The 72,089-nt window shown below is 46.1% G+C and overlaps 1 pseudogene; it reads left to right on the forward strand.

Annotated features, from left to right (window-relative positions):
- Nucleotides 1-18,034: 18,034 nt before the first annotated feature.
- On the forward strand, nucleotides 18,035-26,732 carry LOC123107078 (uncharacterized; annotated as a pseudogene).
- Nucleotides 26,733-72,089: the final 45,357 nt, after the last annotated feature.

Genomic DNA, 72,089 nt, shown 5'->3' on the forward strand with positions numbered 1-72,089 from the left:
TTCATCTTGGTGTGTCCCACTTGTGGATGCTTCCGTGTCGATTCTTGGTTCACCTTGTCGTGAAGTAGAAGCTTCCACTTGGACGGATGAAGTACTCTCCTTCACCTCCGTTGGACGAATTTTGCCAATGGACAAGTCTTGGATTGCTTCTGAAGGGTCTTTGTCTCCTACATCAATTGGCAATTGCTCTACTTGCGAGCCATTAGATTCATCAAACTTCACATCTACCGTCTCTTCAACCTTTCGGGTGAAATTGTTGTAGACACGGTAAGTGTGAGAGTTTGAGCCATAACCAAGTAGAAAACCTTCATGAGATTTAGGAGCAAACTTTGAACGATGATGCTTATCAAGAATGTAGCACTTTGAGCCGAATACTCGAAAGTATCCAACTTGGGGTTTGTTACCGGTGAGAAGCTCGTATGCCGTCTTGCCGAGTAGCTTGTGAAGATATAAGCGATTTGTTGCGTGACAAGCTGTCTCAACCGCTTCTGCCCAAAAGTGCTTCGGCGTCTTGTATTCATCAAGCATCGTTCTTGCCATTTCGATGAGCGTCCGGTTCTTCCTCTCAACAACTCCATTTTGTTGAGGTGTGTACGTAGCCGAGAACTCGTGTGAAATCCCTTCTTCGTCAAGAAAGGTGTCCACATTTGCGTTCTTGAACTCCGTTCCGTTGTCACTCCGAACCTTCTTGATCTTCACGTCAAACTGATTTTGGGCCTTCCTAGCGAAGTTTCTGAAGATCTTCTGGACCTGCGACTTGTCATTAAGAAAGAACACCCACGTAAATCTTGAAAAATCATCAACTATAACTAGACCAAAAGAATTTCCACCGAGACTCTTGTAGGCGTTGGGACCAAAAAGATCCATATGAAGTAGCTCGAGTGGCCTTCTTGTGGTCATGATGTTCTTCACGGGATGCCTTCCTCCAACCTGTTTACCTGCTTGACAAGCACTGCAAAGTCTATCCTTATCAAATATGACATCGTTAACTCCAAGGATATGATTTCCTTTAATAAGCTTGTCAAGGTTTCTCATGCCAACGTGACCTAGTCGTCTATGCCACAACCAACCTTTTGAGGATTTAGCAACAAAGCAAGTTTTAGGTTGTGCCTTTTTAGAGAAATCGACAATGTAAAGATCACCTCTACGCATACCGGTAAAGACCATTTTATGATTGTCTCGACGAAATACTTGGCAATCTACCTCAGTAAATAGGACATTCAAACCGAAATCAGCAAGTCTAGATACTGAAAGTAAGTTGTAGCCGAGAGATTCAACGAGCATGACATTTTGAATGGAACTATCATGTGAGATGGCCACCTTACCAAGGCCAACCACTTTACCCTTTGAATTATCACCAAAGGTGACATATTTTCGAGGGCCGTCATTTTCAGCAAGCTCACGAAACATCTCTTCATCTCCGGTCATATGATCAGTACATCCACTATCAAGAACCCATTCCTTTCCTCCTGATTCATATCCCCGAAGATTTGCCATAAGACCAAAATGTCTCATTGCATCATCAAGATCGAAGTCACTATCATCATCATCATAGTATCCATGTTCATCATGATCTTGTGACTCATCATTTCCTAGAGAGGGTAATTCATTAGATAAATGATCATCAAAGTGGTCACTTTTATGAATTCTTATAGCTTCGAATATGATATCACTAATGATTCCAACATCTCCTTTAGCATGCTTAAGATTGGTAAGTTCAAATAGACAATTACCAAAACTAGGATCACTAGAGTTCATCTTACTCAAGGCAATAGATTTATGGAGAATTTCATCCAAAGTTTTCAAGGAATGATCGGGAAATCGTTCCTCAAGAAATTTCCATATAGTATAGGCACAATTAAGAGTAGGCAAACTAGCAATCAAATTTTTGGGCAATCCTCTAATGATGAGCTCAATAGTTCTAAGATTGCGAATCATGTCAATATCTTCATTTAGGGTAGGATGCAAAGGATCAATATGAGGTGCACAAGGGCTAGCAATATACTTGTTCAAATGATATTGATTGAAAATTACAAGCATCTCATTTTTCCACTCATGAAAATACTCTCCATCAAGAATAGGCACTCTATGTCTAAGACTCCCTAAGGTAGACACATCCATCTTCCTCCAGTGGTGATTAAACCAAGGCAATGGAGACCAAAGCTCTGATACCACTTGTAGGATCTAGAAGTAGATGTGTCTAGAGGGGGGGCGATTAGACACTTAGTGCTAAAGTTGCAATTTTTAGGCCTTTTTGGTTTGTGTGGAGTTTTAGGCATAATTTCAACATACACAATACATATCAAGCAAGCATGCAAAGAGTATATGAGCAGCGGAATGTAAAGCATGCAACTTGCAAGAATGTAAGGGGAAGGGTTTGGAGAATTCAAACGCAATTGGAGACACGGATGTTTTTCCCGTGGTTCGGATAGGTGGTGCTATCCTACATCCACGTTGATGGAGACTTCAACCCACGAAGGGTAACGGTTGCGCGAGTCCATGGAGGGCTCCACCCACGAAGGGTAATGGTTGTGCGAGTCCACGGAGGGCTCCACCCATGAAGGGTCCACGAAGAAGCAACCACCCACGAAGGGTCCACGAAGAAGCAACCTTGTCTATCCCACCATGGCCATCGCCCACGAAGGACTTGCCTCACTAGCGGTAGATCTTCACGAAGTAGGCGATCTCCTTGCCCTTACAAACTCCTTGGTTCAACTCCACAATCTTGTCGGAGGCTCCCAAGTAACACCTAGCCAATCTAGGAGACACCACTCTCCAAGAAGTAACAAATGGTGTGTAGGTAATGAACTCCTTGCTCTTGTGCTTCAAATGATAGTCTCCCCAACACTCAACTCTCTCTCATAGGATTTGGATCTGGTGGAAAGAAGGTTTGAGTGGAAAGCAACTTGGGGAAAGCTAGAGATCAAGATTCATATGGTAGGAATGGAATATCTTGGCCTCAACACATGAGTAGGTAGTTCTCTCTCAGAAATAGGATGCTGGAAGTGTAGGCTTAGTCTGATGGCTCTCTCTCTAAATGAAGAGGAGGTGGAGGGGTATATATAGCCTCCACACAAAATCCAACCGTTACACACGATTTACCAATCTCGGTGGGACCGAATCAACAAACTCGGTCAGACCGAAATAGGAAACCTAGTGACCGTTAGAGATTTTCGGTGGGACCGACTGGATCAACTCGGTGGGACCGATGTGCTAGGGTTAGGGTAAATCCAAAACTCGGTTTGACCGATTACTCAAACTCGGTGGGACCGATTTGGGTAATAAGTGAAACAGAGAGTTGGCCAAGCAAACTCGGTGGGGCCGATTGCATATCTCGGTGGGACCGAAAATATTGCAATAGGTAACAGAGAGTTTGCAAGCCCATCTCGGTGAGACCGAGATCCCATCGGTGAGACCGAACTGATTAGGGTTTTTGGCAGTGGCTATGACAGGTGAAACTCGGTGGCGCCGGATAGGAATAATCGGTAGGTCCGAGTTTGGCTTTGGGTTTAGGTCATATGTGGAAGTGGGAAAGTAGCTAAGGATTTTGGAGCATATCATTAAGCACATGAAGCAAGAGGCTCATTAAGCAACACCTCATCCTTCCTTAATAGTATTGGCTTTTGCTATGGACTCAATGTGATCTTGGATCACTAAAATGTAAAATGAAGAGTCTTGAGCTTGAAGCTTTAGCCAATCCTTTGTCCTTAGCATCTTGAAGGAGTTCCCACAACCTTTAGTCCATGCCACTCTATTGTTGAACTTATCTGAAACATGCTAGATAGAAATGTTAGTCCAACAAGAGATATGTTGTCATCAATTATCAAAACCACCTAGGGAGCACTTGTGCTTTCAGTGTTCTAACTAAAACGTTTGCGATGAGTGCTTTATAAGAAGCGAATTAAGTTGCGGCTTGGCTCCATTAATGGAGAGGGTGCGAGCAAGGCGGGTGGCCATGTAAATCAAAGGGCTCGCTTCCCAGTGAACCTGCGCAGCGTATAGCTCGCATGCTACCCGGTGAGCCTGCGCACTCGAGGACAACTTGCACGTCTCTCGGTCAGCCTGTGCACCGAACGGCGCTCGCACGCCTGCCGTTCAGTCAAATCAAGCAGCTGTCCGCACAGCACCTCCTACAGTCATTAAAACCATGACACGTGGCATCACATGAATGGTTAACAGAATTTTGAATTTACTAGAATTTAAAAACCAGTCATCTCAATGTTTTGCTGGTAATCAACGGTTCCCCGGTGTTTGAAATTCATGCCCATTTCTTGCATGGGACCTAAGCATGCACCCAAGGACACATATTTGATTTTTCAACCAACTTATATGCACTGGAGCATGTGCATGTAGTTCAAATTAGAATTATGCACATAAAATGCATTGAAAACTTAGTTAATGCATAAAAATGTCCAAACGAATCCCGAAAAATCACAAAAATTCAAACAACACTCCTATTGTTCTATGTTGACATGAGAAAAAAATTTGAAAGCAATAAGAGGCAATGGATATCGTTTCGTCCCCAAAGGTGGGACGTTCCCAACCGAAAACCATCATGCTTGTTGTCAGAAGCTCCGGTTTGTGAGAAGCATATACCCAAACCTGCCCCAAATGGGACAATATTTGTACCACAGGCATGTTGATGCCGCTACATGATAGCATGCCAAGTTTCATGAATTTCAGACGAGTTTTGGATTTACTAGAATTTTAAAACTAGGCATCTCAATGTTTTGCCGGCAATCGACGGTGCCCCAGTGTTTGAAATTCATTCCCATTTCTTGCATGGGACCTAAGCATGCACACAAGGACACATATTTGATTTTTCCACCAGTTTATATGCACTGGAGCATGTGCATGTAGTTCAAATTTGAATTATGCACATAAATGCATTGAAAACTCAGTTAACGTATAAAAATGTCCAAACGAACCCTGAAAAATCACAAAAATTCGCACAACACTCCTGTTGTTCTGTGTTGCCATGAGAAAAAAATTTGAAAGCAATAAGAGGCAATGGATATCGTTTCGTCCCCAAAGGTGGGTCGTTTCCTACCGAAAACCATCATGCTTGTTGTCAGAAGCTCCGGTTTGTGAGAAGCATATACCCAAACCTGCCCCAAATGGGACAAAATTTGTACCACGGCATGTTGATGCCGCTACATGATAGCATGCCAAGTTTCATGAATTTCAGACGAGTTTTGGATTTACTAGAATTTAAAAACCAGGCATCTCAATGTTTTGCCGGCAATTAACAGTGCCCTGGTGTTTCAAATTCATTCCCATTTCTTGCATGGGACCTAAGCATGCAAACAAGGACACAAGTTTGATTTTTCAACCAGTTTATATGCACTGGAGCATGTGCATGTAGTTCAAATTTGAATTATGCACATAAATGCATTGAAAACTCAGTTAATGCATAAAAATGTCCAAATGAACCCCGAAAATCACAAAAATTCGCACAACACTCCTGTTGTTCTATGTTGACACTCGAAATTTTTTGAAAGCAATAAGAGGCAACGGATATCATTTCGTCCCCAAAGGTGGCACGTTCCCTACTGTAACCATCATGCTTGCTGTGGGAAGCTTATACCCAAACCTACCCCAAATGGGACAAAATTTGTACCACGGCATGTTGATGCCGCTACATGATATCATGCCAAGTTTCATGAATTTAAAAACCAGGCATGTCAATCTTTGAGGCCGAGTGACGGTGGTAGGGTGTTTGAAATTCATTCCCATTTCTTGCATGGGACCTAAGCATGCAACCATGGACACATATTTGATTTTTCAATAAGTTTATATGCACTGGAGCATGTGCATGTAGTTCAAATTTGAATTATGCGCATAAAATGCCCGGAAAACCCAGTTAATGTATAAAAATGTACAAACGAACCCTGAATCATTCCAATTTTTTGACGACACACCTATAGTTGCATGTTCACTGCAGATATAAGTTCTAACAATTCAAACACCATCCTTTGTAGATGTGACCCCATTACGTAATCCAAATGATCAAGATGATAAATTAAGTAGATCGCACATAGTTTATCATCACCAACCGTGTGAGATGCAGCACAAAATATCTTGGAGCACCGTTGGTGTATAGTACGCCCATGTCTTATGAGAGAAGGTGTGTCGGCTACAGTCCACAGCGCGCCATTTCTGAATAAGGGACCGTGTCCGATGACACTTTGCGCGCCAGTTTTTTGGCTGAAACGATCCCAAATTTTCGGCTTCCGTGAAAATATCTACCTCCCTGCCCCTCCCCTTACCAAAAGCCACATTTCCCCTCTTTCCGCCTTCCTTCACAAGTTGAAACCTTCACTCCTTGCTTGCAGCACTTCCGCCTCCTTATCGGCGACCCTCCTTCACACTCCTCGGCCTCTCCTATCCAAGCAGGTAATCCACACCCGACCCCCATCCACCTCCTTCCACTTCCCACCTGCCCCTACCACCGGCGCGAGCGCGACACCTTCCACCCAAATCATGGACCCCTCCACCAAATAAGCGTCGGCCTAAGCCATGGTGCACGCAGTATAGCTAGGACCTCAAGGAGCATTTTGCAGCGGAGAATCAAATTGCGGCCGCACGCGCGGATGAGGTCGCGATGGCTGCCATTCGTGCCAACCCCCAGATCTTGAAGGAGCACCTTGCCATTTGCTAGCTACGCCGATTATGCATGCTCGGTTTACCCGTTGCGTGTGCGGCTCCTGCCTTTCCTACACAAATTCTAGTGAATTGTGCTATCTAATTTTACCATGTAATCTGTTGCTCTAGTGTATATGTTCTATATGTCATGCAATGTGGTGCTCACTTATTAACTGTTTTGTTAATTAGTTGTCATTTTCAGTTAACTATTTGGTTCAATTATGCAAATGTGATGTTCAATTCTTTAGGCTGCAATTTTGTATTGTCTTCCATGTGACGAATAAATCTAATTTATCTTTACAAAATTGTGGGTACATTATGTTATTGTATAGCATGGGAGGAATAAGTTGATTTTGGCTGTAGTAAATACATGAGAAACAAATACAATTGCTACAATTGGCTGTGGTTAACTGTTTGGTTAACTGTCTGATCTTCTATTAGGAGTATGTTATATTGTGCAATGTGGTGCTGAGTTAATGTTTGGTTCATTTGTTGTGGTGTTAAGTTAACTGATTGGTTCAATGTTATATTGTGCAATGTGGTGCTCAGTTAATGTTTGGTTCATTTGTTGTGGTGTTTAGTTAACTACTTGGTTCAATTCTGCAATGCGATGTCCAATTGTCGTGGGTAGAATTTTGTATTGTTGTGCATATGAGGAATAAATCAAATTTGGCTGCACTTAACACATGAGAATCATATACAAGTGCTATATTTCCTAGTTCTTAATCATGTTTGGTTTGGATAAATGGGTTTTCCCTGTGGCTTGAATTAACCCGATGAATCTGCAATGTGATTGTTTTTCATCAACATATTTTACTGATAGCATGTGAACCCTTACTTAACCTGATGACTAACTACCTTATATGTGTTGCAGGGAAACAATGGGAAGCACTGAGGTTTACAATCGAGGTTAGCACGTGCATGGTCCGTTGTCTAATAGCACATTATTATGCAATTGCAGGAACCATTCTAATATTTAGGTTTTTAACAATTTGGTCTTGCACATGTAGGTCCCGCTGTTAGAGGTTTTGACCCACTGTTCGACCCTTTTTGCATAAGGGGAAATGAGTTGTCCATGAATATTATTCAAGACAAGAAACTCAGAAAGATTTTTAGGATAAACAAATTAGTGACAAAGAACAACAAGATCTTTGTCTGCACAATGAAGAAGACATCAGTTCACTACAGGATGGTACTAACTATTATACCTTGCCTTTCTTTTATTCCTTTGCCCCATTTCCAATATAGAGAAGATATTTATGCACATCCTTGTTTTTAGGCCTTTCCAAAACAGTTCACTGATGATTACCTCTCAAACTAGTTGTATGGTCAGGAGGCGAGGAAGGTATTCATACAACACCCACGGTTCCATATTGAAGTGTTCCTGAAGAGGACAAAGGATGGACGGTCAATCATCCACAAGCACTGGCCTAAAGTTACAAAGACCTTCAACATCAATGAAGGCTCAATATTCGCCTTCTGCTTCAGCAGTTTTCCAGATGAGATACATCTGTCTATGTACCGTCTATGATGCTAATTTCGAAAGGTTATAGATGTTGCATGTGAAACTTGGTCCTGGTGTAGTTCTGTAATGGGGTAGCTAAGTGCTGAAGCTATATGATGTTGTACTCTGATGTATTTCAATTATGAAAATGAAATATATTGTGTGCTTAAGATGAATTGTCAATTAGATTAATAAATGGATTATAAATAATCGGATAATTAGCCTGCTAGTGGCGAATTAGCCTGCTAATTGGGTTTTGCTATTGCAAACGGTTGTTAAAAAAATACCGTGGGCGATGACCTCAGGCAACGCACATAGTTTCAAGGAATAAACCGTGTTGGATCAATGAACAATCACACACGACTTTCTCTTGAAAACTGTTTGTGTTAGGCCACCTCGCGCAAACGTTTACCACATGAAAACTATTTGTGATGGACAACCTTTGCCACACAGTTTCTTCCACGGACCGTGTGTGATATATTCAATAACGCAAGCGATTTAACGGGAAAAATTGTGTGTGATGTACCTACGAACGGAAACATTTTCCTTCGAGCGACTGTGTGGGATGTACATATGAACAGAAACGTTTAGCGGGGACTGACTGTGTGGGATGTACTTGCGACCGGAAACAAGTTCACCGTATAATTGTATTTTTTAGCTCTACTATATGTATTTCCGTATTTGAGTGCTCGCTGGTCGCAAACGACCTCATTTTGCCGAACGTGTGTGCCAGGAGGGCATATCCCCAACGGTTTCTAGCTGGGTCGTGTGGGAAGGACCCCCCTATCGCCGACACTCACTTGGCGACGGTTCCAGATGCCATGGCGGAAAGGGGTTTTAAGACGTTTGTTTAGGCGCTCGCTATAGTAGTGGCCAAGAAGCTAATATCCCGTCAATGGTCAACCTGCCTAGCTTGGCTTCAACCGGAGGGTAGCAGCGGTGGCCTTACTTCGACCCGAATGGCGGCGACCTACCGTATTCTACTCTTCCTCGTTTTCTGTGTGGCGCGGCCTCATTGGCAGCAGGGTGGGGCCTCGACGGAGCCGGCGATGTCCTCTGTTTCATTGCCGGTGGGGCGGCGCCTCGGTAGAGCGGGGGAAATCCTCCCCCTCGTTGCCGACAGGGGGGCCTCGGCTGAGCCGGCGATGTCCTTTGCCTCGTTGTTGGCGGGGCGGGGCCTCGGCGTAGTAGGGCCTCGCCGAAGCCAGCGAGGTCCTCCACCTCGGTGCCGGCGGGATGGGGCCTCGGCGGAGCCGGCGATGTCCTCTGCCTCGTTGTTGGCGCCACGGGGCCTCGTCGACGCCGGTGGAGCAGGGACTCGTTGGAGCCCGCATTGTCCTCTGCCTCGTCTTCGGTCTCGCCAAACAGCGACTCGCCCGCTTCATCGCCCTCTTTGTTGGTGGCCGCAACCTCCACCACCCGCATGCGGTATCGCCAACGCTCGAGGCGGCCTTCATGGGCAGGGCGGTACGAGTCGAGCAGCGCCTCCTGCTTTTCCCGCTCCGCAGTGATATGCTCCTCCGCCTGCATGTACTCCTGGAGGAGATGGTGGTTGTAGGTGGCGGCGTCCCGCGCCTCTCGGAACTGCTCCTCACGCTTCTGCCTCACCGTGTCCATGTATTGGGAACCGGCCTCGCTGATGGTCATGGTGCATTGCACCGGCGAGGATGGTGCGGAGGAGGGGGTTGGTGCCGGATCGTTGACTACCATGTTATCCATTGGGACATCGTCGTGCTCTGGTTGCCTGCCGGCCAGCCAGTCGGCAGCAATTGCTGCCATCTCCTTGTGGTGTGTCGTTTGCCCGTCTTGAAGAGCGCTGGAGCGCGAGGAAGCCATGGTGGGCAGTAGTGGTGTGGACAGGAAAAAAGGGAATGGAGGCGGATGACTACGGCTATGGACGGTGCGGCAGTTTATATAGCAATGGTGGGCGGCGGAGGGACGGACGTGTGGCGCCGGAGTAGCCACCTTGGCAACCGCGTATCATTAATGTGGGCGGCAGACGGACGGACGGATGGCACTTATGTCGTTTGAAGGCGGAGCAATTGCCTGCACCGGGAAGTGGGGCGTGCGACGCTGACCGTTTTGGGTGGAAAGCGCGCGCAGGCGAGGGAGGCGGTGTGGGTGGGCCATGGTAGTTTGGCTCGTGCTTCGCAGTGGGTCGGTCTAGCAGCCAGACATGCTGGCTTGCCAGCGAGCTCGCCGAGCTGAGCGTCGACAATCAGACAATGGATGTAGCTTCCGACCAGGAGCCGGCGCCACTGTCCAAGCCGGTCGTAGTGATATGCCTATTCATAATATTGATGCCAAAAGATGCAAAGTTGATAATGATAGTGCAACATACTTGTGGCACTGCCGTTTAGGTAATATTGGTGTAAAGCACATGAAGAAACTCCATGCGAATGGACTTTTGGAATCACTTGATTATGAATCATTTGATACTTGCGAACCATGCCTCATGGGAAAGATGACTAAAACTCCATTCTCTGGAATAATGGAGCGAGCTAATGACTTATTGGAAATAATACATACCGATGTATGCAGTCCGATGAGTGTTGAGGCACTCGATGGGTATCGTTATTTTTTGACCTTCACAGATGATTTGAGTAGGTATGGGTATATCTACTTGATGACGCACATGTCTGAAACATTTGAAAAGTTCAAAGATTTCAGAGTGAAGTGGAGAATCACCGTAACAAGAAAATAAAGTTTCTATGATCTGATTGTGGAGACGAATATTTGAGTTACGAGTTTTGCCTTCATTTAAAACAATGTGGAATTGTTTCACAACTCAGCCACCTAGAACACCACAACATAATGGTGTGTCCGAGCATCGTAACCGTACTTTATTGGGTATGGTGCATCCTATGATATCTCTTACCGATTTACCACTATCATTTTGGGGTTATGCATTAGAGACAACCGCATTCATGTTAAATAGGGACCATCTAAATCCGTTGAGATGACACCGTATGAACTACGGTCTAGCAAGAAACCTAAGCAGACGTTTCTTAAAGTTTGGGGTTGCCACACTTATGTCAAAAGGCTTCAACCTGATAAGCTCGAACCCAAATCAGAGAAGTGGATCTTCATAGGATACCCTAAGGAAACAATTGGGTACACCTTCTACCACATATCCGAAGGCAATATCTTTGTTGGCAAGAACGGAACATTTCTAGAGAAGGAGTTTCCCTCGAAAGAAGTGAGTGGGAGGAAAGTAGAACTTGATGAGGTAATCATACCTTCTCTCGAATTGGAAAGTAGCACATCAGAGAAATCCATTCCCGTGATGCCTACACCAACTAGAGAGGAAGCTAATGATGATGATCATGAAACTTTAGATCAAGTTACTACTGGACCTCGTAGGTCGAACAAAGCACGTTCCGCACTAGAGTGGTACAGTAATCCTATCCTGGAAGTCATGTTACTAGACCATGGCGAACCTACAAACTACGAACAAGCGCACTACCGAGAGGCCAGTGGGGCACAGACGGGCACGGTCCAGGGCGCGGACGGGGTGAGGTTGTGCACAGGTGGGCATGGGCGATGCACGGGGTCAAGCAGTAGCGCCGTGGCGGGTGCATCGTGGCACGTGCCAAGGCGGCGGAGGCAGCCACGGCTGCAAGAACGTGTGGCAGTAGGAGACCCGCACTGTTGGGGAACATAGTATTTCAAAAATTTCCTACAATCACGCAAGATCTATCTAGGAGAAGCATAGCAATGAGCGGGGATAGTGTGCCCACGTACCCTCGTAGACTGAAAGCGAAGCATTTAGTAACGCGGTTGATGTAGTCGAACGTCTTCACGATCCTATCGATCCAAGTACCGAATGTACGACACCTCCGTGATCTACACACATTTAGCTCGCTGACGTCCCTCGAACTCTTGATCCAGTTGAGGCCGAGGGAGAGTTTCGTCAGCACGACAGCGTGGCGACGGTGATGAAGAAGTTACCGGCGCAGGGCTTTGCCTAACCACTACGAGGATATGACCGAGGTGTGTTTCTGTGGAGGGGGACACCGCACACGGCTAAGAGAAGACTTGGTGTGTCTTTGGGGTGCCCCTGCCGCCGTACATATATAAAGGACAAGGGAGAGGGAGAGGCACCCGGCCCTAGGGGGCGCGCCAAGGTCTGGAGTCCTACTAGGACTCCCTAGTAGTAGTAGGATTCCACCTCCCACATGGAGTAGGAAAGGGTGAAGGGAGAAGGAAAGGGGGGGGGCCCTTCTCCTAGTCCTAATCGGCCTCCTGCCCAATGGGGGGGGGGTGCACCAGCACCTTGTGGGATGGTGTGGTTCCCTCTTATGGACCATAAGGCCCATAACTTCTCCCGGGGGGTTTCGGTAACCTCCCGGTACTTCGGAAAAATGCCCGAACCATTCGGAACCATTCCAATGTCCAAATGCAGCCTTCCAATATATGAATCTTTCCCTCTCGACCATTTTGAAACTCCTCGTCATGTACGTGATCTCATCCGGGACTCCAAACAAGCTTCGGTCATCAAATCACATAACTCATAATACAAATCATCATCGAATGTTAAGCGTGCGGACCCTACGGGTTCGAGAACTATGTAGACATGACCGAGACACATCTCCGTTCAATAACCAATAGCAGAACCTGGATGCTCATATTGGCTCCTACATATTCTACAAAGATCATTATCGGTCAAACCGTATAACAACATACGTTGTTCCCTTTGTCGTCGGTATGTTACTTTCCCGAGATTCGATCGTCGGTATCATCATACCTAGTTATATCTTGTTACTGGCAAGTCTCTTTTTAGTCGTTCTATAATGCATCATCCCGCAACTAACTCATTAGTCACATTGCTTTCAAGGCTTATAGTGATGTGCATTACCGAGAGGGCCCAGAGATACCTCTCTGATACACGGAGTGACACTACTAGGGAAAATCCTAGCAGCAGCACGGGTTTTAGGCCTATCAATAGCGCGGGGCGATGCTCTACTGATAAGGTGCTACAACTAACGTATAGCAGTAGCGTGCCTCCACCCACGCTACTGCTAAATCGACTTAGTAGTAACGACTTCGCGGAGGAGCGCTACTCGTAGTTACTAGTAGCGCTTCTCCCAGCCCGCGCTACTACTATTATTCCGTATTTTATTTCTTTTTTATTTCTCGTTGTATTCATACACCTCTATATAAGTTGTCATACAGCAGCAATTTAGAGATTGTTTTTACATCATAATGAGTTATTACATCATTGGGTGAAAGAACCGTGGACTAGTTTCAAGTGGATGGACATCCACTTGAAACTAATTCACGGTTCTTTCAAGCAATGATATAATAAATATCATCATCATATCACTAACAACTTATCATCATAATACATCATTTTCATATAACACCTCCTCATGATCATTGTTTTGATCGATGAGACATCACATAGCAAGTTGGTCACTAGTCATAATCACAACTACTCCTCATCATCAACTCTATCACATTGTACCACATAATAAACCTATTGTACCTCATAGGACCTACTACATTCTCTTTGGACCTAGTATATTCTCTAAGGTAAAACAGCAAAAAACAAGATAGCCCCTGGCTCTCCATTATGGAGAATGCAGATTATCCTATCTCCAATTCTTGCCTTTCGCTTAATGTTTCTTCCAAGAACCTCCTTACGAATGTCCAAACATTTTTTCCACTCTTTGATTAGCATGTGTTCACCGGTTTCAGAAATCCGATATGCACAGGTGAGATCCGTAGGATGACCTGGCTGTATGTTCAGAACTTCAAGGCGACCATTGTAATACATCTGATGAGGCACACAATCCATCGAGATTTTCTATTGAAAAACATAGTAATAACTTCGTAGTTAGCAATGATGTACTAGTTTTAGAAGTATGCAAAAGATGAACGGATGTCGTAATAGTAAAAAATCTTACCAGGGTATCTCCATAGAAGTTATCGTGGTTCAACACGTGCACTAGTGGCACGTATTCACCATAATTTGGAGGAGTTCGATAATAGGTATTGTAATTCTCAAAGAAAGTACAAAATGCGATCAGATGATTCTTCTCCTTAAGTTAATTCGGAGCCATCGGTGTAGTGGGTTTTGTCTACCATCTTCCGCACATTCTTTGAAGAATGAAAATAAGCTGTCAATGGAAATTAGCTGTCAACTATTTTTAAATAAACAATATAAATTAGTTAATAACTATGTTTGACAAACTCACATAGCGGTAGAATCGGAAGCGTATCAACAAGGACCCAAATGTCCATATTGTTTTGCTCGATGTCAGGATCACCAAGATCCATGGTGACAATCATACCCTCATAAAAACCATGCATTTTGCAAAGTGCTTCCCAATTTTGGCAACCAAAATGGGTTACGCTTTGAGAATTGTACAAATTTACTTCAAAATCCATATCATGATGGGTCCTTAGGTGTATTTTCTTTGTTTCAAAATTTTCATGGTCTTCAAAACCCATCCTCTCCAAGACATAGCGTCTTGCATGGCATGGGATAAGCTAGTCGAATTGTAAAAGATGAAAATTAGACGTTGAAATAGTTGAAGTCGTGCTTAATTATGAAAAAAAACACTTGTCGTTGTTGAGTACCGTTTCAACATTGAAGGTCTCCTCGAGCTTAATGCTGAAGCATCGATCTTCGTCCAGCTCAACAAACATGTCGCACATACCTCGATCGTCGTGGCACCAGCTGCACTCCTCCGGGAGACTGTCGTCGTCCGAGTACGACATTTCCTACGTTCATAATTCAAAGATTAAACTTGTACAATTAAATATATGTACTAAAAACCCTAAATTAGATCGTTATTTTTCGAGAAAATCTAGGCCACTCGATATTTCCTACATATTCTAGCACAAGTCATGTCAGAATTCATGGAAAAATCCGGCATGACCTTTGCTAAAAAAGGACATATAGAGCGCCTGAAATTTGTCAGAACAGAAATAAATCAACACTCCGGCAAAACATAGGCCACTCGGAGGTGTAAACCGAACATGAACAACCACTTAGGCAACAACAGATCCTATTTGAGAAAATATGACATGTTCAACTAGTTTTATTAATTCAACTAGTTCTTACTAAATATAAACTTACTATAAATAGAAAAAGAACTAGTTCTTTCTAAAAATAAAGTAGTTTAACTAGTTATATTAATTATCTTATTAAAAATACATTAGTTCTATTAATTCAACTAGTTCGACTAGTTTATTAATTTACTTACTAAACTAGTTCAACTATAACTAAAGTAGTTCAACTAGTTTATTAATTTACTTACTAAAAATAAAATAGTTGCTTTAACTAAAAAAAATAAAGTAGTTCTATTTATTTTCGTACTAAAAATAAAATAGTTGTATTAACTCCACTAGTTCAATTAAGCACTTACTATGAATAAAAATAAACTAGTTTTTACTAAAAATAAACTAGTTCAACTAGTTATATTAATTTTCTTACTAATTCTATTAAACACTTATTAAAATTTAACCCTAACTGATTTGATGAACTCTAAAATTTAATCCTAACTAATTCGATGAACTCTAAAACTAATTCTACTTAACAACTACTGCCATAATTAGCATCTAATTTGATGAACCCTAACTAATTAGATGAACTTTGAAATTTAACCCTAATAACCCTAGCTAGGCAGAGGTAGGGGAGGAGGAGGAGGAGGGCGTGCTCACCTCTGGCGCCGGCGGAGTTAGGGAGAGGGGCACGCGGCGTCGAGGTTGGGGACGGGGTCGGGGCGGCGGGCGCACGGCGGAGGGCGGCGATGTAGGGGGGTGTCGAGGTCGGGCTCAGGGGCGGCGTCGAGGTCGCGGTTGGGGGTGGGGGCGGTGTCGAAGGTGTGCGGAGAGCGACGGGTCGCGCGCGGCGGCCGACGACGATGCAGGGCGGCGATAGCGGAGGAGTAGGGATTTGGAGGAATTGGCCGTGGGGAAGAACGAACCGCACGGTTAATTAAGTTAAAAGTAGCAGTAGCGTGTTCTAGGAAGTGCGCTGCTGCTACGGTAGCTATATCATGTTTCCTAACAAGCGCTACTGCTATTCCTTCTCTTTTTTATTTGCTTTCCATTTAATTTTATTTTCATTAGCAGTAGCGCCTTTGTCCGTAAACGTGCTGCTACAAAACAAGTAGCAGTAGTGTGGTTCCACGTAGATCGCTACTACTATGTGTAGCCTATCGGCTACACTGTGGGAATTTTAGTAGTAGTGCTTTTGTACTCGGGCGCGCTACTGCTATAACTGTATCTGTAGTGCGCTTTTAAATACTGTGTTGCTGCTAATTAGCACCAGCGTGCGTTTTTATCCCGCGCTACTGCTAATGTTCTGTGTATAAGGTTTTCCCTAGTAGTGTGACTAATCCTAATATCGATCTATGCCGACCCAACAAACACCTTCAAAGACACCTGTAGAGCATATTTATAATCACCCAGTTATGTTGTGACGTTTGATAGCACATAAGGTGTTCCTCCGGTATTCGGGAGTTGCATAATCTCATAGTCAGAGGAACATGTATAAGTCATGTAGAAAGCAATAGCAATACAACTCAACGATCATAATTCTAAGCTAACAGATGGGTCTTCACTAGTAGAAAAAGGGTCAAACGTGAAGCACATTAGTGCCGGTTTGAATTTGAGCCGGCACTAATGTGTGCATTAGTGCCGGTTCCAATGGCTAGCCGGCCAGTCTCATTAGTACCGGTTCATGGCGAATCTTTAGCACCAGTTCGTGCCACGAACCGGTACTAAAGTGAGTGGTGGTAGGATGTTGTCAGTCCGGGCCCCCTCCAGCACCTTTAGTACCGGGTCGTATCACGAACCGGTACTAAAGGTCGTACTACATAGACCCTTCGTCCACCCGAGCTCGCTCTATTCTTCCCCTTTCCCCTCTCCTCTCTGTTCTTTTCCCTCTTCCTCTCAAGCTAATCACACATTTTGCCCAAAATTTGTCAAGATTTGAACGCCCCCATCCATTCAAATGATCACAAAGGTTAGCAACTTTGTCCTTTCATCTCTCATTGCTAGATTAGCTTGTGCAATGCTTTGTATAGTGATTGATTTTTGAGTTTAGTAATTTGGGAGGAATTATATATATGTGCTAGTATTTGATTTATATGCAATTTGAGGTCAAAAATAACACTTAGTTTGCATATGTAGGTGTGTTTTACTTAGTACCTTCTAAATCTCCGTCGTAACCACCGTTGATCGCTCGCAACGTCCCGTCGCCGGCACCACCTTGTGGTGAGCCTCTTGTTCATGAAGTTTTATATAAAAAATTGATGTTTGTGTGATTTGGATATATAGTTACTCGTATAATTATCTTACCCATACGTTGTTTGTTATACATAGTGCCATGGTTTTGATATCCGTCCCCGTCGGCCCTCGTCCGGGTTATGATTCGGATGTGGTATATTCTCTTTTAAAACTATTCATTGCATTTCGTGTTTATGACAAATTATGCCCATCAAGTTGACATAGATATTTGTATGTAGGAGGTAGTTGAACCGGAAATTCCAACCGACCCTATTGTCGAGAGGTTAAATTTAGTTGAAAGAGAAAACGAGGATTTGAAGGAAAAATTGAAAAGAATTGAGGGGGAGAAGATGGAATTGGAGTTGCATGTTGCCGATGTCGTCGATGATCACAAGATTAAGATGGAGAAAATGCGCTTGAAGATTAGAAAGATTAGAAAATATGCCATTCATAGTGAGGCTTGGTATCATTATGCTGTTGGATCAATTGTTACCTTAGTTGCGATCTTGATCGCATTTGTTGTTGCATTTAAATTCTTTAGCTAGAGAGTTATTTGTTTGTTGCATTTAAGTGTTGTATGATCTTTATGTATGAACTTTATGTATTGTATTAATTTGGTGTTTTCGGTGCTGTGTATTGAAGATGAGCCGGCAATGGATGTACGATGACCGATGCTCTCCCGAGTTCATTAATGGCGTGCGTACTTTTCTGCTTGCGGCTGAGGCAAACAAGCGGGCGGATGGTTTTATGCCTTGTCCATGTGCTGGCTGTAAGAATGGTCACAATTACTCTACGTCAAGAACCATTCACGTCCACCTGTTTGAGTCCGGTTTCATGCCCCACTATAATGTTTGGACCAAGCATGGAGAAAGAGGGGTTATGATGGAAGACAATGAAGAAGAAGAGGACGACGACAGCTATCCTGGCCATGGGTTCCCTGAATACGATGATACAACAATGAGGGAAGAAGCTGAGCCGGTAATGCGGGAAGAAGCTGAGCCGGCAATGCGGGAAGAAGCTGAAGAAGAGGCATCGGATGAGCCCGTTGATGATCTAGGTCGGGCCATTGCCGATGCAAAGAGAAACTGCGCAAGTGATTTGGAGAAGAAGAAGTTGCAGCGCATGTTAGAGGATCACAAAAAATTGTTGTACCCGAATTGCGTAGGTGACAAGAAAAAGCTGGGCACCACACTGGAATTGCTACAATGGAAGGCAGAGAATGGTGTATCTGACAAGGGATTTGGAAAGTTGCTGGTAATGATAAAGAATATGCTTCCAAAGGACAACGAATTGCCCGAGAGTACGTACGAAGCAAAGAAGGCTGTCTGCCCTCTAGGGTTAGAGGTGCAGAAGATACATGCATGCCCTAATGATTGCATCCTCTACCGCGGTGAGTACGAGGATTTGAACGCTTGCCCAGTATGCGGTGCATTGCGCTATAAGATCAGCCGCGATGACCCTGGTGATGTCGAGGGCGAGCGCCCCAGGAAGAAGATTCCTGCCAAGGTGATGTGGTATGCTCCTATAATACCACGGTTGAAACGTTTGTTCCAAAACAAAGAGCATGCCAAGGCGATGCGATGGCACAGAGAAGACCGTAAGAAAGACGGAAAGTTGAGAGTACCCGCTGACGGGTCGCAGTGGAGAAAAATCGAAAGAAAGTACGGGAAGGAGTTTGCAGATGACGCAAGGAACGTATGGTTTGGTCTAAGCGCAGATGGCATTAATCCTTTTGGGGAGCAGAGCAGCAACCATAGCACCTGGCCTGTGACTCTATGTTTGTATAACCTTCCTCCTTGGTTGTGCATGAAGCGGAAGTTCATTATGATGCCAGTGCTCATCCAAGGCCCTAAGCAACCCGGCAACGACATTGATGTGTACCTAAGGCCATTAGTTGAAGAACTCTTACAACTGTGGAATGGAACAGGTGTACGTGCGTGGGATGAGCACATGGGGGAAGAATTTGACCTAAAGGCGTTGCTGTTCGTGACCATCAATGATTGGCCTGCTCTCAGTAACCTTTCAGGACAGACAAACAAGGGATACCGCGCATGCACGCACTGTTTGGACGATACCGACAGTATATATTTGGCTAATTGTAAGAAGAATGTGTACCTGGGACATCGTCGATTTCTTCCGAGCAGGCATCCCGTAAGAAAGAAAGGCAAGCATTTCAAAGGTGAGGCGGATCACCGGACGAAGCCTCGCCACCGTACTGGTGCTGATGTACATGATATGGTCAAGGATTTGAAGGTGGTCTTTGGAAAGGGTCCTGGTGGACAACCTGTTCCGAATGACGCTGACGGACGCGCACCCATGTGGAAGAAGAAATCTATATTTTGGGACCTGCCCTATTGGAAAGACCTAGAGGTCCGCTCCGCAATCGACGTGATGCACGTGACGAAGAATCTTTGTGTGACCCTGCTTGGCTTCTTGGGCGTGTATGGGAAGACAAAAGATACACCTGAGGCACGGGAGGACCAGCAACGTATGCACGGAAAAGACGGCATACATCAGGGTCATGCAAGCTACGCTCTTACCAAAGAAGAGAAGGAAATCTTCTTTGAATGCCTGCTCAGTATTAAGGTACCGTCTGGCTTCTCGTCGAATATAAAGGGAATAATAAACATGGCAGAGAAAAAGTTCCAGAACCTAAAGTCTCATGACTGCCACGTGATTATGACGCAACTGCTTCCGGTTGCATTGAGGGGGCTTCTACCGGAAAACGTTCGATTAGCCATTGTGAAGCTATGTGCATTCCTCAATGCAATCTCTCAGAAGGTAATCGATCCAGAAATCATACCAAGGTTAGAGAATGATTTGGTGCAATGTCTTGTCAGTTTCGAGTTGGTGTTCCCACCATCCTTCTTCAACATCATGACGCACGTCCTAGTTCACCTATGTGAAGAGATTAACGTTTTGGGTCCTGTATTTCTACACAATATGTTCCCCTTTGAGAGGTTCATGGGAGTCTTAAAGAAATATGTTCATAACCGTGCTAGGCCAGAAGGAAGCATCTCCAAGGGCCATGAAAATGAGGAGGTCATTGAGTTTTGTATTGACTTTATTCCTGACCTTAAGCCGATTGGTGTTCCTGAATCGCGGCATAAGGGCAGACTGGATGGAAAAGGCACGCTAGGAGGGGAACAAATAATATGTATGGACGGACATTCTCTCACTGAAGCACACTACACAGTTCTACAGAATTCCGCCTTGGTGGCTCCGTATATGGATGAACACAAGAATTTGCTACGCTCCAAACACCCGGAGCGGTCTGATGACTGGATTACACGTGAACAAACCAGGAGTTTCGCCAGCTGGTTGCAGACACGTACCATGCATGACGCCTCTATTGAAGATGACCTGTACTTGCTGTCCCAGTTACCATCTTCGAATATAATGACTTTCAAAGGGTACGAGATAAATGGTAATACATTTTACACGATCGCCCAAGATAAGAAGAGCACCAACCAAAACAGTGGTGTCCGCTTTGATGCAGAAACCAAGACGGGAAAGGAAACATATTATGGTTATATACAGGACATATGGGAACTTGACTATCGACGTGGTTTGAAGGTCCCTTTGTTTCGGTGCAAATGGGTCAATATGACACGAGGCGGGGTAACGGAAGACCCGCAGTACGGAATGACAACAGTGGATCTCAACAATCTTGCGTATGCAGACGAACCATTCGTCCTAGCCAATGATGTGGCACAGGTTTTCTATGTGAAGGACATGTCTACCAAGCCGAGAAAAAGAAAAGATAAGGAAGCGAATGCATCGTACGATGAGCCAAAGCGGCACATAGTTCTTTCTGGGAAGAGAAACATCGTGGGAGTGGATGACAAGACAGACATGTCAGGAGATTATGAAAAGTTTGATGAAATTGCTCCATTCACAGTGAATATTGACCCGAGCATCCAGTTAAATGATGAAGATTTTCCATGGCTACGGCGCAAAGGGACACACGCGAAGAAAAAGTTTCACACCCAAAGATCTGGGATGTGATCGGCTTCACTATCATCACTTTCTTCTGTGTTTCACACCCAGGAGGGAATCTCTGTAATAGTTAGGGTAGCTAGTTATGTGTTTTGGCATTTGAAACGCGAAGAAATTTTATGTGCAAGCAAATTCTTTCATGCATTTACTGATTTTTTCAGCTAAATGACCCTGAAATTGAAAAGCATTTCAAATGAACTCAGAAAAGGTTGAAAGTTGGCATGGTATCATAATTTCACCCACATAGCATGTGCAAAAAAGTAGAGAGGGTTACCGCAAAAACTGGATGCACTTCGTGTACAAAATGGACAATCTCTTTCGAAGTATCAGGGTTTCGGACGAAAACTCATCCGTTACAAAGGCATTTCATTTTTTAAATAACCTAAGCATTACCAAATTGAATATAATGATAAAACACACTAATATTAAACATAAGAAAAAAGAATCACTGAAAAATCTATTTTCAAAGTTAAGTTATTCACAAACTAGTGATTCACACAAATTTCAAATAATTCAAAATTTAAACTATTCAAATTTGTAAACTACCGGTACTAACAGAAAGTTTGTAATTTTTTGTACCTAAAGCAAAAATATTCACAAACAAACTCTAAATACAGCAAAAAACAACTCTAAAATAAATAAAACAAAAATAAATAAAGCAAAAAAAGAAAAAAAAAAGCCCACCTACTGGGCCACAGCGGCCTGCATACGACTAGAAACCCAAATTCTAGTTGGGCCAGGATGCAGGCCCGCTAGCCCAGTAGGCCCAACAGGGCATCGCAGAAGAGGTAGGCCCAGAAGGCCTGCTTAAGAGAGGAGCTCGAGACAGCAGCGACGCGGGGCTTATAAGCAGGTGCGAGTGCCCCTCGGCTAGCGAGGTGGGACTAAACTTTTGCGCCCCTCGCCTTGCAGCGCACACCCTTTAGTACCGGGTCGTGGCTCCAACCGTACTAAAGGAGGGTCTTTAGTACTGGTTGGAGCCACCACCCGGTAATAAAGGGGTGCCGTTCCCGCCGCTTGGCCTGGCCAAAACAGACCTTTAGTACCGATTGGTGGCTCCAACCGGGTATTAAAGGTTGTTCTATATAAGAAAACACTTCAAAAAAAATTGTCAGTTTCTCATCTCTCCCTGCTTCTTTCTCCTCTGCCCCGTCGCCGCTGCCCCTCGTTGCTGCCCCCCGTCGCCGTCCCCGTCGCCATCCGTCGCTGTTTGCCGTCCCCGTCCCCGTCGCCGCACCGTGCCCCGTCGCCGCGCCGCGCCCCGTCGCCGCGCCCCGCCCCGTCCTCCCATCGTCCCCGCCCGGCCCGTCCTCCCGTACGTCGTCCCCGCCCGGCCCGTCCCCGTCCCCGTCGTCGCCGCCTCGTCCCCGTCGTCGCCGCCCCGTCTCCATCTCCGTCCCCGTCCCGTCGCCCCACCGTCGTCGGCCTCGCCGGTGAGCTCCTGCCCCGGCCGCCAACCACACACACACACACACATTGTTATAGAATTGTTAGCAATCTTTCTGTTTTTTAGTTATAGAATTATTAGAAATGTTAGTTTTAGTTATAGAAATGTTAGTTATATAGAAATATTAGAAATGTTAGTTATATAGAAATGTTTTTTAGTTATAGAAATATTAGAAATGTTAGTTTTAGTTATAGAAATATTAGTTTTAGTTATAAATTTAGAATTTGCATATATGAAATCACAATCCATCATTTAAAAAATGTTACTTTACTTTTGCGGCATATAGTATTTGTTGTCGACGATGCCCGACCCGCATCCTCGCCGTCGACCCGTTCGCGACGACGTCCTGCTTCAGAGGACCCATGTCCGGGACTGGGCTCCGCCGGGCTGGCACTGGGAGGTGCTACCTTCAGGGGCGCGACGCTTGGTGAGGAACCCGGCACTAGGTCCCGTCGCCGACCCTCATCTCCTTTGGTGGCGTTCGCGTGGGCCACTTTCGGTGCTGAGGGAGCCGGCCCCGCCGGAGGTGGTACGTCGCCGTGTCAGGGAGGAGGACGAGCACGTCCATCGCTACATGGCTGCTATGGACGTCAGGTTCTCCAATACCTGGCAGGTTCTTTTGGGAGATCACCCGAGCTATGATCCAGTGATGGTTCCTTCTCTTTGGGTGTCCACCGCCCGCACCTCAGGAACCGCGAGTGGCCTAGATTACTCTATAGTATTCGATCTTTATTAGCTTGCTAGCTAGCTAGCTAGTGATGTATTCGATATTATATCTATTATTCGAGACGATGTATTCGAGATTATATCTATTATTCGAGACTATGTATTCGAGATTATATCTATTATTCGAGACGACGTATTCGAGATTATATTCGGTGATGCTTATTATGTACTATGATTGATTCAGTTTTTCCTTATTAATTGATTGCATCCATGCATTGTAATTTGAATATATTTCTTTTGGATTAGTTAAACAAAACCTATGGCGGACAATACCGGCAGAGAGGGAGAAGAGGCCCTGTTCAATATCATACGCAATCCTCGCGGGCCAGATGATGATCAGAATGAAGAAGATTATGACGGCTCCGAATATCTAAACAACACCGGGGAGGGTGATATGATATTCGATCGCGACGACCGAATTGATGAAGTCATGAACTATGAACATGACGAAGAAAATGTTGATCTTGAAACAACAAAGACCGGCGAGGTATATATATTTATATAAGCAGGCATCTGGTGATCATCACATGTTTTAAATGACTTGAAGATATATTAACGAATCGATCTTTCTTCTTTCAGCCATCCGGATCGAGCAAATCTTCAGGCAACAGGAAACGAGGCCCGAACAAAAAGTTGAAGGAGGGCGTAAAGTACAATATCGAGGCCATCAAACCTAATGGCGAACCATTAGCGCCTAAGAAGATTGCGGACAAGTTCATTCGTCAGTGCGGAGTTCTTGTGAAGGACCAACTCCCGATCTCCCTTCAAGAATGGAGAGAGCCAGCAAAGCCACGTCCAGGAGTTACTTTTGTCGACGACAGACAAAAACTTCTGCTTTGGGAAACGCTCATGGAACATTTCACCCTACCAGATCATTTCACAGATGCAGATGTGGAGAAAGTCAAGGACGCTGCTCTTAGGAAGATGGCGGTTGCATTCAAGAACCACAAGATTCGTGAATGGGCCAAGTACGTCAAGGGAGGAAGGAAGACTCCAGTATTCGAGGGAACACTAGAGAAGCAAAGTGCTCATTGGGACGATTTCGTGAAATTCAAGGATTCGGAATTATCTAAGGAACGGTCGAGAATAAACAAGGCCAATGCCGCAAAAAAGGATAAGTTCCATAAGCTGGGGCCAGGTGGCTATGCGGTGGGAATGCCTAAGTGGGATAAGTCTGAGAAAGAGATGCTGGATGCAGGTGTCACTCCAGAAACATTGAGCTGGCCCCCCAGGTGCAGGACTTGGTTCTATGCGCATGGGGGGGAGTTGGACCCGAAGACAGGCAAAGTTTCGAAGAAGGCATGTCTGGACGGAGCCGAAGATAAGCTACTTGTTGCAATAGAAGAGGCTCGATCGGGGGTGTTCGAGCCCAACAGAGAGAACGACGAGCTTACGCGTGCCCTGGGAAATCCTGAACACCCGGGAAGAACACGAGGCATGGGCGCTATTCCGTGGTATGAGGGGTTTTCGGACTGGAACGCCGACTACAGAACCCGTGCGAGAAAGAAGATTGCGGAGGAGAAGAAGAGGAAGATGGAGGAGGAGCAGAGGAAGCTAGACTATGAACGCCTTCAAGGCCTAGAATCAGCGCACGCGGACTTGGCAGTCAAATTCCAGCGGCAGCAGGAGCAGATCGACTCACTTAGCCAGCAAAGGGGGTCTCAGCAGCTAGCGGATGATCCACCATTGGATAGCACCGTCCCATCCATGCCGAGAAGCAGCGTGGGTTCCGCCCCGGGCGACGCATTGCTGGATAGCTACCCAGTGGATGACATCATGGAGAACACTAACTGCGAGCTACACTTCAAAATGAAGAACATATCCATGAAGGTGGCGGACGCCCTTGCTTTTACAAATCCCCCCGAGGCAACCTTCCATTGCAACCCGATTCCAGCGGGCTATGCTCGTGTCTTGGTTGATGAGGTGGTGGACCAATATTCGGGGCTAGAGCTTGACATTCCTGGAGGTGACGATGAGCACACACTGGGAGAGGCCAACCATCGTATCATCCTATGGAGAAAGGATTGCATCATCTTTCGAAGGCCACCGACACCGCGTCATCCGACTCCTCGTCGAAGTCCGCCACCGAGTCAGTAGACTCCCGCTCCTCCAAGTCCATCAACGCGTCAGGCCACTCCTCCCCCAAGTCCGGCACAACTTCAGGCCACTCCTCCTCCAAGTCCCGCAAAGCGTCAGGCCACTCCTCCTCCAAGTTCGGCACAGCTTCAGGCCACTCCTCCTCCAAGTCCGGCACAGCTTCAGGCCACTCCTCCTCCTCCAACTCAGCCACGTCAGCCGTCTTCGCCGCCTCAGCAATCACGGAAGAGAGCCGCCTCCGCTATGGTGCGTAGCGGTACAAGTCGAGGTAGTACTGGAGGTACAGGCGGAGGCAAGCGATTTCAATATGGTCCAAGCCTCGCGCCTCTTCTGCAGAGGCCTTACGACAAGTCCGAGGAGGAAAACGTAGCCATATCAAAGGCCGAGGTGGAAGCCCATTTTGCACCAAAACCGCCACCGCCGCCAAGGGAGAAAGTGCCTGTGGAAAAGATTGACCACTTCATTCGTATGGCTAGAGCACCAGCTCCCAAGCCTGTTGACACAGACTATGAGCGCCACATCAAGAAGTTAAATCGAGCACGTCTACAGAAAGAGGCGAGCTCAAGCTCAAGCAAATTAGCTGGCAAAAGAACCGGTAAAACCGTTCCCCAGCTGGGAGAACAGGCGGCGCAATCAATCCCCCCGCTTGTTGTGCCAACAACACATGAGAGTAGGCACGCCCAATATTATTGTGGGCAAACCGTTAACGTTCCCGGGGTGGGCGATGTGGTAATAACCGAGGAGCATATTGCGCAGGCTGAAACGATCGGGATCACTGTTGGACAACTCCTCGATATCGAGCCCATGTCTCCGACTAGAGAGGAGGAAATAAAACGAAAATATGCCTGGGGCAAACCTTTGGTCCAGCCAGACAAGGTCAATAAGCTCCCAACAAGAATGTATGAATTGCATCAATGGTACATGGACATTACCAAGATTTCCAATCGAGAATCCCTCATGGTGAATGTCAAGAAGGATCATTACTACCATGACAAAGCTGTGACCGTTGAGTATTCAGAACTATTTTAGCTATACAATCAAGACGCACTCGACAAATCTATCGTCAGTTGCTATTGTCTGTAAGTGATTTCTTTCTGTAATTTAAGTCTCAAGCTAGCTGTAGTGATCATTTTGGTCAATCATTACCTGTAATTATCCTCACTATATCCTTTTCTGTGGTATTATGCAGGATGAAGATTTATGAAATGAAAAAAGGTGGACGCTATGGTATTGGGTTCGTTGACCCAAATACCATTAATGAATACACATGGAAAATAGATCCATATCACCAAAAAAGTGTAGAGGAAAGCATGCTAGAGTTCTTCAAGGACCTCAAATACAATGAAGATATACTACTTCCTTACAACTTCCAGTGAGTCACACTGTCTTGTACTACAAATTCTGTTTTCCCTACTAGCTAGCTACATGTTTTTGCTTACATATGCCCCCTTAATTAATACATGCAAATGTGTGTGCATGCAGATTTCATTGGATCTTGTTAATCATTAAAGTTGATGAAGGAACAGTTGAAGTACTAGACTCACTACTTAAGAAAGCAAGTGACTACACCATCGTGAAGGGGATAGTCAACAGGTAATTTCAATCATTATTAACTATATCTCGGCCTATTTAATTAGTTCGTAATTTCCTGATAACAACTATTTAATAACCCATTTATTCATTTTATTTGTTGGCGGGCAGGGCTTCAGCAAAGTTCATTAGGGCCACTCCAGGCCCATGGAAACAAAATCTAAAATGGTATCGACCCAAGGTAAGTAATTAAGTAGTACTAGCTAGCTGCCATCTCTTTAATTATCATGCTTGATTAATTATTATCTGATCAAATTCCATTCTCGTAAAGGCCCTGAAGCAGGCGCCGGGGAATGATCTATGTGCATACTACGTTTGCGAGAACATTCGCATGATGGCGTCCGAAAGGAGCAAATCTCAAAGACAGGAGTGGGTACGATATCGATTATCAGAACACTATTCACAATTTTTACACCATTATCGATATCTAGTCACACAACTAATACACATGCATATTGATCTCCTTCTTAATAGTTCAAAGAGGTGCGGGACAAGCTCCTAGCAGAGGACCGCATAGAAGCAATTCAAGAGGAAATAGCGGGATTTTTGCTCGACCAGGTCATAGATCCCAAAGGAGAATACTATTACCCGCTACCGCCCCCATGAACCACTTCCAATTGTTATCGTGCTCCGAAGGCACCAATTAGCTAGGCTAATGCCACTGGCTCTGAAGGCACCAATTAGGAGAAATTGTATATATATATACATGTGTGTATATATGTGTGAATTAATTAATGGTGGTTGTGAGACATTCGATGATATATATATATATATATTATGATCGGTTCTACTAGAAATTCAATTTATATATATGCATAACGTGTACAATATGTAGTATCGTAAAATACCAGCAAACGAAAAAGAATTAAATGGAAAACACAAAATTAAATGAAAAAGAAATCATAAACCCAAACACCCCAACCTTTTAATACCGGTTGGTGACACCAACCGGTACTAAAGGGCTCCCTGCCCTCGAAGCTGGCTCGTGCCACGTGGTTGCCCTTTAGCACCGGTTCATGCTGAACAGGTACTAAAGGGGGGGCTTTAGTGCCTACATTTTAGCGCCGGTTACCAAACCGGCACTAAAGGGCCGTACGAACCGGTGCTATTGCCCGGTTCTGCACTAGTGCTTGTCCATCACATCATTCTCTAATGATGTGATCTCGTTCATCAAATGACAACACATGTCTATGGTCAGGAAACATAACCATCTTTGATTAATGAGCTAGTCAAGTAGAGGCATACTAGGGACACTCTGTTTTGTCTATGTATTCACACATGTACTCAGTTTCCGGTTAATACAATTCTAGCATGAATAATAAACATTTATCATGATATAAGGAAATATAAATAACAACTTTATTATTGCCTCTAGGGCATATTTCCTTCAGTCTCCCACTTGCACTAGAGTCAATATTCTAGTTCACATCACCATGTGACTTAACACCAATAGTTCACATCACCATGTGATTAGTTCACATCGCCATGTGACTAATACCCAAAGGGTTTTACTAGAGTCAATAATCTAGTTCACATCGCTATGTTATTAACACCCAAAGAGTACTAAGGTGTGATAATGTTTTGCTTGTGAGAGAAGCTTAGTCAATGGTTCTGTCACATTTAGACCCGTACGTATTTTGGAAATTTTGTATGTCTACAATGCTCTGCATGGAGCTACTCTAGCTAATTGCTCCCACTTTCAATATGTATCCAGATTGAGACTCAGAGTCATCTGGATCGGTGTAAAAGCTTGCATCGATGTAACTCTTTACGAGGAACTCTTTATCACCTCCATAACCGAGAAATATCTCCTTAGTCTTCTAAGGATAATTTTGACCGTTGTCAAGTGATCCACTCCTGGATCAATATCCTACCCCCTTGCCAAACTCATGGCAAGGTACACAAAAGGTTTGGTACACAACATAGCATACTTTATATAACCTATGGCTGAGGAATAGGGAATGAGTTTCATTCTCTTTCTATTTTCTGCTGTGATCGTGTTTTGAGTCTTACTCAACTTTACACGTTACAATTCAGGCAAGAACTCCTTCTTTGACCGTTCCATTTTGAACTACTTCAAAAATCTTGTCAAGGTATGTACTCATTGAAAAATCTTATCAAGCATCTTGATCTATCTCTATAGATCTTGATGCCCAATATGTAAGCAGCTTCACCGAGATCTTTATTTAAAAAACTCCTTTCAAACACTCCTTTATGCTTTCCAAAAAATTATACATCATTTCTGATCAACAATATGTCATTCACATATACTGGCTGCGACGAGCTGTTACCTCCGATTCGACCCGCTGGGGCCGACGAAGAAGATGAGATGACCCTCAGCGCCTGCGTAAGCTGGCCCCTACTTCGGCCGAAGAGCCAGATTCGTTTGGGGGCGGGGGACACCACCCCACAGACAAGACCGCCAGTCGTGCCGGCGCCAAGCCATGGCAAGAACACCGCAACGCTGCCGGACATGCCGGACATCCCTATGGCACAGGATCCGGACATGCATATGGCACAGGATCCGGACAATGACGACAACGATGATGGTACATTTACCAACGTCAATAAGTACTTTGCCGAACATGGGTACGGTGACGAGTTCTGCGGGCCTCCATCTCAAGAACCCAAACAAGACGACCGCGATCTAGCTGGTACGGCGGAGAAACCCAATTGCAACAGGCGTCGTCTGGCGTTCAGTTCTCAGGAGACGCCTCCAGCTACCGCCTTCACCGAGCCTCAGATAGCGGAGGTGCCAAATATTATCAGCCCCAACATGCTCAAGAAGGCAGTCTGTGAGCAGAACTCGGGCCCATTACAGCAGATCAAGAAGAAGGGCCGGAAACGGCCGACTAAAAAGGCCGCCGGTGCGAGCCAGCCGGCACCGAGTACGATCCGTGCTCAGGACGGGCCACCTTCACCTAAGGATATCTCGAGGAGGGTGCATGTGGCGGGTAGGGCGATGCTACCGACAAATATGCTCAATGCTGCAACCGGTGCTATGGGGAGTCTGCACGACAGTGTTCGTTCTTTGGAGAAGCGGCATCTCAGAGAGAATGATGTGGCATACCTGGTTTTCGTGGCCAAGGTGCCAGAGGGCAAGGGCTTTGTGGATGGCGCCATCGGGGGTACGATCGTCCTGCGGTTTGATGACATCTTTGCTATGTTCAACCTTCATCCGCTGCACTACACCTTCGTTCAGCTGTTTTCGCTGAGTATGGAGATGCGGATCATTAGAGACAAGACCCCGGACATCGTGATCGTGGACCCCTTCTACATGCGTGCCAAGCTCTTGAGCAGCGCTGGGGACCGCAAATTCGCGAGTTCACACCTCAAAGACGTCATTCTGGCAACCCAGATAAGGATAACTTCCTTGTGCCTTACTTTCCCGAGTAAGTCATCCCTTAACCGCCCCGTAACATATGATTTCTTAGATTTCGATCATTCTTTTTTTTCTAACATTCCGTGTTCTGTGCAGTGACACACATTGCACACTCATCCTCTTAAGCCCGAAATATTCCATGGCCACGTATTTCGACCCGAACTGTAACTCCAAGATAGACTACACAAATATCAAGAAAGTTCTTGATGATGTTCTCCCTGGCTACGCCAAATCTGGAGGCACCTTCATCAGGGCAGTTCATAAGTATGGCAAGCACGTGTTCGCCCACAATACGACGTTCTGCTGCGTCAAGCAGCCGCCTGGCGGTCAGAAGGATGCCTACTACGCCCTCCATCACATGCGGGCGATCGTAACGGACCATCATCACCTTCTGCTACCAAATAATCTCAAAGATTGGGTCGCGAGCTTGTCGGCAATCTAGGACGTGGACATCAGACAAGAATTCTTTCGCATCCAGTCAGAGTTTGCGGACATCATCCATCAAGATGTCCTTCATACCTCGGGGCAGTTCTTCCTCAAATATCAACCGTCTAACATTGAGATAGACGGAATGCTACAAATGCAGGCTGACAACTCCCGCGATTTCATGACCATCACGACAGAGAGCGGCTTCATCCATGCTCCTGTCCATGAGTCGAGTTGAAAGTAGTGATGTGTAGTTTTGAAACATTGATTGGCTCATGTTGTAATTAAACTTTAATGAATTGTATGTCTCTTTGGTTTGGACAGTCGTTCAACTTAGATGTAATCGATGCTATTTGTTAGTAGGACCATGAATCGTGCTATTAATGTCTTGCTTTTCTCTTCCGATCCTTTTGTTGCATACTTATATATTGCTTATGTATGTATTATCTGTTGTTTGGCTTGTGCATAGAGATGCCATCGTATGTCGTGTACAAGGGTAAGGTTCCCGGAGTCTAGGACGACTGGGAGGAGTGTCGGAGATAGGTTCACCGTTTCAGCGGTAACAGTTACAAAGGGTACACCACTAGGGTGGAGCGAATCTAGATACGCCCGCTATCTAGCGGGAGAGAGGAGGGAGCGTTGGAGGAACCGGATGAAGACCAGTTTGATCGCGATGATGCTCATCGTGATGACCGCAGCTCTCTTCTATGTGATGGTAGTTTAGATGATTGATATCGACTTGTAATGTGAAGACAAACTCGATACTCACGATCTCGAGACTTCTAATGTTTTATCTTTGTTCGGTCTTTTGAATTCGGAGACTAATATGATGAATTGCATTCGGAGACTAATCTTCTATAGTATTCGATGAATCTGCTATTGCTTTGTGCTACTGTCTATATTCTGTCAAATAATATATTTTGTAACCTGTGCAAAAATCAGAAAAGTAAAAAAAACCAAATATTCATACTAATGGCGCATCACCACAAGGTGCGCCATTAGTATGCCAAAGGATACTAATGGCGCATCAAGACAGAGTGCGCCATTAGTATGACAAAGAAGATGGTTACATATGGTCCCCCAGGAGGCATACTAATGGCGCATGGTGTTACATACTAATGGCGCACTTCCTGGTGCGCCATTAGCATACCAGATACTAATGGCGCACCAGTGGTGCGCCATTAGTAAAAAATTCTAGTGGCGTCATACTAATGGCGCACCGGTAGTGCGCCATTAGTAGGCAAAACTGGTGCGCCATTAGTAGGCCTTTTCCTAGTAGTGTATCTGAGATTTCATGGCCTCAAGACATCTGTCGGAATCTGGGCTCATCATCGCTTCCTCATAGTTCATAGGTTCATCATGGTCTAGAAACATGACTTCCATAACAGGATTACCGTACCACTCTTGTGCGGATCATACTCTGGTTGAATTATGAGGTTCGGTAGTAATTTGATGTGAAGTTTCATGATCATCATCATTAACTTCCTCACTAATTGGTGTAGGCATCATTGGAACTGATTTCAGTGATTGATAATCCCCAAGTGCAAGGAATCATCATAGCAATTTCCAAAGGTGGAAGTGATAAATATGGAGTGTCGAACCCACAAGGAGCTAAAGGTAAGATCAATATTCTCTCAAGCCCTATCTGCCACTGATACGACTCTACGTACACCGAACGTTTGCTTCCAACTAGCAACGAGAAATAAAACAATGTCGTGGGTATGAAGAGGATAACTTTGTATGATATCGGAGAGCTAAAATATAAAAGTAGGTGTTGTTATCATGAAGTTAGAATATATTACTAAACATTATAGATAGCGAGCATGGAATAATGGTGGATCTGTGTGCGGAATCGTCCTAGGCATTCGTTAACAAGACCGGTAATGACTATTGTAGTTTCATATGAGGGAGAGGCATAAGCTAACATACTTTCTCTACTTCGATCATATGCACTTATGATTGGAACTCTAGCAAGCATTCGCAACTACTAAAGATCATTAAGGTAAAACCCAACCATAGCATTAAAGCATCAAGTCCTCTTTATCCGATACGCAACAACCCCCTTACTCGGGTTTGTGTTTTAGTCACTCACGCAACCCACTATAAGAGAATCATAAACGTATTGCAACACCCTACAGTGGGAATCCCTCACGCTTGCGCGACACGGAGGGCACCATAGGACAACACCAAATTAAAACATACAACTCATACCAATCTAGATCATCAATCAACCCAAAGAAAAATGATATCTACTCAAAACATCATAGGATGGCAACACATCATCGGATCATAATATGTGGCATAAAGAACTATGTTCAAGTAGGGATTATAGCAGGGTGCTGGAGAGTGGACCGCGTAAAAGAGACGAGGATGGCGATGATGATGGTGTTGTTGATGAAGACGATCACTACGGCGATGATTCCCCTCTCGATGGCACTCTGGTGCCACCAAGAGAGAGGAGGAGAGGTTCTCCGCCTTGTGCTTCCTCCTCCATGGCCTCCCCCTTGGATGGGGAGAGGTTCCCCCTCTGGTCCTTGGCCTTCATGGTGATGATGGCCCCTCCGGTATCCCCCTCCATGCCCTCCGGTGATGATGGCCCCCTCCGGCAGGGTGCCGGAGAGGGCCTAGATTGGTTTTCGGTGGCTATGGAGGCTTCTGGCGGCGGGACTCCCGATCTAGGTTAATTTTTGAAGGTTCCTGTATTTGTAGGAATTTTTGTGTCGGTCTCACATCAAGGAGGTGCCCGAGGCGTACACGAGGCAGGCCCACATGCTTGGGGGGGGGGTGGGCATGCCCCCCACACTCGTGGACGCCCCGGGACTCTCTTGGCCCAACTCTTTTACTCTAGGGTCTTCTTTTTGTCCATAAAAAATCGTCAAAAATTGGCACATCAATTGGACTCTGTTTGATATTTCTTTTCTGTAAAACTCAAAAACAAGGAAAAAAACAGAAACTGGCACTGGGCACTAGGTTAATAGGTTAGTACCAAAAATGATATAAAATATCATATAAATGCATATAAAACATCCAAGGTTGATAATATAATAGCATGAATACTTCATAAATTATAGATACGTTGGAGACGTATCATCATCCCCAAGCTTAATTCATGCTCGTCCTCGAGTAGGTAAATAATAAAAGAAATAATTTATGAAGTGTGAATGCTAGCAAGTGCATAAGTTTCATCAATGATAGTTTCAATCACCTTTTATAGCATCATTATATATCATAACAGTAGCTCATCTTCATAAAACTTTTCATGATCAAGTAACAAGCTATTCACTTGTTAAAGTATAGATCATAAACTTTCTTGAAACTAACATACTATGTTCTCAGTCATCAAATAATTGCAATTCATCTTATTTTCAGGAAGGGTCTATGTTGGAGCTTTGATTTAGCAAACTCCACATACTCAACTATCATTTAGTCTTTCACAATTGCTAACACTCACGTGATATTTATGGGTTCAAAGTTTTAATCGGACACAGAGAAAGATAGGGGCTTATAGATTCGCCTCCCAACCTTTTACCTCAAGAGTAATGTCAACAATAATAGTTCATGAAACTTACATCTAATTGGATGTATATATATATATATATATATATATATATATATATATCAGGATCTTTCCAACACAATGTGCTTGGCAAAGGATAAAATGTAAAAAGGAAAGGCATGACTCTTGCATAAGGGTAGAAGATAAAAGTAAAAGATAGGCCCTTCGTAGAGGGAAGCAGAGGTTGTCATGCACTTTTATGGTTGGATGCACAAAATCTTAATGCAAAAGAACGTCACTTTATATTGCCACTTGTGATATGGACCTTTATTATGCAGTCTGTCGCTTTTTTTCTTCCACATCACAAGATCGTATAAAGCTTATTTTCTCCACATTAATGGATCATACATATTTAGAGGGCAATTTTTTATTGCATGCACCGATGACAACTAATTGAAGGATCTTACTCAATCCATAGGTAGGTATGGTGGACTCTCATGGCAAAACTGGTTTAAGGAATGTTTGGAAGCACAAGTAGTATCTCTACTTGCTGCAAAGAATTTGGCTAGCATGAGGGGGAAAAAGCAAGCTCAACATGTTGCATGATCCAAGAGAATATACTTTATTTCGGATATAAGAAAACATAACCCATTATGTTGTCTTCCTTGTCCGACATCAACCTTTTAGCATGTCATATTTTGATGAGTGCTCACAATTGCAAAAGATGTCCAAGATAGTATATTTATATGTGAAATCTCTCTTCCTTCAATATTCTTTCATGAATTGTTGAAGTGACCAATTCTACGTTTGCTAACTTTCAATAAGTTTACTACCTATACTTATTCTATGTGAAGTCATTACTCCCCATGGTATAAGCATATGAAACATATATAAATTCAGATTTATGATATTCAATTATTCAACCATTTACTCATAGGATATACGTGAAGCACGTGAGTAAATGGCAAACTACTCCAAAAGATAATAGTGAAGGACACTGAGTAGTCAAATGATTAACTAGCCATGGGAGGATTATTTTTCATTTAATAATTCTGATCCAATAATTTTATTCAAACAGCAAGTAAAATTGAAAATACGCTCCAAGCAAAACACATATCATGTGACGAATAAAAATATAGCTCCGAGTAAGGTATACCGATAGTTTTGAAGACGAAATAGGGGATGCCTTCTGGGGCATCCCCAAGCTTAGGCGCTTGAGTCTTTCTTGAATATTAACTTGGGGTGCCTCGGGCATCCCCAAGCTTAGGATATTTCCACTCCTTATTCTCCTCATATCGATATCTCACCCAAAACTTGAAAACTTCAATCACACAAAACTTAACGGAACTTCGTGAGATAGGTTAGTGTGATAAAGAGTAAACCATTCACTTTGGTACTATCAAAGACAAGGTTCATAATTGTTGTCACACAATGCCTATTGTACCATATCATTTCTACAATTTATATTGAGGAATATAAGTCGTAGAAACTAGAAAGCAAGTAAACTATGCAATGAAAACAGAATCTATCAGAAACAGAACAGTCTGTAATGATCTGAACACCAACCATACTTCTGCTACTCAAAAAATTATGAAATAAATTGGTGGACGTGAGGAATTTGTCTATTAATCTTCTGAAAAGAAGAATCAGCACCAAAGCACTCTTCTGTAAAAAATGGCAGCTAAACTCGTGAGCGCAAAGTTTCTGTTTTTTTACAGCAAGATCACATTAACTTTCGCCCAAGTCTTCCCAAAGGTCTTACTTGGCACTTTATTGAAACAAAAGCTATAAAACATGATTACTACATTATCTTAATCATGTAAACACACAAAAACAGTAAGGGTAAATATTGGGTTGTCTCCCAACAAGCGCTTTTCTTTAATGCCTTTTAGCTAGGCATGATGATTTCAATGATGCTCACATGAAAGATAAGACTTGAACATAAAGAGAGCATCATGAAGAATATGACTAGCAAAACTAACCCACTTCCTATGACTAGGCATTTTGTGAGCACACAATTTATGGGAACAAAAATCAACTAGCATAGGAAGGCAAAACAAGTATAACTTCAAAACTTTAAGCACATAGAGAGGAAAACTTGATATTATTGCACTCCTACGAGCATGTATTCCTCCCTCATAATAATTTTCAATAGCATCAGGAATGAGTTAAAATAATATTACCATCACATAAATCATTCTTTTCATGATCTATGAGCATAGAAATTTTACTACTCTCCACATAAGCAAAATTCTCCTAATTCGGAATGGCAGGATCACTAGTTCCTAAGGTTGACACTCTTCCAAACCCGCTTTAGATAATAGTATTATTCATACTCCAAAAGATATAAGTGAAGTTAATGGAGCATTCTACAATTAATATAAACTAACCCATATCCAAGCTCAAAATATATAAGTGAAGCACACGAAGCATTCTATAAAACCATACTCAAAAGATTTAAGTGAAGCACATATAAGATCATACTTAAAAGATATAAGTGAAGCACATGAAGCATTCTATAAACCAATGAAGGTTTATCTCATACCAGCATGGTTCTTAAATAAAAAGAAAAACACAAAGGACACAAATCATGTGAACAAAACAAACACCGAGGTATACCGATAATCGTTGAAGAAGAAAGATGGGATGCCAACCTGGGCATCCCCAAGCTTAGATGCTTGAGTATCCTTAGAATATTTACTTGGAGTGCCTTGGGCATCCCCAAGCTTGATCTATTGCCTCTCTTTATTCTTCTCACATCGGTAACTCCTCGTTCTTCGAACACTTCATCCACACAAAACTTTAACAAAAACTTTGTGAGATCCATTAGTATAATAAAGCAAATCACTACCTTTAGGTACTGTTGCAAACACATTACGATTTCATATTAGAACTACATATACTGTATTACAACTTCACCATGGTTCATACCCCCCGATACTACCCATAGATTCATCAAAAGAAGCAAACAACACACGAAAAACAGAAACTGTCTAAAACAGGACAGTCTGTAGTAATCTGGAGGTTTAGTAAACTTATGTAACTCCAAAAATTAGGAAATAAATTTGAAAATTTGAGAAATTTATACATAATTAATTTCCAAAAAGTTTCAGACCCATTTGAATTTCCAGTAAAAAATGTAAAATTACGCGCTACAGCCAAAGTTTCTGTTTTTGTTCTGCACATAGTAAACAAGCAATCTAATCATCCTAAAACCAAGTCTTGGCACATTATTTTTTACAATAAAATGGATATATATAAAGGGATAATTATTTACAGAGAAACTTCCATGAAAATTTCTACATTGTTTCTGTGAGCATGAACACGAGTGCTCAAGGTCGACCCTCACTTCTTCAATGCATAACTTTCCAATCACTTCTCTTTTTGAAAAACATTTTAGGCATGAGAGGCAAGTAATTTTTTTTGTATTTTCATTCTTTTAAAATGTTTTGTATGTTTCACCCACCACTAAACAGAAACAAAAAGGAAAAACAAATTCTACTTAGTGAAGAAAGCAAACAAGCATACACGAGAATATCAAACCCACGCTATTGCACCCCGGCAACGGCTCCAGAAAAGAGCTTGATAATCCCCAAGTGCAAGGAATCATCATAGCGATTTCCAAAGGTGGAAGTGATAAGTATGGAGTGTCGAACCCACAAGGAGCTAAAGGTAAGATCAATATTCTCTCAAGCCCTATCTGCCACTGATACGACTCTACGTACACCGAATGTTTGCTTCCAACTAGCAACAAGAAATAAAACTATGTCATGGGTATGAAGAGGATAACTTTGTATGATATCGGAGAGCTAAAATATAAAAGTAGGTGCTGTTATCATGAAGTTAGAATATATTACTAAATATTATAAATAGCAAGTGCGGAATAATGGTGGATCGGTGTGCGGAATCGTCCTAGGCAATCGTTAACAAGACCGGTAATCACTATTGCAGTTTCATATGAGGGAGAGGCATAAGCTAACATACTTTCTCTACTTGGATCATATGCACTTATGATTGGAACTCTAGCAAGCATCCACAACTAATAAAGATCATTAAGGTAAAACCCAACCATAGCATTAAAGCATCAAGTCCTCTTTATCCCATACGCAACAACCCCTTACTCCGGTTTGTGTTTCAGTCACTCATGCAACCCAATATAAGCGAATCATAAACGTATTGCAACACCCTATAGTGGGAATCCCTCACGCTTGCGCGACACGGACGACACCATAGGACAGCACCAAAGTAAAACATACAACTCATACCAATCTAGATCATCAATCAACCCAAAGACAAAGGATATCTACTCAAAACATCATAGGATGGCAACACATAATTGGATCATAATATGTGGCATAAAGCACTATGTTCACGTAGGAATTAGAGCGGGGTGCGGGAAAGTGGACCGCGTAAAAGAGATGAGGATGGTGATGTTGATGAAGACGATCACCGCGACAATGATTCCCCTCTCGATGGCACTCCGGTGCCACCAAGAGAGAGGAGGAGAGGTTCTCCGCCTTGTGCTTCCTCCTCCATGGCCTCCCCCTTGGATGGGGAGAGGTTCCCCCTCTGGTCCTTGGCCTTCATGGTGATGGTGGCCCCTACATGATCCTCCTTCATGCCCTCTGGTGATGATGGCCCCGTCCGGCAGGGTGCCGGAGAGGTCCTAGATTGGTTTTCGGTGGCTACAGAGGCTTGTGGCGGCGGGACTCCCGATCTAGGTTAATTTTCTGAGGTTTCTGTATTTATAGGAATTTTTGGCGTCGGTCTCACGTCAAGGAGGTGCCCGAGGCATCCACGAGGCAGGCCCACGTGCCTAGGGGGGGTGGGCATGCCCCCACCCTCTCGGACGCCCCGGGACTCTCCTGGCCCAACTCTTTTACTCCGGGGTCTTCTTTTGGTCCATGAAAAATCGTCAAAATATGGCACGTCAATTGGACTCCGTTTGATATTCCTTTTCTGTAAAACTCAAAAACAAGGAAAAACAGAAACTGGCACTGGGCACTAGGTTAGTCCCAAAAATCATATAAAATAGCTTATAAATGCATATAAAACATCCAAGGTTGATAATATAATAGCATGAATACTTCATAAATTATAGATAAGTTGGAGACGTATCAGTGATGAGGTACTTTCCAATTCGAGAGAAGGTACAATTACCTCATCAATTTCTACTTTCCTCCCACTCACTACTTTCAAGAGAAACTCCTTCTCTATAAAGGATCCACTCTTAGCAACAAAGATCTTACCTTCGGATCTATGATAGAAGGTGTACCCAACAGTTTCTTTTGGGTATCCTATGAAGACGCACTTCTCCGATTTTGGTTTGAGTTTATCAGGCTGAAACTTTTTCACATAAGCATCGCAACCCCAAACTTTAAGAAACCAAATCTTAGGTTTCTTGCTAAACCACAGTTCATACGGTGTTGTCTCAACAGATTTTTAGATGGTGTCCTATTTAATGTGAATGCAGCTGTCTCAAATGCATAACCCAAAAACGATAGTGGTAAATCGGTAAGAGACATCATAGATCCCACCATATGTAATAAAGTACGGTTACGACGTTCGGACACACCATTACGTTGTGGTGTTCCAAGTGGCGTGAGTTGCGGAACTATTCCACATTATGTCAAACGAAGGCCAAACTCGTAACTCAAATATTCACCTCCGCGATCAGATCATAGAAACTTTAATTTCTTGTTACGATGATTCTCAACTTCACTCTGAAATTCTTTGAACTTTTTAAATGTTTTAGACTTGTGTTTCATTAAGTAGATACACCCATATCTGCTCGAATCATCTGTGAAGGTCAGAAAATAACAATACCCGCCGCGAGCCTCAACACTCATCGGACCGCATACATCGGTATGTATTATTGCTTCAGAGAACGGAGTCTTAGTCATCTTGCCCATGAGGCATGGTTCGCAAGCATCAAGTGATTCATAATCAAGTGATTCCAAAAGCCCACCAGCATGGAGTTTCTTCATGCGCTTTACACCAAAATGACCTAAATGCTAATGCCACAAATAAGTTGCACTATCATTATTAACCTTGCATCTTTTGGCTTCAATATTATGAATATGTGTATCACTACAATCGAGATTCAATAAACCGTTCACCTTGGGTGTATGGCCACAGAAGGTTTTATTCATGTCAACAAAATAACAATTATTCTTTGACTTAAATGAATAACCGTATTGCAATAAACATGATCCAATGATGTTATGCTCAACGCAAACACCAAATAACATTTATTTTAGGTTCAACACTAATCCCGAAGGTAAAGGGAGTGTACGATGGTGATCTTATTACCCTTGGAATTACTTCCAACACACATTGTCACCTTGCCCTCAACTAGTCTCTGTTCATTTTTTAACTCCTATTTCAAGTTACTAATCATAGCAACTGAACCAGTATGAAATACCCACGGGCTACTATGAATACTAGTAAAGTACACGTCAATAACATGTACATCATATATACTTTTGTTCCCTTTGCCATCCTTCTTATCCGCCAAGTATTTTGAGTAGTTCCGCTTCCAATGACCATTTCCTTTGCAGTAGAAGCACTCAGTTTCAGGCTTGGGTCTATCTTTGGGCTTCTTCATGGGAGTGGCAACTTTCTTGTCATTCTTCTTGAAGTTCCTTTTCTTTCCCTTGCCCTTTTACTTTAAACTAGTGGTCTTGTCAACCATCAACACTTGATGCTTTTCTCGATTTCTACCTTCGCCGATTTCAGCGTCACGAAGAGCGCGGGGAATCGTTTTCTTCATCCCTTGCATATTATAGTTCATCACGAAGTTCTAGTAACTTGGTGATAGTGACTGGAGAACTCTGTTAATCACTATCTTATCTGGAATGTTAACTCCCACTTGATTCAAGCAATTGTAGTACGCAGACATTCTGAGCACATGCTCACTGTTTGAGCTATTCTCCTCCATCTTGTAGGCAAAATACTTGTCAAAGGTCTCATACCTTTCGACTCGAGCATGAGTCGGAAATACAAATTTCAGATCTTGGAACATCTTAAATGTTCTGTGGCATTCAAAACGTTTTTGAATCCCAGTTCTAAGCCGTAAAGCATGGTGCACTAAACTATCAAGTACTCATCATACTGAGCTTTGCCAAACGTTCATAATGTTTGCATTTGCTCCTGCAATAGGTTCGTCACCTAGCGGTGCATCAAGGACATAATTCTTCTGTGTAGCAATGAGGATAACCCTCACATCATGGACCTAGTCCGCATCATTGCTACTATCATCTTTCAACTTATATTTCTCTAGGAACATATCAAAAATAAACAGGGAGCTACATCACAAGCTATTGATCTACAACGTAGATATGCAAATACTATCAAGACTAAGTTCATGATAAATTAAAGTTCAATTAATCATATTACTTAAGAACTCGCACTTAGATAGACATCCCTCTAGTCATCTAAATGATCACGTGATTCATATCAACTAAACCATGTCCGATCATCACGTGAGATGGAGTAGTTTTCAATGGTGAACATCTCTATGTTGATCATATCTACTATATGACTCACGTTCGACCTTTCGGTCTCAGTGTTCTGAGGCCATATCTGCATGTGCTAGGCTCGTCAAGTTTAACCCGAGTATTCCGCATGTGCAAAACTGGCTTGCACCCATTGTATGTGAACGTAGAGCTTATCACACCCGATCATCACGTGGTGTCTCGGCACGATGAACTGTAGCAACGGTGCATGAGTAGGGAGAACACTTATACCTTGAAATTTAGTGAGGGATCATCTTATAATGCTACCGCTGTACTAAGAAAAATAAGATGCATAAACGATAAACATCACATGCAATCAAAATAGGTGATATGGTATGGCCATCATTATCTTGTGGCTTTGACCTCCATCTCCAAAGCACCGTCATGATCACCATCGTCACCGGCTTGACAGCTTGATCTCCATCATAGCATCGTTGTCGTCTCGGCAACTATTGCTTCTACGATTATTGCTACCGCTTAGTGATAAAGTAAAGAAATTACATGGCGATTGCATTTCATACAATAAAGCGACAACCATATGACACCTGCCAGTTGCCGATAACTGTTACAAAACATGACCATCTCATACAACAATTTATATCTCATCACGTCTTGACCATATCACATCACAACATGCCCTACAAAAACAAGTTAGACGGCCTCTACTTTGTTGTTGCAAGTTTTACGTGGCTGCTACAGGCTTCTAGCAAGAATCGTTCTTACCTATGCATCAAAACCACAACGATTTTTTGTCAAGTGTGTTGTTTTAACCTTCAACAAGGACCGGGCGTAGTCAAACTCGGCTCAACTAAAGTTGGAGAAAAAGACACCCGCTAGCCACCTATGTGCGAAGCACATCGGTAGAACTAGTCTCATGACCGCGGTCACGTAATGTCGGTCCAGGACGCTTCATCCAACAATATCGCTGAATCAAAGTAAGACGTTACTGGTAAGCAGTATGACTATTATAGCCCACAACTATTTGTGTTCTACTCGTGCATATAACATCTACGCATAAACCTGGCTCAGATGCCACTGTTGAGGAACGCAGTATTTCAAAATTTTCATACGATCACACAAGATCTATCTAGGAGAAGCATAGCAATGAGCAGGGAGAGTGTGTCCACGTACCCTCGTAGGCCGAAAGCGGAAGCTTTTAGTAACGCGGTTGATGTAGTCGAACATCTTCGCGATCCAATTGATCCAAGTACCAAACGCACGACACCTCCGCGATCTACACATGTTCAGTTCGGTGACGTCCCTCAAGCTCTTGATCCAGTTGAGGCCAAGGGAGATTTTCGTCAGCACGACGGTGTGGCGATGGTGATGATGAAGTTACCAGCGCAGGGCTTCACCTAAGCACTATGACGATATGATCGAGGTGTGTTTCTGTGGAGGGGGCACCGCACATGGCTAAGAGAAGACTTGGTGTGTCTTTGCGGTGCCCCTGCCTCCGTATATAAAGGAGGCAGAGGGAGAGGCAGCCGGTGCTAGGGGCACGTGCCAAGGTGTGGAGTCCTACAAGGACTCCCCAGTCCTAGTAGGATTCCACCTCCCACACGGAGTAGGAAAGGTGGAAGGGAGAAGGAGAAGGAAAGGGGGCTTCTCCTAGTCCTAATCGGCCTCCTGCCCAAGGGGGGCGCACCAGCCCCTTGTGGGCCGGTGTGCTTCCCTCTTATGGCCCATAAGGCCCATAACTTCTCCCGGGGGGTTCCGGTAACCTCCCGGTGCTCTGGAAAAATGCCCGAACCACTCGGAACCATTTCGATGTCCAAATGCAACCTTCCAATATATGAATCTTTATCTCTCGACCATTTCAAGACTGCTCGTCATGTCCCTGATCTCATCCGGGACTCCGAACAAGCTTTGGTCATCAGATCACATAACTCATAATACAAATCGTCACCGATTGTTAAGCGTGCGGACCCAACGGGTTTGAGAACTATGTAGACATGACCGAGACACATCTTCGGTCAATAACCAATAGTGGAACCTGGATGCTCATATTGGCTCCTACATATTCTACGAAGATCTTTATCGATCAAACCGCATAATAACATATGTTGTTCCCTTTGTCGTCGGTATGTTACTTGCCCGAGATTCGATCATCGGTATCATCATACCTAGTTCAATCTCATTACCGGCAAGTCTCTTTACTCGTTGCGTAATTCATCATCCCATAGCTAACTCATTAGTCATATTGCTTTCAAGGCTTATAGTGATGTGCATTAATGAGAGGGCCCAGAGATACCTCTCCAATTCACTGAGTGACAAATCCTAATCTCGATCTGTGCCAACCCAACAAACACCTTTGTAGACACCTGTATAGCATCTTTATAATCACCCAGTTATGTTGTGATGTTTGATAGCACACAAGGTGTTCCTCCGGTATTCGGCAGTTGCATAATCTCATAGTTAGAGGAACATGTATAAGTCATGAAGAAAGCAATAGCAATAAAACTCAACGATCATAATGCTAAGCTAACGGATGGGTCTTGTCCATCACATCATTCTCTAATGATGTGATCTCGTTCATCAAATGAGAACACATGTCTATGGTCAGGAAACATAACTATCTTTGATTAAAGAGCTAGTCAAGTAGAGGCATACTAGGGACACCATGTTTTGTCTATGTATTCACACATGTACTAAGTTTCCGGTTAATACAATTCTAGCATGAATAATAAACATTTATCATGATATAAGGAAATATAAATAACAACTTTATTATTTCCTCTAGGGCATATTTCCTTCACGCACTACTAGGAAAAAGCTTATACGCAAAATCTTAGCAGTAGCGCGGGACAGAAATGGGCACTACTGCTAATTAGCAGCAGAGCGGGCCATAAACAGGCGCTACTTCTTCCAACTTAGCAGTAGCAAGGCTCGGTCGAACCATGCTACTACTAAAATTGACCGATTTTTCCTGCCACGCTAGGTTTAGCAGTAGCGCGCCCATGTTAACCATGGTACTGCTAATGTAATAGTAGTAGCGCGCTTTTTTTGCAGGTCGCTACTGCTAACTTTGCAACTGGCCACATGGCAGGCCCCGATTAGTAGTAGCGCGTGTGCCAGAAGAGCGCTGCTGCTATCTTATTAGCAGTAGCACGGTTTACGACCAACGCTACTGCTAAGCCGCAGAATATACCACCTTTTCCCCTCCCCCTCTCCCTCCCCATCCTCTCTGCCTCACTTTCCCCTACCACCACCTCCTCTCTCCCTCACTTTGCTTCTTCCTCACTACTTCTCCCCCCATTAATCTCCTTCTTCTACCTACCTTTCTCTCTCTTTCTTACTCCTAGCTAACCACACCACCGCCATTAATGCATCTCCTTTCTCTTTTTCCTTCCCCCTCCACTAGTTGAAGTTGTCTCCTCCCAAATTAGCTAGCTAGGTAGATGTAGCATTTAGTGAAGTGACCTATGTACCCCATAACTAGATATAGCTTTTTCAAGAAGAGCATTGTCCACTTTTGATCTCCCTACTATATACGTACATCATCATCTCCACCGATCTCGAGATAGGTGATTACAAATTCATGCTTTTGCAAGAATGGAAATATGTGTATGTGTGTGTGATATGAAATACTCGGGCAATATGATGGAAATTGTGTGTGTGGCATGAGTTGACGTTGAATTGTGCATGTGAGTTGGCTATGTTTTGTTGAAATGTTGATTTATTTCCGTTTGGGGGAATTCCTGGCAAACTCTAGATCTATTTTTAGGGAAGTTCATGCCGAATTTCTGTATGACTTTGATGCATGCACGCATTTTTATAATCAATTTGTTTATTATTGCCATGCAGGCGTTCATGATGGTCAACGGAACAATGGTGGGCAGGTGGTTGCGGTCGGCGGTGCAGGACATGAAACAAAATAACTTGATAGAGGTTTCATGTCCGTGTCGAGGATGCAAAGGAATAGTTTGGCTCGACCCCTATGACGATGGTCGTGTCGAATCCCACCTACTCATGACTGGTTTCATGGATGGTTATACTCAACGGATAATTGAAGATGAGGATGATGATGTTGAGGACGCTGACGGGGCAGGCAATGACAACACGGGACAAGACAAAGAGATGATCGATAATGGCGGTGGGGAAGAGGCCGGACATGGCGGCGGAGAAGCAGCCGGACATGACGGAGGAGAAGGGGCCGGCCATGGTGGCAGAGAGAACGTGGAATCCACGCCGCAGAGTTCATCGGTACTAAGTTCAATCATGCGGGACCCTTGTGTTCAAGCACTGCTTCGCAAGGAGACGAGTACTGAGAGAGATGCTTCTATAGAGGAGCCTAGCTGCAGCAACTGGTGGTAGACTCGAACACTCTATTGTATGATGGTTGCAATCCTGAGTTGACCCACTTGAGTTTCACGCACCAACTCCTGAAGACGAAGGCTAAAAACAAGTGGACCGACACTAGCCTCGATGAGCATCTCAAGTACCTAAAGGATGTTCTTCCCACGGGGAATCTATGTCCTACTAGTGTGGATGAGGCCAAGAAGATCGTGTGCCCTCTTGATTTGCCACACGTTAGGTACTATGCATGCAACCACGATTGCATAATTTATCGGAAGGAGCACTCGGAAAAAACAAGTTGTCCGGTGTGCAATGCTTCCCGATACAAGAAGGCCAGGAAGAAATCTCCCCAGAAAGTTTTATGGTACTTACCGGTCACTCCCCGTCTCCAGCGGTATTTCGTAGATCCCAAGGAAGCAAAGCTCATGCACTGGCACGCGGAGAGGAAGAAGCCTGACAATGGAGATGATCTGAAGCCGAGACACGTCAAGGATGGAAGCCAGTGGAGAGCGTTGAACGGCTTCTATCAGTATTTCGAATGTGATGCAAGGAACATCGTGCTCGGCGCGTGTACCGATGGCATGAATCCATTTGGCAACCAGAACACCAACCATAGCACATGGCCTGTGTTTGTATGGATGTACAACCTCCCCCCTGGTTGTGCATGAAGTCGAAGTACATTCACATGAGCATGCTGATTCAAGAGCCGAAAACAACCAGGAAATAATATTAATCTGTATCTAGGGCTACTTTAAGAGGATTTAGACACGTTATGGAAAACACCAGCCAAGACATGGGACGCCAGCAAAGGCGAGTATTTCTACATGAGAGCCGCGCTGATCATGACGGTGCACGACTATCTCGGTTACGGATATGTTGCAGGCCAGGTGTGCCATTTATATTGCGGATGCACGCAGTGCATGGATGATACGACGTCTCTGCAGCTAACGTCAAGGAAAGATGGCGGGTCTGGGAAAATCGTGTACTTGGGGCATCGAAGATGGCTCGATTAGGACGACCCATGGAGAAACCGTGGAGATCTATTCAATGGTCATGCTGAACATCGAGGACTGCCACGTAAGCGAAGCGGCGCCGAAATCGATGAGCTATTGAAAAACTGGGAACAGTGCCCCGCGCCAGGAAAGACGATGAAAAAGGTGTCGGAGCCGCTGCTAAAGGTATGGAAGACGAGGTCTGTGTTCTGGGACTTGGAGTACTAGCACAAACACGACACACCTCATTGCCTTGATCAAATGCATATCTGTAAGAATGTCCTTGAGAGCATGCTCGTGACACTGATGAACATGCCGGATAAGACAAAGGATGGGCCGAAGGCAAGAAAAGACTTGCAAGATTTGAAAATCGGGGAAGATCTGCACATGCCGCCCCGTAAAAAGTCAGACGAGACAGATACGGAGACAGAGGCGCTGGAGAAGAAGGGCAAAAAAGTAAAGGAAGATGATTATTGCCCCCCTTCTTGCTTCACCTTAAGTCCGGCTGAGATCGATCAATTCTTTAAGTGCCTTACCGGAGTCAAAGTTAGTTCCGGTTACTGTGGAAAGATAAGCAGATATCTAGGCACGAACAAGAAAAGGTTCAGCGGGATGAAGTCCCATGACTGTCCTGTGATGATGACACAGATACTACCTGTTGCCCTTAGAGTGATAATGGAAAAGCACGTCCGTGACACGGTTATTGGTCTCTGCAACTTTTTCAACGTCATCTCTCAAAATTCGATCAGTGTGAAGCAGCTCTGAAGGCTACAGGAAGAGATCGTTGTGATATTGAATGAGCTTGAGATGTACTTCCCGCGCGCATTCTTTGACGTCATGGTGCATTTGTGTGTCCATATTGTGGACGACATAATTGACCTGGGGCCATCATTCCTACACAACATGATGCCGCTTGAGAGGATGAATGGGATCATCAAAGGATTTATTCGTAACATGTCCCATCCAGATGGAAGCATCATCCAGGGCTATCTGTCACAAGAGTGCATCTCTTTCTGCGGGAATTTTCAATATGGCGCAGACCAACCGCATGGTGTTGGTGTTAGTTTGCCCGTTAACAAGCACGATAGGAGGCTCGAAGGAGAAGGGCACTCCAACGGTCGCAGGGAACTGCACGTGGCATACTCAGATCGACGCAATGAATTTGACAGAGCAAACTTGGTAGTGCTACAACACCTAGATGAGGTAGATCCTTTCGTGGCACTACACAAAGAAATTACCGCAAAGAAGTATAGTGACCGAGTGGTATGCAAGACGGACGCCAAAGTTACTAGAGAGCACAACTCCACTTTCCTGCATTGGTTCAAAGAGCATATAATTGCTAATCCCCCGAAAGAGGGCTCTAAGGACGGATTGCTCATATACGCCTTAGCACATGGCCCCTCGCCCAACCCCTTCACCTATCAGGCATACGATATCAATGGATACATGTTCAACACAGAGGCCAAAGCTATGGACAGTGATGATCAAAACTCAGGGGTGACGATGGAATGCATGACCCGCGACGACAATGGTGCAACTGAGAGATTTTACGGAAGGATCGAGGAGATCTGGGAGCTTGCCTACTCTGGATTGCACAATGCGATGATGTTCCGTGTGAGATTGGCTAAGAATGTCGAAAGAGTAAACCGGTATTTCACTACCATGACTATACCCGACGCCAAGAGCCCTACCGTGAATGCTATCGCAAAAAACGAGCCATCGGTACACGCTAAGCACGTGACACAATACTTCTTCATAACCGACCTGTGCAATCCCAGCCGTGTTGTCATGAGGAGAGGCAAAAGGAACATCATTGGAATGGATGGAGTTGCCAACGAGGAAGACTGCGACCAGTACGGCAACCGATTGAGGGAAGATGACAATGACGATGAAGTATACGTCGAAAGAAGAATCAATACTACATTACCTACGAAAGATCATACTCCATGGAAAAGGAAAAGTCACAATGAGGGGCTCAATTATTCTTCAACAAACAATAAGGGAAAGAAGCTCACTCAAAAATGAAAACGTCAACGATGAGGAACCGTTATCGGTCAAATGATGTAATATATATGTTCCTATTTTGTGTACACACTTAACCGTTATGCATGGGTCAAATGATGTAATATATATGTTCCTATTTTGTATACACATACTTAACCGTCAAATTATGCAATATATATCGCCTTAGTTATACACATTGTACCACCTTCCCTTCATTCCTGCTCTCAGAAAAAAGGAAAAGAAGCGAAAAGAAAAAGAAGAAAAGAAAAGGGAGAGAAAACTGGCGTAGGTACTGGTTTTAGCAGTAGCGCTTTTCTGTAAAAGAGATATAGCTAGTCAAACTAGTAGTAGCGCATTCTGGGTACAGACGCTATAGCTACATGTGATAGCAGCAACGCATTTTGGCTAAATGTGCTATAGCTAACTTAGCTATAGCACGTTTTTCCGAAACGCGCTGCTGCTATGTTCACTTACCCCCCCCCCTCCCAAAATCCCCACTCTCTCTTCCCCCCTTGTCGCCCCCAGAGCCCTGCCCTCGCCGCGCCCCAAGACGCTCGCCCATGTCCCGGCGCTCGCCCCTGAACCCCCCCGCCCGCGACCCCGGCGACCTCGCCCTTGCCCCCGACCTCCCAACCTCGAATGTCGTCGAGCCTTCCTCCTTGCCCATGCACCCTCTGTAAGCCCCCCCCACCACTCCTCCTCTCTCTGCTAGCTAGGGTTCTTCGGTTAATTTAGTTAGGTTTTAGTTAGGGCAGTAGGTTAATTAGGTTATCTATTTAGGTTTTAGTAAGGACAGAAATTTAGGGATAGGTGTTTTAGGTGTAGTTAAAAGAAAAAACAGAATTGCTTATAGTGCTAGTTAGTTTAAGCAATTTTTGCTATTTTTAGTTTCAAATTTAGGTAGGCTGAATTTAGTTTCATGTGATATGTGGACGCGTGATATATTTTTCCTCAAGTTATATATTTTTCTTCCTTTTATATGCAAATTTGAAGTGGACATGTGATTTGGACATGTCATATTTGTCATTTGGACATGTGATATTTTGGACATGTCATATTTGGAAAATGATGATTATGTGTAGGGTAAATGATCTGAGTGGCCTATGTTTCGCTGGAATGTTGATTCATTTCCGTTCGGGTGAATTTCAGGCACTCGATATGTCCACTTTTTAGAAAAGGTCATGCCAAAAATTTTCGTGAATTTTGGCATGACTTGTGCTAGAAAGTAGGCATATCAAGTGTCGGGAGTTGCTGGGAAATGGCGTTCCGGCAAACATAGATCTTTTTATGTCATTTCTCATTTTTTTACAGTTTTAGAATTAAACGAGGAGACTTAATCATAGGAAACATGTCTAACAACGAAGAAACTTGGCCATCTGACCAAGATGGAGACGAGATGGATTATGAGGGTGAACAAGAGTACCTCGACTTTTTGTCTGCTAAGAAACGTCAAGGTTTGTAGGTCGGCCTCGATGATGGTACTGACACTGACATCAACACGGACGGCGCCGGCACCGATGGCGGCGCCGAGACCGGCAGGGGAGGTACTGGCGGGAAATATACCGGCGGGGAAGGTACCAGCACCGATGCCGCTACCGAAAAGAAGTAGAAGAAGCAGAGGATACAAAAACCTAACAAACTCGGCATTGGACGACTAGTGATCACAAAGATGGTACCTGGCAAGTTTGAGCCATTAGAGCCGGAAGAACCTCGTAAGTTCTACGGGAACCAAGTAGGGTGCATCCTACGGGAATGCGCGAGCATCAACGACGATGACTTAAGGAGTAAAGAACATTTGAGGTAGTTGCTTCTGACGAAGTTGCACAAGAGATTCAAGTTCCCCGACCGGGATGATAGCATAGAACAATCGTGGGATGATCCGAAGATGAAAAAGATTAACAATCACGCAATGGGCATGTTCAACAGTGATTTGGCCTCCTGGAAAGGAAGGGAGAAACGAGCTATTGAGGCTGAGGAACTAGCGGTTTCTTGGACGAGGGGGTACTCGCCACGTCGTCTCCCGACCAGCTGGATCGGGCCGAGGACTCCCCATGGCGGTTCATCATGGGCCACTACGGGCAGCCCATGCCGCATACAAGGAGGTTTCCGCAAGACTTGGCGCCTAAGCCAAGGACTCTCCTAAACCCTAGGCCTCCGGTGTGTTATATAAGCCGAGGCCAGGCTGGTCAATAGACAATCTCATATTCATTACTACAATCTCGTGGTAGATACCTGTACTATGTACTATCCCCATATGAATACAATCAAAAGCAGGACGTAGGGTTTTACCTCTACCAAGAGGGCCCGAACCTGGGTAAAATCTCGTGTCCATGCTACCATCGCTACAAGACGCCTAGCTTAAGACCCCTACTACGAGATACGCCGGATATAGAACCGGCATTGGTGCTTTCATTGAGAGCCTGCTAGGCGTTTGTCGCGGATTGATGGATGCTCAGGTGATATTTTTTCAGTCATATCTATTTCACGTAAATCATCTTTTTGCAAGTTATTGTTACCGCCTTGCGCTATTTGATTCGCAGATACATGTTAGATCGGGATGAGTAGATAATCTAATGGCGGCAACCGAATTGCACTTTCGGGCATCTAATGATGTGGCGTGCTATTTTCCCTCGCCAATTGTGGTATATGGCCACAAGTCCCAAGGCTGCCATCTACCAGGTCCAGGTGCTGTCGGGCATCATCATTACCGGGATCAATCCGGCCGATGCATTGTACTACTACTCAAGGAGAAGATCAATCACATTTGCCCACGAAATCTCAATCATGTTTGCCGATGAAATCTAGTTTCCCAAAACAAGTACTAGTACTCTACATGTGCATTACTACTGCTTCGTGCAAACACCCAGGTGATATTTTTTCGTTTTGCAAGTAGTAAGTAGAGAATTTCTTTAAAATAGAGTTTGACTATTCGTAATTATTTTTGGCTCGCACTCCTTTTTGTGCACAAATTTGTGGATGTTCAATGCATTGTCAGGGGAAGCCAGTGATCTGAATTGATCTATGCTAATCACTGCCCAACAGACTGCATCAGATATCACTCGGGAGCAGTCCGATCTGCCGCCGCCCAGAGAAGGTCTACGGATTTGACTGCCTGCTGATCCTTCCCGAGAAGTACTAGTACATGTTGGGATCAATGATCAACAAAGGGCAGCAGCTGCCCAGGGAGATTTCTTCCCTTTTATCTTCTTCCTTCTATGTGCTATTTCCTTTTTGGAACTCTGTGCATGGTTGGTCGCTGTCGTCCTCTTGTAGTAGTATTTTTTTGCTGTTTTCATACACCCAAGTGCTAATGTGGTCATTGATTAGTATTGCAGCACATGGTCTCCAAGATTTTAAAACTAGCTATTCAACTATTAATACTACTTCACGATTGTTGGTACTAGTTGGTACTGCCTCTCACCGTCACCTCAGCCAGACGACCTATTTCGACATCGACCTCGGTGCCTAGTAGATTTTGAACGGCCTTGTGCTACCTACGGAATATCAGGTTGTATTTTTCCTAAATTACACGTACTGTATATATTTTAGCATGGAATATATTCTGCCGGTTTGCATGATTTTTTCTATGTAGATTTTCTACCATTGGTTTGATTCCAGTCCGGCCGGCTTATGGCAATTCGGCGGATACTATAACCACAACTCGGTCAGCAATGCGAATACCAACTATGTGGTCACTGTGTCGCGCCATCATCATCATCATCATCCTCATGCGGATTTCTAACATATGTTGACATTGGCTTCGAAGCCAGGCCACGTCTCTAAAAAAATATTTTGCGTAATCAACTGCGTCACGCGGTCACTTCGGCAAGCCGCCGCCGTCATCCCAACCAACATAAATCGGCTTGGGCGATCACATTGTTGGTTGAATTGCCATACCAACATGTTCGGTTGCCTCGAGGACTTCGGCATTACCAAGAGAGTTCTACCTCGTCGGGTGTTCGGCGCTCGGGCCATATTTCTTTTATCATATAGAGGGAGTCCTGGATTAGGGGGTCTTCGGACAGCCAGACTATCTCCATTGGCCGGACTGTTAGACTGTGAAGATACAAGATTGAAGACTTCGTCTCGTGTACGGATGGGACTCTACATGGCGTGGAAGGCAAGCTAGGCGATACGGATATGGATATCTCCTCCTTTGTAACTGACCTTGTGTAACCCTAACCCTCTCCGGTGTCTATATAAACCGAAGGGTTATAGTTCGTAGGACAACAATCACAACATACAATCATACCATAGGATAGCTTCTAGGGTTTAGCCTCTCTGATCTCGTGGTAGATCTACTCTTGTACTACCCATATCATCAATATTAATCAAGCAGGACGTAGGGATTTACCTCCATCAAGAGGGCCCAAACCTGGGTAAAACATCGTGTCCGCTCCCTCCTGTTACCATCCGGCCTAGACGCACAGTTCGGGGCCCCCTACCCGAGATCCGCCGGTTTTGACACCGACATTGGTGCTTTCATTGAGAGTTCATATGTGTCGTCGCTGTTAGGCTTGATGGCTCCTACTATCATCGATAGCGATGCGGTCCAGGGTGAGACTTTTATCCCCGGACAGATCTTCGTATTCGGCGGCTTTGCACTGCGGGCTAATTCGCTTGGCCATCTGGAGCAGATTGAAAGCTACGCCCCTGGCCATCAGGTCAGATTTGGAAGTTTGAACTACACAACCGACATCCGCGGAGATTTGATCTTCGACGGATTCGAGCCACAGCCGGGCGCGCCGCACTGTCACGATGGGTATGACCTAGTTCTACCGCCGAACAGTACCCCAGAGGCTGCACCCGCATCAGCTCCGACCCTTAGCTCGGAGCCAACTGCGCCAATCGAGGACGGGTGGTTAGACACCACCTCAGAGGCTGCAGTCTCAACGGCGATCGAGCCGAACACCAGCATAATCCTCTGCGCAACCCGTAACTCCAAGGTGCCAGACTCTTTTTCTGACTTAGAACCGCCACGCTGATGAAGCTATGTACCTATGGTAGGGTCATGGACCTGTCCCAACTGCCCTACTCAAGGACATCTCTAGAAGAAATCACCTTTCAATCGACTTGGAGGTGTTCCACTTGACAGACTCGAAGACACTCGAACAAGAAGCAATCACTCGACCAAGATCCAACCACTCGACAGCCAGGAGACCTAAAGGCACTCCGCACGCTAACGGTCGGTTATTAAGTAGCTTTTAGGGTCATCATAGCACTTTATTAGGGGCGTTACCAGTAACGCCCGACCTTAATGTATTTAAAACCCTGCACAACAGAGGGCTGGAGGAGTCCGGCGAACTCTATATAAGCCACCCCTCCTCAGTGTAAAGGGTTCACACCCCTGTAATTCATACACGCATAATCCAGTCGACCGCCTCCTGGCTCCAAGACGTAGGGCTATTACTTCCTCCGAGAAGGGACTGAACTCGTAAACCTCGTGTGCTTACAACTACTCCATAGCTAAGACCTTGCCTCTCCATACCTACCCCCTACATTGCTGTCAGACTTAGAACCACGACAGTTGGCGCCCACCATGGGGCAGGTGTTTTAGCGATTTTTTGGAGGAGTTGCGATCTTTTCCGATCCAAATCATCATGGTTTCTGGCGGAGTTGTGGTGGAGGGCCGCGAGATCCGTCTCGTTGCGCTCACGTTCATCGACGACGACTCCGCTTGGCTTCAGGAGGCTCCGCTCGACGTGGACGCACTCCCTGTCCGCGGGGCAACGCACTTTCGCGCGTGCGTCCGCGACGTCCTTTTGCGACAACCGTCGACCCATTATCGGTCGGTTCCTGTGTTGTCCTCCCTCCCTGTTTCCCGCCGGCACAAGCGCTCCGGTCGGTCGAGACTTCAGCGGTGGGTGAGACACGCGGTGGCACGCCAGTCGGCCACCCCTCAAGTCGCGGTGATCGAGCCTGACGAATCCCTCTACGGCCTGTTCGACCTGTCGACTGGCTCCGCAGAGACCGCATCCGAGTGTGACAGCAGTGATCCGGCGGCGGAGGTTCTGATGGTCGACGGACCGCCCAGTCCTCCCGGTTTTCCCTGCGCTGACGGAGGCGCGGGTGGAGGCGACCCATCGCGTCCCCATGAGGAATATCTCCCCGAGCCTCTCACGTCGCTGCAGAGAGAAGAACTTCGTCGCCGGAACAAGGATGCACTGCACACTCCTATCGTTGGAGAAACCCCCGAGGCTCGTGCCTTGGAGGACGCGCGCCTGGCAAACTTGGCCGAGCACACTCGACTGGAGAACCTCCAGCGAGCACTCGACGAGCGTGCACGACAACGGGTTCCAGAATCCAGTCGACATCAGCTCTTTCTGCCCCCGCAGGTATATTGAACCCCAATTCAGAATTTAGCAGCTGCAGCCCGTATAGCAGAGTCGATTCAGCCTTCCCAGTCGGAGGCCGGCAGAGGCTTGTTGCAGATCAGAGCGTTACTCCGGGAAACAGGAGACCAGAACTCCGCTGTTTCTCAGTCGCGAAACAGGATTCATAGCATATCCATTGCTGCAGACACAGTCCAGTCGGCTCATAGCCCAAGATCGCCCCCGAGGCGTGAGGGACGTGGGGACCAGCGTAATCAGTACGGGAACCGTGAGCAGTATGATCACCGATTCGATCGTGACGATCGATGTCGAGTGCCCACCCCTCCCCCGAGGAGTGGGTCGTATGTGCCTCGACAGCAGGATGATAGGCGCCCTCATAGTGTTGGGTGAAGGATTCCAGTCGACCCTAGGTAACCAGGCTTTGATGCGAGATCCATTCTCATTCAAGGTTTGGTCGACAGGAACAGAGCTCACCGAGAAGGTCACGACAGAGATGCACCTACCGGCAGCAGAGTACATGTTTCAGGGCCAGAGTGCTTTAGTAGAGCCATCAGGGCCACTGTGATTCCTCCCAACTTCAGGTTGGCGACTGGAGTCAGTAAGTTCACTGGTGAGTCCAAGCCCGATACTTGGCTTGAAGACTACCGAGTGGCCGTCCAGATTGGTGGTGGCAATGATGAAGTGGCCATGAAGCACCTGCCTCTCATGTTGGAGGGCTCGGCCAGAGCATGGCTGAATCAGTTAGCACCCAACAACATTTACACTTGGGAAGATCTTGCCCGAGTGTTTGTCACCACATTTGAAGGAACATGCAAGCGACCGGCAGGGCTGACGGAACTGTGCTCTTGCAGGCAGAAGCCGAATGAAACTTTGAGGGATTACATCCAGAGATGGATCACGTTACATCACACAGAAGAGAATGTGCCTGACCACCAAGCAGTCTGTGCCTTCAAAGAAGGCGTCAAGTACAGAGCACTGAATCTGAAATTCGGTCGAACCGGAGACATGTCTCTGAATCGGAGGATGGAGATTGCCACCAAGTACGCCAATGGTGGAGATGAGGATCGACTCAGGAGTGGCAAGCTCAAGTCAGTCGCTCAAGAAACCGGAGGAGGAAATTCCAGTCGGAAATAGAAGCGGAAAGCCGAGCCAGCTGCTCCTGGGGAAGCCTTGGCTGTAACTCAAGGAAAGTTTAAGGGGAAACCCAAAGGACCTTGGAACCCCAAGAAAGTTAAAGACCAAGATGGAAATGATGTGTTGGATTTTCCATGTCACATTCACACCATGAAAGATGAAGAGGGTAAGTTCATTTACCCGAGACATACCACTCGACAGTGTCGGCTCTTGATCCAGCAGTTCCAGGGCAAGCAGCCCAAAGATAAGGAAAAGGAGTCGGACAAAGTTGAGGACAAGGAAGACAGTGATGATGGATACCCCCAGGTCAATTCCACCCTGATGATTTTTGCTGATGTTGAAAGCAAAAGATGACTGAAAGTTGTCAACCGTGAGGTGAATATGGTTGCTCCAGCAACACCCAGTTATCTGAAGTGGTTTCAGACTGCCATCACATTCGACCAGTCCGATCACCCAACGCACATTGCCACCCCTGGGAGGCAAGCTTTGGTGGTCGACCCAGTTGTTGAAGGCACTTGACTGACCCAAGTCTTGATGGATGGTGGCAGTGGTTTGAACATACTGTATGCTGATACGTTGAAAGGGATGGGCATTCCGATGTCCAGACTCAGTACTAGCAACATGAGTTTCCATGGAGTCATTCCTGGAAAGAAGGCTGAGTCGCTCGGCCAGATTGCTCTTGATGTGGTTTTCGGTGATTCCAAGAATTACCGCAAAGAAAAGTTGACGTTCGAAGTTGTAGATTTCCAGAGTGCTTATCACGCTATTTTGTGCAGGCCGGCTTATGCACGCTTCATGGCTCGACCATGTTATGTGTATCTCAAATTGAAGATGCCTGGTCCCAAAGGTGTGATCACTGTTACGGGCAATAGGAAGAAAGCAGAAGAGTGTTTTCAGAAAGGTTCAAAGATCGCTGATGCTCAGATGGCAGTGGTGGAGCTGCAGGAATACTAGAAGACTGCAGACCTGAGTGATTTGTTGCGAGCCAAGAAGCCCACTACAGAATCAGCTTTTCAGTCATCTAGCGAAACGAAGCCGGCTCACATTCACCCGACCGATCCCAGTGCTGCTCTGACTCATATCTCAACAACACTCGACTCCAAATAGGAAGAAGCGCTCATCCAGTTCCTCCGTGAGAACTGGGACATTTTTGCATGGAAGCCTTCTAACATGCTGGGTGTTCCCAGGGGGTTGGCTGAGCACCGCCTACGAGTCGACTCAAAAGTAAAACCTGTCAAAGAACATCTCCGACGGTCCGCCGTCCAGAAGAGAAAGGCTATTGGTGAGGAGGTGGCTCGGCTCTTAGCAGCAGAGTTCATCCGAGAGATCTACCAGTTCGATTGGCTCGCCAACGTTGTCATGGTCCCAAAGAAGGACAAGTCACTTGACATGTGCATTGACTTTAAACATATCAATAGGGCCTCCCCGAAAGATCATTTTCCTCTCCCCCGCATCGACCAGATAGTCGACTCGACTGCGGGATGTGAGCGACTGTCTTTTTAGACGCCTATTCCGGGTACCATCAGATCCGTCTGTATGGACCTGACGAGATCAAAACATCTTTCATCACTCAATTCGGTTGCTTCTGTTATGTTACCATGCCGTTCGGCCTCAAGAATGCCGGAGCCACATTCATGAGGATGATTCAGAAGTGTTTGCTCACTCAAATCAGTCGAAACGTGGAAGCATACATGGATGATATTGTGGTCAAGTCACGGAAGGGTTCCGACCTGCTGACTGACCTTGCTGAAACATTTGCCAACCTTAGGAGGTATGATATCAAGCTTAATCCATCAGAGTGCACATTCGGAGTTCCCGGCGGAAAGCTACTCGGATTTCTCGTTTCCGAACGGGGAGTTGACGCCAATCCAGAAAAAGTCGGTACTATACTCCGAATGAAAAGTCATGTGCGAGTGCACGACGTCCAGAAGCTTACTGGTTGCTTGGCCACTTTAAGTCGATTCATCTCTCGTCTCGGTGAAAAGGCATTGCCTATTTACCGATTGATGAAGAAGTCCGACAAGTTCGAGTGGACTCCTGGAGCTGATGCAGCGTTTGCAGAGCTCAAAGCTCTGCTCTCCACCCAGCCGGTGCTTGCTGGCCCAATCAGCAAAGAGCCTTTGCTGCTTTATATCGCAGCCACAGGACAAGTCGTCAGTATGGTACTTACGGTCGAGCGGGAAGAAGGAAAAGCCTTCAAAGTTCAGCGCCCAGTATATTATATTTCTGAAGTTTTGACCCCGTCGAAGCAAAGATATCCTCATTATCAGAAGCTTGTATATGGGATTTATATGACCACAAAGAAGGTTGCTCACTACTTCTCTGATCATTCCATTACAATCGTCAGCGACGCTCCATTGTCAGAGATCTTGCATAACAGAGATGCAACTGGTCGAGTGGCAAAATGGGTGATTGAACTCCTTCCTCTAGATATCAAGTTTGAGGCAAAGAAAGCTATCAAGTCCCAGGCAATAGCAGATTTCATCGCCGAGTGGATTGAACAGCAACTGCCGACTCAGGTTCACTCGGAGCATTGGACCATGTTCTTCGACGGTTCCAAAATGCTGAATGGTTCCGGTGCCGGGGTGGTATTGGTCTCCCCCCGAGGAGATAAGCTCAGATATGTTCTTCAAATCCACTTTGATTCCTCCAATAACGAGGCAGAATATGAAGCACTTTTATATGGGCTGCGCATGGCCATTTCACTCGGCGTCTGTGGCCTCATGGTCTATGGCGACTCAGATTTGGTGGTTAATCAGGTGATGAAGGAGTGGGACATCAGAAGTCTAGCCATGACTAGTTATTGCAATGCAGTGAGAAAGCTGGAGAAGAAATTCGAGGGGTTAGAACTTCATCACATACCCCGACTGCAAAACCAAGCAACTGATGATTTGGCAAAAATAGGTTCCAAAAGAGAAGCCATTCCCAGCAATGTGTTTTTAGAACACATCCACACACCATCAGTTCAGGAGGATCCCTTCACTAAAGAGGCCCCGCAGCCAAAAAGTCTCACGGATCCGACTGAAGTTGAAGTTCCGGCTATGGTCGACCCGATCATGGAAGTCTTGGTCATCACTCCCGACTGGACAATACCGTACATCGCGTACATCCTAAGGAAAGAACTCCCAGAGGACGAAGAAGAGGCTCGACAGATCATCCGTCGATCCAAGGCCTTTACAGTCATAAAGGGACAGTTGTATAGAGAAAGTGCGACTGGAGTCAGTCAGAAGTGTATAACACCGGAAGAAGGTCAGATGATCCTTGATGATATCCACTCGGGGACCTATGGTCATCATGCGTACTCTCGTACCATTGTGGCTAAAGCATACCGAGCGAGATTCTACTGGCCAAGAGTGAATGAAATGGCGAAAGAGATAGTCGACAAGTGTGAAGGATGTCAGTTTTACTCCAATATGTCGCACAAGCCCGCGTCAGCCCTGAAAACCATTCCACTCATCTGGCCCTTCGCCGTTTGGGGACTGGACATGGTTGGACCACTGAGAACGGGCAGGAGCGGCTTCACTCATGTGCTAGTAGCAGTCGACAAGTTCACCAAATGGATTGAAGCTAAGCCTATCAAGAATCTGATGCTTGCACTGCTATCAGTTTCATCAGAGGGTTGATATTCAGATATGGAGTTCCACACAGCATCATCTCTGACAATGGGTGAAACTTCGATTCCAACAAATTCAGAGCCTTTTGCGCCTCTCAGGGCACACGAGTCGACTACGCTTCGGTCGCTCACCCCCAGTCGAATGGAAAAGTGGAAAGAGCAAACGGCTTAATTCTCAAAGGACTGAAACCTCGACTGATGCGCGATCTCAAGCACGCCTCAGGTGCATGGGTCGACGAGCTTCCATCAGTTCTTTGGGGATTGAGTACAACCCCGAACCGATCGACCGAGAGAACCCCATTCTTTCTGGTCTACGGAGCCGAAGCAGTCTTGCCGAGTGACCTGCTTCACAACGCACCCCGAGTCGAGCTCTACTTTGAAGATGAAGTGGAACAAGCCCGACAGGACGCAGTCGACCTCTTGGAAGAAGAAAGAGAAATGGCCATGATCCGATCGACCATCTATCAGCAAGACTTGCGTCGATTCCATGCCAGAAATGTGAAGAGTCGAGCCTTCCAAGAAGGAGACTTGGTCCTCTGAGTGGATCAACAAAAACCACACAAACTCGCTCCTACTTGGGAAGGTCCCTTCATAGTCACCAGAGTCCTCCACACCGGAGCGTATCACCTTTATAATGTCGACCGCTAGATTGATGGGCCACGAGCCTGGAATGCGGAGCTGCTCCGCCCCTTTTATACTTGAATTCTCACTCGGATGAGATGTAATAAGATAAACTCCTGTAGTTTATTTATCAAAGACAAGAGCGTTATAATTTTCCCAGTGATTGTTGTTGTTTTTGTTTGCGGAAGAAATCCCCCAGTGGGTGGCTGAGCTGCGAATCCATTTCGCCTGAGTTTGTAAAAGAAAAATCCTACCGAGTGGAGAGCGACCCTCCCACTCGGGGGCTTAGCTGCAGTCCAATACTCGCCTAAGTATTTGAAAATCCTACCGAGTGGTGAGCGACCCTCCCACTCGGGGGCTTAGCTGCAGTCCAGTACTCGCCTAAGTATTTGAAAATCCTACCGAGTGGTGAGCCAGCCTCCCACTCGGGGGCTTAGCTGCAGTCTAGTACTCGCCTAAGTATTTGAAAATCCTACCGAGTGGTGAGCGACCCTCCTCCCACTCGGGGGCTTAGCTGCAGTCCAGTACTCGGCTAAGTATCTGAAAATCCTACCGGGTGGTGAGCGACCCTCCCACTCAGGGGCTTAGCTGCAGTCCAGTACTCGCCTAAGTATTTGAAAATCCTACCGAGTGGTGAGCCAGCCTCCCACTTGGGGGATTAGCTGCAGTCCAGTACTCGCCTAAGTACGAAACACATCTCCATCCACAAGGATGACGAGGTGCAGGTCGACTGCCACCTTCTCCTTGGGAGCTTCGCCACAAATACAACGTGCGCTCCATCTCAATCCACAAGGATGACGAGGTGCAGGTCGACTTCTACCTTCTCCTTGGGAGCTTCGACACAAATACAACATGCGCTCCATCCCACTCCGCAAGGACGACGAGGTGCAGGTCGACTGCCACCTTCTCCTTGGGAGCTTCGCCACAAATACAACGTGCGCTCCATCCCACTCCGCAAGGACGATGAGGTGCAGGTCAACTGCCACCTTCTCCTTGGGAGCTTCGCCACAAATACAACATGCGCTCCATCGCCAACCCGCAAGGATGACGAGGTGCAGGTCGACTACTACCTTCTCCTTCGGAGCTGCGCCACAAATACAAAAGTTTTCTTGAGTGAAGAACGAGTTCCACTCGACGGATGATTCATGAAGATATTCAATGATAAACCAAGTTCAGATAAATCCTAAAGGTTCCGGACTGCAGATCGAAGTGCTCGGGCATTCAGCCCGAAAGAGTTTAACGGTTACAAAAACCACTCGGCATTCCGAGGCAAATTTAAGGTGGGGCATAAAAGTTTGTTCACTCCGCAGGAGGAGGACTGGCAGGCTCGATGAACTCGTCCAGGTCGACGCCGTCGGCGATCAGAGTGTCTGCAGCAATGAAAGTCTCCATAAAAGATCGGAAGTCATGCTTCTGGGTGTTGGCGACCTTGATTGCTGCCAGCTTATCTTGTCGCACCTCCTTGCAGTGGACACGAATCAAAGACAGAGCCACATCAGCACCACACCGGGCAGAAGATTTCTTCCACTCCTGCACTCGATCAGGGATCTCGTTAAGTCGAGTCATCAGGGACTCAAGATCATCCTGGAGTGTGGCCTCTGGCCAAAGTGCCGTGTCGATCCGTGACGTGGCGACCTTCAGTCGAGCCAAGTAGTACACAACACCGTCGATGCGGGATTCCAGTCGGAGCAGATTCATGGCAGTTTCATCTTTCACGGGAGAATTGATTGGGTCCAAACCTGGCTCAATCCGCCCAGTCTCCTCCTCGAAGTTCTGGCAAAACTCTGCATTCACGATCCAAGGATAAGTCAATTTTCGTACGCTGAGTCGACAAAAAACATCAGTCGGAACAAAATGTGTACCTTCAAGCTTGATGAACAACTTCTTGGCAACGCTCCTCAGATAGCTCTCCAGATTGTCCCTCCTGCGAGCGATGCCTTCCATCTTCTCGTACAGGTTGAGATTGTCCTTCTTCAAGCGCGTGCACTCCTTGTTGGCTTCGTTCAGAGCAGATTTCATCTTGGTGTTCTCTTCTTCCAACTGGCCGATCGAAGCCAGTTTCTGTTCAGCCAGAGCGGTTCTGTCGTCAGCTTCCTTTTGAGCAACAGCGAAATCCCGATCCTTCTTCGCTAGAGCTTCTCTCAATTTTTCTGCAAAGAAATGGTGCTTGATTCAGAAAGAGCAGAAGGGTACTCAAGCCTAAGACAAACTAGTCGACAAGCTCGTCTTACCATTGGCGTCGTCCTTGGCCTTTTGCAGCTCTGTCTTAGCCAATTCCAAGTCAAGGTTCAGTTGGATATGCTATTTCTCCAAGTCAGCAAAGCGAGCTCCAAGATCACAAGATTTCTGTAATCAGGGAGGAGAAGTTATTTTACAGCAAAAAACGACAAAGACAATAAATACTAAGACTACGGTCGACTGCCCGCAGTCCACCATAGTCTCGGGGAGTACACCCAGTGGGTGCACTTTGGGTACCCCCACTGGTTATGATCCCATTCGATCGGCCTGCCAGAGTCGAGTGTAGGGAGTAAAAAAGGAGAGAAAGAAGAACTCAGACCATAGAACTCAGACCACAGTCGACTGCCAGCAGTCGACCGCGGTCTTGGGGACTACACCTTGTGGGTGCACTTGGCGCGCCCCCACCGGTTCTTATCCCACTCGCCCAGACCGAGTAGAAGAGACAAACTACCAGTTCGGTTTACACTCGACGCATCCAGACCACATCGAGCGAAAGAATCATAATACAAAGACTACAGTCGACTGCCAGCAGTCCACTGTAGTCTTGGGGACTACACCCATGGGTGCACTCAACGTGCCCCCAGTAGTTCAAAAATTCAATCGACAGACCCAGTGGGTGTACAGATGCAAAGATTTTTGGAAAGAGAGTCTTCAGATAGCATATCCTAACAGAACAAGTAGTGACCAACTAACCTGAACGTTGCTTTGGAGAGCCGAGATGGCGTCGTAGGCGGCCTGACTGGCATCCCGCACCGTCTTCATCTTCTCCATCATAATGCCCGCGTGGCGTATGGCTTCCTTGGCAGCATTCACATCGTCCTCTAGGACATGATGGGTCGCAAAAACTGAAGGTGGGTCAACAGGGGCCTGAGCAGTCAACGAAGAAGGCAAGGCACTCGACAATGGCACGGCGACGGTAACAGAACCCCGATTGGCATCACCAGCGTCCTGAACGACTGGTTCTGCCCTCGGCGTCGACTGTGGCACCTTGCTTGCAGGAGCTTGCCTATTTTTCCTCGTCAAAGGCCTCTCGGGCTCTTCATCATCATCATCGGGGAGGTCAATAATGTTAGGAGATGTTCAAAGTTCAATCGCCAAAATCACATCACCCAATGGTACACATTGCAGTTGAGACGACCAAATAAAGACAGAATGGCAGAAATCGTACCCAGATTGGATGTGTCCACATCCTCCATTACCTCATCCTTGTCCCTGTAAGCTGAGGTCCCGGAAGTAGCAGCGCTGCCAGTTCCAAAGTTCGTCTGGTTAAATCAAGAAAAAACAAATAGCACGGGGCGTCAAGTGAATACAAAGGGAGACACTCACGCAGAAGCGACGGGGATGTCAATCTTAATCTTCGGCAACGCCTTCCGAGGTTTCGGCTCTGCAACTTTGGGATGCTTTGACGCTTTTTCAGTTGGGGTTGGTGAAGAGGTCTGAGGATGCTTTGAAGACTGACCAGCCTGAGCAATCTCCTTTTCACGGGCGCTCGGTCGTTCTTGATCAAGCTTGGATCGCCTCTCCCTGCGAGGAGGCGACTCGACTTCTTCTTCATCACTTGAGTCGTCACTTTCTTCGTCCCCTTCACCATCAGAATACCATTCGCCACTGTCGCCGCCGCTCGCCTCTCCTTCCAGATCTTGCTCTTGCTCTCCGTTGGGCATTGAATACATTTCGATAAGAGCCTGAAAGAAAGCAGGAAGAATAAAGTCAGTCGACGTAGTATAGACAGCTGCGCGAGTGAATTCAGATTACAATCAAAGCTCAGAATCGGACCTTCTCTGGTACATGGGACTGGTCGAATGGAGGAACTCTCCTGGCTCCCCTGGGGTTGTCCTTGTTTCCGGTCGTGCCCGACAGCCACTTCTCCAGCGTGTCGTCATCGACCTCCTCCGGGTGAATCTGAGTGGAGTCGTCAAGACCCGAATACATCCACATCCGATGGTCTCGAGCTTGAAGAGGCTCGATGCGCCGCTGGAGGAAAATCTCCAAGAGATCCATACCGGCCAACCCGTCACGGATAAGCTGGACCACTCGTTCGAACATCACCCTAACATGTGCCTTCTCCTCTAAGAGCACCATCAAAGAGGAGGGTTTCCTCACTCGGTCCATGGTAAAAGGAGGGAGGCCAGTCGACTGCCCTGGCATCGACTGGTCTTTGCAGTAAAACCAGGTCGATTGCCATCTGCGAACCGAGTCGGGAAGGATCATGGTTGGAAAGAAACTTTTCCCTCTCATCTGAACACCAAGACCCCCACACATCTGAATCACTTGTGTTCTCTCGTCACTCAGATTGGCCTTTTTCACCATCTGAGAACGACAGGTGAAAATGTTCTTGAAAAGACCCCAGTGAGGCCGACAACCCAAGAAATTCTCGCACAAAGACACGAGAGCAGCGAGATACACGATTGTGTTGGGAGTGAAGTGGTGGAGTTGTGCCCCAAAGAAATTCAGAAATCCCTGAAAGAAAGGGTGAGGAGGCAAGGAAAATCCACGGTCGACGTGGGTGGCGAGGAGAACGCGCTCACCCTCCCGAGGTTGCAGCTCGGATTCCTTCCCCGGAAGCCGCGCCGATCCATGGGGGATCAGCCCTCCTTCGGCTAGGTCGTCGAGGTCTTCTTGGCGGATCGCCGAGCGGATCCAGTCGCCATGGATCCAGCCCTTCGGCAGGCCGGCTCGCGAGGAAGATCCACCCCGACTGGTCGCCTTCCCCTTCGCCTTTGCTGTCGCCTTCTTCGCCCGTTCCAGAGCCGCCGTCTTCTCCTTCCCCATCGTCGCCGGCGAGGCGCGTACGGAGCGGCAGCGCTGGGGCGAGAGCGAGCGCCACGAAGAAGCCTGAAGAGGAGAAGAGGAAATGGGAACACACTGTTCAAGAAACCCCGGTCCGACGCCTTATATGAGGTCGTTTCCGAGTGGCTCACTGGTAGGCCCGGGCGGTCCTGTCAAATCCCGTAACAATCCCGCGCGCGATACGTGGCGAAAAAGGTGGCGCGGAGATCGAGGCGGCTCCGCCCTATCCCATCCGATTACTGCGGCCTCCCCGGTCCTGCGCGCTTCCCAAAATTCGAATCCCGCTAAATCTGCGGGCAGCAGATCAACTTGTCAGACGGAAGATCTCCTCCACGCCGTCACACGGAAGATCTCCTCCACGCCGTCACTCAGATCAAGGCGACTAAAAAGGAAGTTGATGTCATCACTCAGGTTCATTGATCCGAAACAAGATATGCTCATGGCATGAAAAATGAGTCGGAGAAGTTCTCAACTCCTTCCCCACTCAAACCTCGATCCATTCGGGGGCTAATGATGAAGCTATGTACCTAGGGTAGGGTCATGGACCTGTCCCAACTGCCCTACTCAAGGACATCTCTAGAAGAAATCACCTTTCAATCGACTTGGAGGTGTTCCACTCGACAGACTCGAAGACACTCGACCAAGATCCAACCACTCGACGACCAGGAGACCTATAGGCACTCCACATGCTAACGGTCGGTTATTAAGTAGCTTTTATGGTCATCATAGCACTTTATTAGGGGCGTTACCAGTAACGCCTGACCTTAATGTATTTAAAACCCTGTACAACTGAGGGCCGGAGGGGTCCGGCGAACTCTATATAAGCCATCCCCCTCCTCAGTGTAAAGGGTTCGCACCCTTGTAATTCATACACGCATAATCCAGTCGACCGCCTCCGGGCTCCAAGACGTAGGGCTATTACTTCCTCCGAGAAGGGCCTGAACTCGTAATCCTCGTGTGCTTACAACTACTCCATAGCTAAGACCTTGCCTCTCCATAAGTACCGCCTACATTACTGTCAGACTTAGAACCACGACACGCGCCCCTGCCAATCGAATCCGATTGGGCACCGATCATGGAATTCACCGCCGCGGATATCTTTTAGCACTCGCCCTTCGGCGACATTCTGAATTCACTAAGGTCTCTCTCTTTGTCAGGAGAGCCCTGGTCGGATTATGGCCAACAGGATTGGGATGCGGACGACGAAGAAATTCGACGCCCACCCACCACCCACTTAATAGCCATTGTCGATGACTCAACCGACATGCTCGACTATGACTCCGAAGACATCGACGGTATAGACGACGATGCGGGAGGCGAAGAGGAACCACCGCCCACAGGGCGCTGGACGTCCACCTCATCATATGACGTATACATGGTGGACACACCAAAAGAAGATGACGACGAGGAACGGAGAGACGCACCGAAGGCTTGTTCCCTCGAGAAGCAGTCAAAGAGGCGGCGCAAGCGCCGCCCCAAATCCCGCCTCGGCAGAAATATCGATCATACAGACCCAGCGTTGGAGCAGGGCGAACCACCACCGGACCACGCAATACGGAGAATCAAACCGAACAAACCAATGTTGTCAAAGATAATAGTCCGGACGACATAACACCGGACAGGCACCCGGAGCAGCAGAATGCCCGTCAAAGGCTTGTTGCCATCGCGAGGAGACTGAAAAAGCAGAAGCAAAGGCTGAAGGCTGCGCAGGACACACTCCAAATCAGATGGAGTAAAGTACTCAACACAACAACGAAGTACGGCGGCAATCGCCCCACCAAGAGCTACCCAAAGCGGAAGTTGCTACCTGAATTCGATGAGGAGGCCTCAGACCCCCCACAACCAAAAATTAAAACAGCCATCTGGCCGGATAGACGACCTCACGGCAAACATAAAGCGGCAAGCAACGCCGCACATAAGCCAATACGCGGTCTACGCGAGGGCTTGCATCAAAAGGAGGGCAAAACCAGATCCATCTACGGTCCACACAAGCGTGCTCCAACATACGATGCAGCACAACAAATATCCGAACAACGCGGTACACCCAGATATAGGCGTGCCGCACACCCCCTATGTTTCACCGATGAGGTGCTAGACCATGAATTTCCAGAGGGATTCAAACTCGTAAACATAGAGGCATACGATGGAACAACAGTCCCTGGGGTCTGGATTGAGGACTATATCCTCCATATCCACATGGCTCGGGGAGATGATCTCCACGCCATTAAGTATTTACCCCTCAAACTCAAAGGGCCAGCTCGGCACTAGCTTAAGAGCCTCCCCGAAAGCTCCATTGGAAGTTGGGAAGAGCTCGAAGACGCCTTTCGGGCAAATTTTCAAGGGACTTATGTCCGACCTCCGGACGCGGATGATTTGAGTCATATAACTCAACAGCCCGGAGAGTCAGCCCGAAAGCTTTGGAACAGGTTTCTTACTAAAAAGAACCAAACTGTCGACTGTCTGGACGTCGAAGCCTTGGCATCTTTTAAGCATAGCGTCCGTGACGAATGGCTTGCCAGACACCTCGGCCAAGAAAATCCGAGAACAATGGCAGCATTAACAAGCCTCATGACCCGCTTTTGCGCGGGTGAGGATAGCTGGCTAGCTAGATGCAGCACCAGCAACCCCAGTACATCCGAAGTTAGATATGGAAATGAGAAATGACGGTGCAACAGCAATAACAAACGCCGGAATAAAGAAGACATCATGAAGAACACGGCAGTAAACGCCGGATTCAAAAGCTCTCGGCCAGGTCAGCAAAAGCCGCCCTCTAAAGGCGCCAGAGACGAACTGTCCAGCCTAAACTAAATTCTGGACCAAATATGTCAGACCCATAGCACCCCTGGTAAACCCGCTAATCATACCCACAGAGAATGTTGGGTCTTCAAGCAGTCCGGCAAGCTCAACGTTGTACACAAGGGGGAGGATACACCAAGCGAAGACGAGGATGAGCCTCTCAAGCAAGACACTGGGGAACAAAAGAAATTTCCACTAGAAGTCAAAACAGTAAACGTGTTACACGTGATCAAGGGGAGAAACAAAACGGCACTCCCAGAAAAATATGCCCAAGGGCCTATCACCGCGGAGTCCAGCCACTGGTCGTCTCAACCGATCACTTTCGACCATCGTGATTACTCAGCAAGTATCCGACGTGCAGGATGGGCTGCCCTGGTATTAGACCCAATAATCGACGGATACCACTTCACACGGGTCCAGATGGACGGTGGCAGCAGTCTCAACCTGATATACCATGATACAATCCGCGAAATGGGGGTAGACCAAACGAAAATTTGCCATAGCAATACTACCTTTAAAGGAGTAACACCAGGCCTAGGGGCTCATTGCACGGGCTCCCTGCTACTAAAGGTTATATTCGGCTTCCCCGATAACTTCCATAGCGAACATTTAACCTTCCACATCACTCCGTTCCAAAGTGGCTATCAAGCACTACTTGGACGCGAAGCTTTTGCTCACTTTAATGCAATACCACATTACGCTTCCCTGACGCTCAAGATGCCCGGTCCACGCGGCATCATTACAGTGAACGAAAGTATTAAGCGATCCTTGCGCACCGAAGATAATGCGACTGCCTTGGCAGCCGCACACTAGAAACGGCCTCGCCAACTAAAGTATTTGATAGGTCGTCAAGACCACAGACGCGGTTAGACGAGGCCGGCACTGCTATATGTAATTCATACCGGATTGATGGCCACACCCCTATTACAAATACAAGGGGCCCAACGCGCAGACAAGTGGCAATTTATACTCATTTCTAGTTATACATGATTTCTTTAAAAACTATCTCTCTGCACGACAAATTTTTCACCTAAATTCCTCTCTTTTACAGATGACCATTGTCGGTGTCAAAACCGGTGGATCTCGGGTAGGGGGTCCCAAACTGTGCATCTAGGACGGATGGTAACAGGAGGCAGGGGACACGATGTTTTACCCAGGTTCGGGCCCTCTTGATGGAGGTAAAACCTTACGTCCTGCTTGATTAATATTGATGATATGGGTAGTACAAGAGTAGATCAACCACGAGATCAGAGAGGCTAAACCCTAGAAGCTAGCCTATGGTATGATTGTATGTTGTGATTGTTGTCCTACAGACTAAAATCCTTTAGTTTATATAGACACCGGAGAGGGTTAGGGTTACACAAGGTCGGTTACTAAGGAGGAGATATCCATATCCGTATCGCCTAGCTTGCCTTCCACGCTAAGTAGAGTCCCATCCGGACATGATATGAAGTCCTCAATCTTGTATCTTCATAGTCTAACAGTCCCGCCAATGGAGATAGTCCGGCTGTCCCGAGACCCCCTAATCCAGGACTCCCTCAGTAGACCCTGAACCAGGCTTCAATGACGATGAGTCCGGCGCGCAGTATTGTCTTCGGCATTGCAAGGTAGGTTCCTTCTTCGAATAGATCACAGAAGAACTTGAAAATGAGGATAGTGTCCGACCCTGCAAAATAAGTTCCACGTACCACCATAGAGAGAATAATATTTTCGCATATCTAATTTGCTGGCTTGTTTTGGCAGCATGATGTTATGTCATGGCCCAGTGATTATTTGAACCGTTCCCTTTAACCAGCCCCGCACATAACGTGAGGCAGTTTTTCGACACGTCTTGTCAAAGCAGAGATACTGTCCCCTTATTACGGGATTCTCATCAATACGGGCATGGGTAACCCAACTGCGCCATCAATTACGGCGCTTGGGGGATAAGCGAGTTTTACCAGGCAAGTGGGGATGCTCAGTTTCGTCCGCCCATATAAAAGGATAAGGATTCGCCTTTGTATCCACGCCTTCTTCCTCCTTTGCTCATCCGTTTTTGCACACTCGAGCTCTAGCACCCAAGTCCACACTTCCCACCTCAAGCTTCTCCAACCATGTCCGGAGCGGGAGGCAAGTGGATGGTCTCCTCCGTCACGGAGGGAGACATCAAGAAGTTGCGCGGAGCCGGATACTTAGCCGCGAACATCGCACATCGGCTGCCCGCTGCGGGGCAGATCGTCCCTACCCAGGAACCTCACGAGAGGGTAGTTTTCCTTCACCACTTCCTCCGCGGACTAGGGTTTCCCCTCCATCCATTCGTCCGTGGTCTCATGTTCTACTATGGGCTGGACTTTCATGATCTGGCCCCGAACTTCATCCTCAACATTTCGGCGTTCATCATCGTGTGTGAGGCTTTCCTCCGCATCCGGCCCCACTTCGTCCTGTGGTTAAAGAACTTCAATATCAAGCCGAAGGTGGTACGAGGACAACAAGCAGAATGTGGCGGAGCCATGGTGGGCAAGATGCCCAACGTTATATGGCTCGAAGGCTCCTTCGTGGAGACAATAAAGGGATGGCAATCGGCGTGGTTCTACATCACCGAGCCGCGCGACGCCAAATGGGTGGCAGCCCTCGAGTTTCAATCCATATTTCCCACACGGCTCACTTCCTGGAAAGAGAAGGGCTTGTCGTGGGGTTCGTCGGTGGAGCTGGATGGACTCCAGAAATGTATCCGGAGTATGGCAAGCAAGAAGCTCAAGCTTGTCAACATAGTCCAAGTTATGCTCATCCGCCGGATCCTCCCGTGTCAACAACAGGATTTTACCTTGTGGGAGTTCGACCCGGCCCGGCACCAGACTCTAACCGAGCTCTTTGATACGATGCACAAGGACGTCTGGAAGGTGTTGTTCAAGGGTGCCGAGGTCCCTCCTTCTCTCACCGAGGACCGCGGACTAAGCGCAAAGCGCCTAGCGCGTTCGATGAGTTCAATACGTCCCGTAGGACATTTATTTTCCCTAAATTAATTATGTGCGGGGTCTAATCTCCATGCCTTTGACAGGACTGGGTGGAGATGTCGAGGCAGATCAACTGCCCGACCCCTTTGCCCAAAGATACTGCGGGCGCTCTCCTGACAGAGATGCCGAGTCCGGCTCCTTACAAGGTGCCGGAGAAGACCAAGAAGGCCAAGGGAACCCGAAAGAGTTCCCGTCGCCAGGTGTTATC

The sequence above is a fragment of the Triticum aestivum genome, chromosome 5A (assembly GCF_018294505.1).
Source record: "Triticum aestivum cultivar Chinese Spring chromosome 5A, IWGSC CS RefSeq v2.1, whole genome shotgun sequence".
Lineage (NCBI taxonomy): Eukaryota > Viridiplantae > Streptophyta > Magnoliopsida > Poales > Poaceae > Triticum > Triticum aestivum.